This window comes from Gobius niger, assembly GCF_951799975.1.
Source record: "Gobius niger genome assembly, contig: SCAFFOLD_61, whole genome shotgun sequence".
Lineage (NCBI taxonomy): Eukaryota > Metazoa > Chordata > Actinopteri > Gobiiformes > Gobiidae > Gobius > Gobius niger.
Window position 1 is genome coordinate 102,082 of NW_027639293.1, and position 71,214 is coordinate 173,295.

The window sequence follows — 71,214 nt, forward strand, 5'->3', positions numbered from 1 at the left end:
CACACCTGAGAACAAGGGCGGAGTCGACACACGCCTAAGAACAAGGGGCGGAGTCGACTCACACCTGCGGACAAGGGGCGGAGTCGACTCACACCTGAGAACAAGGGGCGGAGTCGACACACACCTGCGGACAAGGGGCGGAGTAGACACACGCCTGAGAACAATGGGCGGAGTCGACTCACACCTGCGGACAAGGGGCGGAGTCGACTCACACCTGCGGACAAGGGGCGGAGTCGACTCACACCTGAGAACAAGGGGCGGAGTCGACTCACACCTGCGGACAAGGGGCGGAGTCGACTCACACCTGAGAACAAGGGGCGGAGTCGACACACACCTGCGGACAAGGGGCGGAGTCGACACACACCTGAGAACAAGGGGCGGAGTCGACTCACACCTGAGGACAAGGGGCGGAGTCGACTCACGCCTGAGAACAATGGGCGGAGTCGACTCACACCTGCGGACAAGGGGCGGAGTCGACTCACGCCTGAGAACAATGGGCGGAGTCGACTCACACCTGAGGACAAGGGGCGGAGTCGACACACGCCTGAGAACAATGGGCGGAGTCGACTCACACCTGCGGACAAGGGGCGGAGTCGACTCACACCTGCGGACAAGGGGCGGAGTCGACTCACACCTGCGGACAAGGGGCGGAGTCGACTCACACCTGAGAACAAGGGGCGGAGTCGACTCACACCTGAGAACAAGGGGCGGAGTCGACTCACACCTGAGAACAAGGGGCGGAGTCGACCTGAGAACAAGGGGCGGAGTCGACACACACCTGAGAACAAGGGGCGGAGTCGACTCTCACCTGAGGACAAGGGGCGGAGTCGACTCACACCTGAGAACAAGGGGCGGAGTCGACTCACACCTGAGAACAAGGGGCGGAGTCAACACACACCTGGGAAACAAGGGGCGGAGTCGACTCACACCTGAGAACAAGGGGCGGAGTCGACTCACACCTGCGAACAAGGGGCGGAGTCAACCTGAGAACAAGGGGCGGAGTCGACTCAAACGTGAGGACAAGGGGCGGAGTCGACTCACACCTGAGAACAAGGGGCGGAGTCAACCTGAGAACAAGGGGCGGAGTCACTCACACCTGAGAACAAGGGGCGGAGTCGACTCACACCTGACAACAAGGGGCGGAGTCAACCTGAGAACAAGGGGCGGAGTCGACTCACACCTGACAACAAGGGGCGGAGTCGACTCACACCTAAGAACAAGGGGCGGAGTCAACCTGAGAACAAGGGGCGGAGTCGACTCAAACGTGAGGACAAGGGGCGGAGTCAACCTGAGAACAAGGGGCGGAGTCGACTCAAACGTGAGGACAAGGGGCGGAGTCAACACACCTGCGGACAAGGGGCGGAGTCGACCTGAGAACAAGGGGCGGAGTCGACTCAAACGTGAGGACAAGGGGCGGAGTCAACACACCTGCGGACAAGGGGCGGAGTCGACCTGAGAACAAGGGGCGGAGTCGACTCAAACCTGAGAACAAGGGGCGGAGTCACTCACACCTGAGAACAAGGGGCGGAGTCGACTCAAACGTGAGGACAAGGGGCGGAGTCGACCTGAGAACAAGGGGCGGAGTCAACACACCTGCGGACAAGGGGCGGAGTCGACCTGAGAACAAGGGGCGGAGTCGACTCACACCTGAGAACAAGGGGCGGAGTCGACACACACCTGAGAACAAGGGGCGGAGTCGACCTGAGAACAAGGGGCGGAGTCGACCTGAGAACAAGGGGCGGAGTCGACTCAAACCTGAGAACAAGGGGCGGAGTCACTCACACCTGAGAACAAGGGGCGGAGTCGACTCAAACGTGAGGACAAGGGGCGGAGTCGACCTGAGAACAAGGGGCGGAGTCAACACACCTGCGGACAAGGGGCGGAGTCGACCTGAGAACAAGGGGCGGAGTCGACTCACACCTGAGAACAAGGGGCGGAGTCGACACACACCTGAGAACAAGGGGCGGAGTCGACCTGAGAACAAGGGGCGGAGTCGACACACACCTGACAACAAGGGGCGGAGTCGACCTGAGAACAAGGGGCGGAGTCGACTCAAACCTGACAACAAGGGGCGGAGTCAACACACCTGAGAACAAGGGGCGGAGTCGACACACACCTGAGAACAAGGGGCGGAGTCGACCTGAGAACAAGGGGCGGAGTCGACTCACACCTAAGAACAAGGGGCGGAGTCGACTCACACGTGAGGACAAGGGGCGGAGTCAACACACCTGCGGACAAGGGGCGGAGTCGACTCACACCTGAGAACAAGGGGCGGAGTCGACTCACACCTGAGAACAAGGGGCGGAGTCGACTCACACCTGAGGACAAGGGGCGGAGTCGACTCACACCTGCGGACAAGGGGCGGAGTCGACACACACCTGGGGACAAGGGGCGGAGTCGACTCACACCTGAGAACAAGGGGCGGAGTCAACTCACACCTGAGGACAAGGGGCGGAGTCGACTCACACTGAGAACAAGGGGCGGAGTCGACTCACACCTGAGAACAAGGGGCGGAGTCGACTCACACCTGCGGACAAGGGGCGGAGTCGACACACACCTGGGGACAAGGGGCGGAGTCACTCACACCTGCGGACAAGGGGCGGAGTCACTCACACCTGCGGACAAGGGGCGGAGTCGACTCACACCTGGGAACAAGGGGCGGAGTCAACACACACACCTGAGAACAAGGGGCGGAGTCGACTCACACCTGCGGACAAGGGGCGGAGTCGACCTGAGAACAAGGGGCGGAGTCGACTCACACCTGAGAACAAGGGGCGGAGTCGACTCACACCTGAGAACAAGGGGCGGAGTCGACCTGAGAACAAGGGGCGGAGTCGACCTGAGAACAAGGGGCGGAGTCGACCTGAGAACAAGGGGCGGAGTCGACCTGAGAACAAGGGGCGGAGTCGACCTGAGAACAAGGGGCGGAGTCGACCTGAGAACAAGGGGCGGAGTCGACCTGAGAACAAGGGGCGGAGTCGACCTGAGAACAAGGGGCGGAGTCGACTCACACCTGAGAACAAGGGGCGGAGTCGACCTGAGAACAAGGGGCGGAGTCGACACACCTGACCCTAACTGCGCCCAAACTCAGAGACAGTTCATATTTCAGATAAAGATGGGTTTGATTATTGTGTTCTGCCTGAAGGGGGCGCTCTGCGTCATTTACAGCTCGTGCTAAATGCTAACGCCGTCTGCGCTGTGTTTACGTGACTGAAGATCAGACAGGTCCTAAAGAACTCGTCACAGCTCAGGTAAGAACATATCTCAGTGTGGAAAAACACTGGCCTGTTCCTTTAAATATAATAAAATGTATTTTCTAAACATGGCCCTGTCTCAGTGTCGCCCCCTGGTGGAGAGAGAGTGCAGAGTGCAGACTTACTGGGGCCCCCTGGTGTCGGGCAGTGGTCGGTGCGGGCCCAGTCTGTTGGAGATGAGGACGTTAAAGGCGTGTCTGTGGTAACCGTTATCCCGGACCTCCTGGTCACGCTCGTCAAAGATCATCCCTGAAACAGAAACATGCAACATGTGACACATGACACGTGACACACGACACATGACACATGACACGTGACACACGACACGCTAAAACAAACATTAAAAACTATAAAATCATGAGATGAATGTGTGGATTTGTTTTGGAAAAGTGTTCACGCCGTTTGAATCGAACTCGTGACGTTTTCAGATAAAGTGTGTCTAAAGTGAGGCTTAAACACTGACCCATCTCCGGAGACAGCTCTGCGTCCTGATTGGCCGGCGCTGCCCGGCGCCCCGCCCCCCTCCGGTCCAGGATGGCCCCGATTGGCTGTGAGCCACGGCTGTGGGAGGAGCCCAGGTGGAAGTAGAGCAACAGCAGCAGCGACCATGTGACGGAGGAGAGAAGACATCCGTAACAGAAGTACCGGAGAGTCAGGGACATGGCGGACCCCCCCACATCGCCCACCGCCTCCTGCAGGGGGCGACACACACACACACACAGAGTCAGAGACATGACGGACCCCCCCACATCGCCCACCGCCTCCTGCAGGGGGCGACACACACACACACACAGAGTCAGGGACATGGCGGACCCCCCCACATCGCCCACCGCCTCCTGCAGGGGGCGACACACACACACACACAGAGTCAGGGACATGGCGGACCCCCCCACATCGCCCACCGCCTCCTGCAGGGGGCGACACACACACACACAGTCAGGGACATGACCCCCCCACATCGCCCACCGCCTCCTGCAGGGGGCGACACACACACACACACACACACACACAGTCAGGGACATGACCCCCCCACATCGCCCACCGCCTCCTGCAGGGGGCGACACACACACACACACAGTCAGGGACATGACCCCCCCACATCGCCCACCGCCTCCTGCAGGGGGCGACACACACACACACACACACACACACAGTCAGGGACATGACCCCCCCACATCGCCCACCGCCTCCTGCAGGGGGCGACACACACACACACAGAGTCAGAGACATGACCCCCCCACATCGCCCACCGCCTCCTGCAGGGGGCGACACACACACAGAGTCAGAGACATGACCCCCCCACATCGCCCACCGCCTCCTGCAGGGGGCGACACACACACACACACACACACACACAGTCAGGGACATGACCCCCCCACATCGCCCACCGCCTCCTGCAGGGGGCGACACACACACACACAGAGTCAGAGACATGACCCCCCCACATCGCCCACCGCCTCCTGCAGGGGGCGACACACACACACACAGAGTCAGAGACATGACCCCCCCACATCGCCCACCGCCTCCTGCAGGGGGCGACACACACACACACAGAGTCAGGGACATGACCCCCCCACATCGCCCACCGCCTCCTGCAGGGGGCGACACACACACACACACAGTCAGGGACATGACGGACCCCCCCACATCGCCCACCGCCTCCTGCAGGGGGCGACACACACACACACAGAGTCAGAGACATGACGGACCCCCCCACATCGCCCACCGCCTCCTGCAGGGGGCGACACACACACACACAGAGTCAGAGACATGACGGATCCCCCCACATCGCCCACCGCCTCCTGCAGGGGGCGACACACACACACACACACACACAGAGTCAGAGACATGACGGACCCCCCCACATCGCCCACCGCCTCCTGCAGGGGGCGACACACACACACACAGAGTCAGAGACATGACGGACCCCCCCACATCGCCCACCGCCTCCTGCAGGGGGCGACACACACACACACACACACACACAGAGTCAGAGACATGGCGGACCCCCCCACATCGCCCACCGCCTCCTGCAGGGGGCGACACACACACACACACACACACACAGAGTCAGAGACATGACGGACCCCCCCACATCGCCCACCGCCTCCTGCAGGGGGCGACACACACACACACAGAGTCAGGGACATGACGGACCCCCCCACATCGCCCACCGCCTCCTGCAGGGGGCGACACACACACACACAGAGTCAGAGACATGGTGGACCCCCCCACATCGCCCACCGCCTCCTGCAGGGGGCGACACACACACACAGAGTCAGAGACATGACGGACCCCCCCACATCGCCCACCGCCTCCTGCAGGGGGCGACACACACACACACAGAGTCAGAGACATGACGGACCCCCCCACATCGCCCACCGCCTCCTGCAGGGGGCGACACACACACACACAGAGTCAGGGACATGACGGACCCCCCCACATCGCCCACCGCCTCCTGCAGGGGGCGACACACACACACAGAGTCAGAGACATGACGGACCCCCCCCACATCGCCCACCGCCTCCTGCAGGGGGCGACACACACACAGAGTCAGAGACATGACGGACCCCCCCACATCGCCCACCGCCTCCTGCAGGGGGCGACACACACACACAGAGTCAGAGACATGACGGACCCCCCCCACATCGCCCACCGCCTCCTGCAGGGGGCGACACACACACACACACAGAGTCAGGGACATGACGGACCCCCCACATCGCCCACCGCCTCCTGCAGGGGGCGACACACACACACACAGAGTCAGAGACATGACGGACCCCCCCCACATCGCCCACCGCCTCCTGCAGGGGGCGACACACACACACACACAGAGTCAGAGACATGACGGACCCCCCCACATCGCCCACCGCCTCCTGCAGGGGGCGACACACACACACAGAGTCAGAGACATGGCGTCATTTTTTTGTCATTATTTGTTGATTTTTTGTTGATTTTTTGTTAAATTTTAGTCTTTTTTTTTTTAATTTTTTTGTTGAATTTTTTTCATTTTTTTTTAATTTTTTTGTTGAATTTTTTTCATTTTTTTTTAATTTTTTTGTTGAATTTTTTTCATTTTTTGTTGAGTTTTTGTCATTTTTTTTGTCATTTTTTGTAATTTTTTGTCATTTTTTGTAATTTTTTGTCATTTTTTGTTTATTTTTTGTCATTTTTTGTTGTTTTTTTGTCATTTTTTTGTCATTTTTTGTCATTTTTTGTTGATTTTTTTGTAATTTTTTTGTCATTTTTTGTCATTTTTTGTTGATTTTTTTGTAATTTTTTAGTAGAATTTTTTGTCATTTTTTTGTTAAATTTTTTTCATTTTTTTGTTGAGTTTTTGTAAAATTTTTGTTGAATTTTTGTTACATTTTTTTGACGGACCCCCCCACATCGCCCACCGCCTCCTGCAGGGGGCGACACACACACACACAGAGTCAGAGACATGACCCCCCCACATCGCCCACCGCCTCCTGCAGGGGGCGACACACACACACACACAGAGTCAGGGACATGACGGACCCCCCCACATCGCCCACCGCTACCTGCAGGGGGCGACACACACACACACACAGAGTCAGGGACATGACGGACCCCCCCACATCGCCCACCGCCTCCTGCAGGGGGCGACACACACACACACAGAGTCAGAGACATGGTGGACCCCCCCACATCGCCCACCGCCTCCTGCAGGGGGCGACACACACACACACAGTCAGGGACATGGCGGACCCCCCCACATCGCCCACCGCCTCCTGCAGGGGGCGACACACACACACACAGAGTCAGGGACATGGCGGACCCCCCCACATCGCCCACCGCCTCCTGCAGGGGGCGACACACACACACACAGAGTCAGGGACATGGCGGACCCCCCCACATCGCCCACCGCCTCCTGCAGGGGGCGACACACACACACACACACACACAGAGTCAGGGACATGACGGACCCCCCCACATCGCCCACCGCCTCCTGCAGGGGGCGACACACACACACACGTTTAGAGTCAGGGACATGACGGACCCCCCCACATCGCCCACCGCCTCCTGCAGGGGGCGACACACACACAGAGTCAGAGACATGGCGGACCCCCCCACATCGCCCACCGCCTCCTGCAGGGGGCGACACACACACACACAGAGTCAGGGACATGACGGACCCCCCCACATCGCCCACCGCCTCCTGCAGGGGGCGACACACACACACACAGAGTCAGAGACATGACCCCCCCACATCGCCCACCGCCTCCTGCAGGGGGCGACACACACACACAGAGTCAGGGACATGGTGGACCCCCCCAGCCTCAGTCCAGGGCCGGACTGGGACAGAAACACAGCCCTGGACTCGGACCAGCCAGGGCCACATCAGCGTAAATGTGCATTTCCACATATACATATTTTAACCTCTTACCCCCCGCCTGAACCAAATGCATTCTGTCCTCTTTTGGCTGTTATATAGACCTGTGAAACACCTCATTTGAAAGACCCACAAAACTGATCTTTCTCCTCGCGTTGTTGCTGTGTCACCTTTTGTATGTTTTTTTTCCCATTTTTGCAGAATTTTTGTCACATTTTTGTCACATTTTTGTCGAAATTTTGTTTAATTTTTGTCACATTTGTGTCACATTTTTGTCACATTTTTGTCACATTTTTGCAGAATTTTTGTCACATTTTTGTCACATTTTTGTCACATTTTTGTCACATTTTTGTCGAAATTTTGTTTAATTTTTGTCACATTTTTGGTGAATTTTTGTCACATTTTTGTCACATTTTTGTCACATTTTTGTCACATTTTTGTTGAATTTTTGTTGAATTTTTGTTGAAATTTTGTTTAATTTTTGTCACATTTTTGTCACATTTTGTTGAGTTTTTGTTGAATTTTTGTCACATTTTTGTCACATTTTTGGTGAATTTTTGTTTAATTTTTGTCACATTTTTGTTGAGTTTTTGTCACATTTTTGGTGAATTTTTGTTGAATTTGTGTCACATTTGTGTCACATTTTTGTCACATTTTTGCAGAATTTTTGTCACATTTTTGTCACATTTTTGTAGAATTTTTGTTTAATTTTTGTCACATTTTTGGTGAATTTTTGTCACATTTTTGTCACATTTTTGTTGAGTTTTTGTCACATTTTTGTCACATTTTTGTCACATTTTTGTCACATTTTTGTCACATTTTTGTAGAATTTTTGTCACATTTTTGTCACATTTTTGTCGAAATTTTGTTTAATTTTTGTCACATTTTTGGTGAATTTTTGTCACATTTTTGGTGCTTTTTCCCCATGAATCTTTCTGATTAGGGTAAAGCCAAACTGGAGAAAATGTGCTCCGTTCAGGTGGGAGTTCTGACCCCCCGCCTTAACACTAACCAGTGCTTTTTCCCCAATTTGGCTTTTCATTATTATTGTTTTGCTCGGCATCATCAGCAAAAAGAGCGGGAAATGCGGTCGTAGAAACAGAAGCAAAATCATTCATATAAATAATAAATAATAATGGTCCCAAAACTGACCCTTGTGGGACACCATACTCCACGGAACTCCCTTTAGATTCATGTTTTTTTTATACTGGGCTTTACCCAAATCTAAAAGCTTCTCGACTGGAGATCAAAGGAAAGCTAAGACCTACAAAAGTGACGGAAACTATTCGTCACGTCGCCACATTTGTCATATTTTTGTTGTTTTCTAAATTATTTTTTGTAGTTTTTTTTTTTGTCTGTGTTTTTCTTGCTATGTTAGCTTTTAGATTTGGGTAAAGCTCGGTTGAGGCGGGACCGGTGGCCCTTCTGTGCTCTTCCAGAACGGACACATGGCCAGTCCCCCCCCCCTGCTAAAGTCTGATGAAGTTTGGGTCAGTGATGGAGCCTGACCCTAATCCGTTACATAACCGTTATCCGCTCTAACACCTCCCCCCTCATGCCCCCCCCCCCCTCATGCCCCCCCGTCATGCCCCCCCTCATGCCCCCCCCTCCCTCATGCCCCCGGGTCCAAACGTCCTCCCCGGTCCCATGACAGCCCCATAAAGAGCCGCGTTAATCCCAAACCAGGCCTGATTCAGCGGCTCTGGCTAATGTTTACATTAGCATTAGCATTAGCTTCATAACGGGACTAGCGTTAGCTTTAGCTTCAGCGTCGTCAAACCCACGACACAAACCCGCTTTAATGGAGCATTTTCAACCCGGAACTGTCACCAAACCCCGGCCGAATTAAACACAACACATTCACGGCTCGATCTGCGTCGTTTGTTTATGTCAGGGTCAGAGACAAACGTGAGGTTAAAGCGGATCATGTTTAAAATGAGTCAAATTTGACCCAAGTGCGACTCGGGCTCTGGGACTTGTTGCATTGGATCAACACGGCTTTGTTTTTTAGGTCAGACCGTGAAACGCGGGGTTAATGACGTCTCCTAAAGGTAAAGGAGGAATAACAAGGTGAAAGAATCTGCTGTTAAAGCGCAGAGGCTAAAGACGTGGCGTTTCAGACTAAGTTATGATAAACACTGATCCTTTTCCAGGCAGCTGTGACACATCACGGACAGACCCAGATGTTTGGACGAAAAACTGAAGAATCCTGGTCCTGTTTAAAAAAAAAACTTTATTCCACATGACTGAGAGGAGCCTGTTTTACTCAAACTGGAGCTCACGTTTAGCTTTCAGGTCAGTGTCAGCTCACGTTTAGCTTTCAGGTCAGTGTCAGCTCACGTTTAGCTTTCAGGTCAGTGTCAGCTCACGTTTAGCTTTCAGGTCAGTGTCAGCTCACATGTAGCTTTCAGGTCAGTGTCAGCTCACATTTAGCTTTCAGGTCAGTGTCAGCTCACATTTAGCTTTCAGGTCGGTGTCACCGGTGCCGAATCGCTCCGTGGACGCGCGGGAACGGAAAGTATTTGAGGAAAAGTCCCGAAACACGCGCACGGTTCCGTTCCAGAAGGATTTACGTAGAAACGCGTCATTTGTGAGCGGAGAGTCGGGAATGCGCATCAGCGGAGGACAGGCGGGTTTGGGGAGCGGGGAGAGGGGAGAGGGCGGGGGAGGGGGGTTCTGAGGGGGGGGTTAGAGGCAGAGGGGGGGGGGGGGACACACTCACGGTCGGTGGTGGAGCCCGGTTACCGGAGGATTCCCGTTAAAAACGCTTCCATCCGCCGCACGAGCCACAAGTCAGAGCGCGGAGTCACGTGACACTGCGCCCGCACACGGCGTCACGTGACTCGTGCGTCATTACCCGAGGAGGGGGGGGGTTCTCAAAGTGCGGGGTCCTGCAGGGGGCGCTGCGGTTTGTCTTTCACTCATGCGTTCTTTCTGTGATGAATGTGAGAGGCTTTAACCTCTTAACCCCCGCCTCAACCGAGAGGATCTTTGTCCTCACGTCAGCACATTTTTTCCCCATATTTTTTTTGTTGGGAATTCAACTCATTTATGTAACGTTTTGGTATTTTTTTGTCATTTTTTTTGTCATTTTTTTGTCACATTTTTGTCATTTTTTTGTCACATTTTTGTCACATTTTTGTCATTTTTTTTGTCATTTTTTTGTCATTTTTTTGTCATTTTTTTGTCATTTTTTTGTCACATTTTTGTCATTTTTTTGGTCATATTTTAGTCATTTTTTTTGTCATTTTTTGTCATTTTTTTGTCATTTTTTTGTCATTTTTTTGTCACATTTTTGTCACATTTTTGTCGTTTTTTTGTCATTTTTTTGTCACATTTTTGTCACATTTTTGTCATTTTTTTGTCACATTTTTGTCATTTTTTTGTCATTTTTTTGTCATATTTTTGTCGTTTTTTTGTCATTTTTTTGTCACATTTTTGTCACATTTTTGTCACAATTTAGTCATTTTTTGTCATTTTTTGTGACATATTTTCGTCCATTTTTTGTCAAACTTTTCTCATTTCCATTACATTTCCATCATTGTTTTCGTCTCAGTTTTGTCACTATTTTCTCACCTTTTTTCCAGAAGCTTTTGGATTGGGGTAAAGCCAAACTGGAGAAAACGTGCTCAGTTCAGGCGGGAGTTAAGGGGTTAAAGGGAAAGCCTCCAAGAACAAAAATGTGCTGGAAAAGCAACAAAAAAGTGACAAAAACACAACAAAATGTGACGAAAACGTGACGAAAAAGCGATGAAAAAAGTGATGAAAAAACAACAATAACATGAAAAAAAAAGAGACGAGAAAGTGACAAAAAAGTAATGAAAAAGCAGCGACAACATGACAAAAAGTTAGCGTGACTTTTCTAGATTTGAGCTTTCAAAAGAGGCGTCACAGTGTTGCTCTCCAGTCAAGAAGCTTTTAGATTTGGGTAAAGCCGAACTGGAGAAAATGCCCTCGGTTAAGGCGGGGGGTCAGAGGTCAACATGTGTGTTTGTGGAAGTGTCACATTTAGGCTGATTGGGGCCGGGCTGACCTGAGTCCAGAGCCGGGCTTCAGTCCCAGTCCGGCCCTGGTCACAGCATGTAGACCAGGGCCGGACTGGGACTGACGCCCGGCTCTGGTTAGCGTCTGACCACCCGCCTTAACCGAGAGCATTTCCTCCAGTTCGGCTTTACCCAAATCTAGAAGCTTCTCCATGTTTTGGTTGTTTTCTCATTACTTTTTTGTGGCTTTTTGTTCCGTTTTCATCCTTGTTTTCATTGTTGTGTTGATGCTTTCCTTTGAAACAGGACTCAGTACCTCGTGCCCCTAGAGGCCGTAAGCGCCACTGCAGGAGTCGTGAGAGTAAATCCTACACTGACAGGGATGGAGATCATTGTTTTCACTGTAAATACTGTTTAAAGGGGGGTATTCTGCAAAATGGACTTTTCCAGCTTTCCATCCTGTTATTCTGTCACTCCCTCATTAAAAACATGGCTGAAGTGTTGCCTTGGCACATTCACGTATTTCTGAGTAATCTGTAAAAACTCTGATGGCGGCCATTTTAGGGATAGGTTTGCCTGAGTCCTCCTAGGAACGCCCCCACCTCCTGGAGACGCCTCCGAGCTTTGGTCACCAGCCGAGTAACCAACCACTGCTCCTCAGCAGAACCCCCTCCCCACTGATGCCACAGACAGCGTGTGGAGGGGGCGTGTCTAAAGGCTCAGAGGTTCTTAAAGAGACAGAGGCCTATTTCAAGACATTCACTACAGCCATTTTGAGAGAGACATTTTGTGGATTTTCTAAGCGGATAAAAGGGGGGGACTATATTGTAAGGCGTAATAATACCAACTAGCTTCTATCTTGACCTGTTTTGGAGCTATAGAGGAGAGAGGGAGAGGCTAAATGCTAACGCCGTCTGCGCTGTGTTTACGTGACTGAAGATCAGACAGGTCCTAAAGAACTCGTCACAGCTCAGGTAAGAACATATCTCAGTGTGGGAAAACACTGGCCTGTTCCTTTAAAGATCACGTTAATAATCACGTTAATGATCATGTTAATAATCACAGGAAGAACCGTCAGAGTCAGAGACATTTATATGGACCTGAGGATCAAATACAAATATAACAAATATAGATTCATTACTAGAGAAAATAAACATCTGAGGGAATCACAGCGGTCATGTGGTCAGGTGACGGCGTGTGATTGGTGGGTGCTTCCTGAGACGGTGAGGGGCGGAGCTAGGCGGAGGTCAGGCGTGTGCTGATTGGCCCGTGGCGCTGCGCTGTGATTGGCTGCGCTCGTGTCTGAACATCAGGATACAGTGGAAGATCTTCAGGGCGGGGCCAAGTTTGATTGACAGGATCCGGACGATGTCGCGCTGCGTCAGGAGCAGGAAGGCCCGCCCATCGATTTCCTGTGGACACAGATCTGCGTTTAGGGAGGGAGGGGCAGAGGGAGGAGCTGAGGGAGGGGCTGAGGGAGGGGCAGAGGGAGGAGCTGAGGGAGGGGCTGAGGGAGGAGCAGGGGGAGGAGCAGAGGGAGGAGCTGAGGGAGGGGCAGAGGGAGGAGCTGAGGGAGGAGCTGAGGGAGGAGCTGAGGGAGGAGCTGAGGGAGGAGCTGAGGGAGGAGCTGAGGGAGGAGCAGAGGGAGGAGCTGAGGGAGGAGCAGAGGGAGGAGCTGAGGGAGGAGCAGAGGAAGGAGCTGAGGGAGGAGCAGAGGGAGGAGCAGAGGGAGGAGCTGAGGGAGGAGCTGAGGGAGGAGCAGAGGGAGGAGCTGAGGGAGGAGCAGAGGGAGGAGCAGAGGGAGGAGCTGAGGGAGGAGCTGAGGGAGGAGCTGAGGGAGGAGCTGAGGGAGGGGCTGAGGGAGGGGCAGAGGGAGGAGCTGAGGGAGGGGCTGAGGGAGGAGCAGAGGGAGGAGCTGAGGGAGGAGCAGAGGGAGGAGCTAAGGGAGGAGCAGAGGGAGGAGCAGAGGGAGGAGCAGAGGGAGGAGCTAAGGGAGGAGCAGAGGGAGGAGCAGAGGGAGGAGCAGAGGGAGGAGCTGAGGGAGGGTCAGAGGGAGGAGCAGAGGGAGGGGCAGAGGGAGGAGCTGAGGGAGGGACTGAGGAGCAGAGGGAGGAGCTGAGGGAGGAGCTGAGGGAGGGGCAGAGGGAGGAGCAGAGGGAGGGGCAGAGGGAGGAGCAGAGGGAGGGGCAGAGGGAGGAGCAGAGGGAGGAGCAGAGGGAGGAGCTGAGGAGCAGAGGGAGGAGCAGAGGGAGGAGCAGAGGGAGGAGCAGAGGGAGGGGCAGAGGGAGGAGCAGAGGGAGGGGCAGAGGGAGGAGCAGAGGGAGGAGCTGAGGGAGGGGCAGAGGGAGGAGCAGAGGGAGGAGGAGAGGGAGGAGCTGAGGGAGGAGCTGAGGGAGGAGCTGAGGGAGGAGCAGAGGGAGGAGCAGAGGGAGGGGCAGAGGGAGGGGCAGTGAGAGGAGCAGTGAGAGGAGCAGAGGGAGGAGCTGAGGGAGGGGCAGAGGGAGGGGCAGAGGGAGGAGCAGAGGGAGGAGCAGAGGGAGGAGCAGAGGGAGGAGCAGTGAGAGGAGCAGAGGGAGGAGCAGAGGGAGGGGCAGTGAGAGGAGCAGAGGGAGGAGCAGAGGGAGGAGCTGAGGGAGGAGCTGAGGGAGGAGCTGAGGGAGGAGCAGTGAGAGGAGCAGAGGGAGGAGCAGAGGGAGGGGCAGTGAGAGGAGCAGAGGGAGGAGGAGAGGGAGGAGCTGAGGGAGGAGCTGAGGGAGGAGCTGAGGGAGGAGCAGAGGGAGGAGCAGAGGGAGGAGCAGTGAGAGGAGCAGAGGGAGGAGCTGAGGGAGGGGCAGAGGGAGGAGCAGAGGGAGGAGCTGAGGGAGGGGCTGAGGGAGGAGCTGAGGGAGGGGCTGAGGGAGGAGCAGAGGGAGGAGCTGAGGGAGGAGCAGAGGGAGGAGCAGAGGGAGGAGCTGAGGGAGGGGCTGAGGGAGGAGCTGAGGGAGGAGCTGAGGGAGGAGCAGAGGGAGGGGCTGAGGGAGGAGCTGAGGGAGGAGCTGAGGGAGGAGCAGAGGGAGGGGCAGAGGGAGGAGCTGAGGGAGGAGCTGAGGGAGGAGCTGAGGGAGGAGCTGAGGGAGGAGCTGAGGGAGGAGCAGAGGGAGGAGCAGAGGGAGGAGCTGAGGGAGGAGCTGAGGGAGGGGCAGAGGGAGGGGCAGAGGGAGGAGCTGAGGGAGGAGCTGAGGGAGGGGCAGAGGGAGGGGCAGAGGGAGGAGCTGAGGGAGGGGCAGAGGGAGGGGCAGAGGGAGGAGCTGAGGGAGGGGCTGAGGGAGGGGCTGAGGGAGGAGCAGAGGGAGGAGCTGAGGGAGGAGCTGAGGGAGGGGCAGAGGGAGGAGCTGAGGGAGGGGCAGAGGGAGGAGCTGAGGGAGGGGCTGAGGGAGGAGCAGTGGGAGGGGCTGAGGGAGGGGCAGAGGGAGGAGCAGAGGGAGGAGCTGAGGGAGGGGCAGAGGGAGGAGCTGAGGGAGGAGCTGAGGGAGGAGAGGGAGGAGCTGAGGGAGGAGAGGGAGGAGCTGAGGGAGGAGCAGAGGGAGGAGCAGAGGGAGGAGCAGAGGGAGGAGCAGAGGGAGGGGCAGTGGGAGGAGCAGTGGGAGGAGCTGAGGGAGGAGCAGAGGGAGGAGCAGAGGGAGGAGCTGAGGGAGGAGCAGAGGGAGGAGCAGAGGGAGGAGCAGAGGGAGGGACTGAGGGAGGAGCAGAGGGAGGAGCAGTGGGAGGAGCTGAGGGAGGAGCTGAGGGAGGGACTGAGGGAGGAGCAGAGGGAGGAGCTGAGGGAGGAGCAGAGGGAGGAGCTGAGGGAGGGACTGAGGGAGGAGCAGAGGGAGGAGCTGAGAGAGGAGCAGAGGGAGGAGCTGAGGGAGGGGCAGAGGGAGGAGCTGAGGGAGGAGCTGAGGGAGGAGAGGGAGGAGCTGAGGGAGGAGCTGAGGGAGGAGCAGAGGGAGGGGCAGGGGGAGGAGCAGAGGGAGGGGCAGAGGGAGGAGCTGAGGGAGGAGCTGAGGGAGGAGCTGAGGAGCTGAGGGAGGAGCAGAGGGAGGAGCTGAGGGAGGAGCAGAGGGAGGAGCTGAGGGAGGAGCTGAGGGAGGAGCTGAGGGAGGAGCTGAGGGAGGGGCAGAGGGAGGAGCTGAGGGAGGAGCAGAGGGAGGAGCAGAGGGAGGAGCAGAGGGAGGTTCTGACCTGGTCCCTGAAGAGCTGTGCCTGGTCCTCACATCCAGGAAGAGACTCCACGAACTCTGAGACCTGGAACAGATTGAAGGACTTTTAGACGTTCATCAAACTCTGAGAGAACCTGGACTCCGGACCCGTGGGTTCTCAGTACAGCAGTAGTATTTGCAGTAGTATTTGCAGTAGTATTTGCAGTAGTATATGCAGTACGAGTACCTGCTGGACGCTCCAGTCCTGGACTCCGGACCCGTGGGTTCTCATCGGGGGGAGGAGTTTCCGGTGTTGGTCCCAGCACAGACTCAGGTCTCGACTCGGCTGAGGACTCAGTGCAGACAGAAACCTGAGGCGGACGAGGGCCGGGGCTGAGGAGAGACCGGGGTCAGACCGGGGTCAGACCAGGGTCAGACCGGGGTCAGACCGGGATCAGACCGAGGTCAGACCGGGATCAGACCGGGGTCAGACCAGGGTCAGACTAAACCAGGACCAGGGTCAGACACAGTACCTGCTCTAGGCTCCTCCTCTTCCTGTTTGACCACAGCAGGACTGACCTCACACACGCGGCTGCAGAGAGAAGCAAAACATGAGATACATCAGGAAACTAAACCTCCAGGAAACAGGAAGTGCAGAAACTAAACCTCCAGAAACAGGAAGTGCAGAAACTAAACCTCCAGGAAACAGGAAGTGCAGAAACTAAACCTCCAGAAACAGGAAGTGCAGAAACTAAACCTCCAGGAAACAGGAAGTGCAGAAACTAAACCTCCAGGAAACAGGAAGTGCAGAAACTAAACCTCCAGAAACAGGAAGTGCAGAAACTAAACCTCCAGGAAACAGGAAGTGCAGAAACTAAACCTCCAGGAAACAGGAAGTGCAGAAACTAAACCTCCAGGAAACAGGAAGTGCAGAAACTAAACCTCCAGGAAACAGGAAGTGCAGAAACTAAACCTCCAAGAAACAGGAAGTGCAGAAACTAAACCTCCAGGAAACAGGAAGTGCAGAAACTAAACCTCCAGGAAACAGGAAGTGCAGAAACTAAACCTCCAGAAAACAGGAAGTGCAGAAACTAAACCTCCGGGAAACAGGAAGTGCAGAAACTAAACCTCCAGGAAACAGGAAGTGCAGAAACTAAACCTCCAGAAACAGGAAGTGCAGAAACTAAACCTCCAGGAAACAGGAAGTGCAGAAACTAAACCTCCAGAAACAGGAAGTGCAGAAACTAAACCTCCAGGAAACAGGAAGTGCAGAAACTAAACCTCCAGAAACAGGAAGTGCAGAAACTAAACCTCCAGAAACAGGAAGTGCAGAAACTAAACCTCCAGGAAACAGGAAGTGCAGAAACTAAACCTCCAGGAAACAGGAAGTGCAGAAACTAAACCTCCAGGAAACAGGAAGTGCAGAAACTAAACCTCCAGGAAACAGGAAGTGCAGAAACTAAACCTCCAGGAAACAGGAAGTGCAGAAACTAAACCTCCAGGAAACAGGAAGTGCAGAAACTAAACCTCCAGAAACAGGAAGTGCAGAAACTAAACCTCCAGGAAACAGGAAGTGCAGAAACTAAACCTCCAGGAAACAGGAAGTGCAGAAACTAAACCTCCAGGAAACAGGAAGTGCAGAAACTAAACCTCCAGGAAACAGGAAGTGCAGAAACTAAACCTCCAGAAACAGGAAGTGCAGAAACTAAACCTCCAGGAAACAGGAAGTGCAGAAACTAAACCTCCAGGAAACAGGAAGTGCAGACCTTTGAGAGAGTTTACGCCTCTTCAGTGGAACCATCTCTGACCTAAAATACAACAAACACACATTAAACACCAGGGGGCGCACACTCCCTCTCCATTACATTAAAGAAGCCCAACCTGACCAGTGTGGGAGCATTTAACCCTGACCTGTGTGTCTCTGACCAGTGTGGGAGCTGTATTCCTGACCTGTGAGGTAAGAGGGCGGCTCCGCTGGGTGGGTCCAGTCGGTCCGGCAGCAGCAGCTCCTTCCTGAGGTTTGCCTCTGAGTAGGGGCACCCGAACAGACTGAGGAGAGAGAGAGAGGAGGGGGAGGAGTCACAGGGGGAGGAGTCACAGGGGGAGGAGTCACAGGGGGCGGGGCCTGGGCAGTACCTGTGGTGGTGGCTGTACTTGGGGCCCCGGATGTGGCCGACTCCTCTGCAGCCGACGGTGGGACAAGCGCTCGAGGACGGAGACGAGTCCCCGCTGAACCCTGAGGAGACAGGATCAAGGTGAGATACTTCAAGACCTCCATGTCCTTCACAAGAGGAGCTTAAAGACTCTGGAGTTCAGACTCACAGACCTCCATGTCCTTCACAAGAGCTTAAAGACTCTGGAGTTCAGACTCACAGACCTCCATGTCCTTCAGAGGAGGAGCTTAAAGACCCTGGAGTTCAGACTCACAGACCTCCATGTCCTTCAGAGGAGGAGCTTAAAGACCCTGGAGTTCAGACTCACAGACCTCCATGTCCTTCACAGGAGCTTAAAGACTCACAGACCTCCATGTCCTTCACAGGAGGAGCTTAAAGACCCTGGAGTTCAGACTCACAGACCTCCATGTCCTTCACTAGAGGAGCTTAAAGACTCACAGACCTCCATGTCCTTCACTAGAGGAGCTTAAAGACTCTGGAGTTCAGACTCACAGACCTCCATGTCCTTCAGAAGAGGAGCTTAAAGACTCTGGAGTTCAGACTCACAGACCTCCATGTCCTTCACTAGAGGAGCTTAAAGACTCTGGAGTTCAGACTCACAGACCTCCATGTCCTTCAGAAGAGGAGCTTAAAGACCCTGGAGTTCAGACTCACAGACCTCCATGTCCTTCACTAGAGGAGCTTAAAGACTCTGGAGTTCAGACTCACAGACCTCCATGTCCTTCACAGGAGGAGCTTAAAGACTCTGGAGTTCAGACTCACAGACCTCCATGTCCTTCACAAGAGGAGCTTAAAGACTCTGGGGTTCAGACTCACAGACCTCCATGTCCTTCAGAAGAGGAGCTTAAAGACTCTGGGGTTCAGACTCACAGACCTCCATGTCCTTCACTAGAGGAGCTTAAAGACTCTGGGGTTCAGACTCACAGACCTCCATGTCCTTCAGAAGAGCTTAAAGACTCTGGAGTTCAGACTCACAGACCTCCATGTCCTTCAGAAGAGGAGCTCAAAGACTCTGGGGTTCAGACTCACAGACCTCCATGTCCTTCACAAGAGGAGCTTAAAGACTCTGGGGTTCAGACTCACAGACCTCCATGTCCTTCAGAAGAGGAGCTTAAAGACTCTGGGGTTCAGACTCACAGACCTCCATGTCCTTCACTAGAGGAGCTTAAAGACTCTGGGGTTCAGACTCACAGACCTCCATGTCCTTCAGAAGAGCTTAAAGACTCTGGAGTTCAGACTCACAGACCTCCATGTCCTTCAGAAGAGGAGCTCAAAGACTCTGGGGTTCAGACTCACAGACCTCCATGTCCTTCACTAGAGGAGCTTAAAGACTCTGGAGTTCAGACTCACAGACCTCCATGTCCTTCACTAGAGGAGCTTAAAGACTCTGGAGTTCAGACTCACAGACCTCCATGTCCTTCACAGGAGGAGCTTAAAGACTCTGGAGTTCAGACTCACAGACCTCCATGTCCTTCAGAAGAGCTTAAAGACTCTGGAGTTCAGACTCACAGACCTCCATGTCCTTCAGAAGAGCTTAAAGACTCTGGAGTTCAGACTCACAGACCTCCATGTCCTTCAGAAGAGGAGCTTAAAGATCCAGAGGGGCTACAGGCAGAGGATGTGGGAGAAATGGTTACTTCCAAACCCACAGTCCAAACTCACGGTGAAACAACTAGTAGCTCAGTGTTCCAACATCCACAAACGGCAACTGCATCACAACTTGAGCTGGACGAGGTACAAAACCAATGCTCCGGCAACGGGGAGCCAGGACACAAAGTCAGAGGGGAGTTAACACCAGCCCTCCCAATGGAGATTGGGTACGAAGCCCCAATAATAAGTGCCATCACGCTGAACGAGGCAGCAACTGACCTGAAAAATAAGATCATGGCAAAAATGTCCAGCAGGAAACCCCGAAGCCAATTACAGAGGCTGAGAGAAGTACTGTCAGAAAGTCTCCTAGAAGATGTGAATGCAGCTCTGAGAGCAATTCCTACATCAACCATCACTGAAACCAATGAGCTGATATACTCCACAGCAGCAGTGATCCTAGAGACGCTTGGCTATCGGAAGAGCAACCATGAGATGAAATACCCACCATGGAAAAGAAGGCTGGAGGAAACATCAAGGCAGCACGGAGGGAAGTGAGTCACAGAGGCCTTGAAGAACATAACTGCAGGTGTAAGAACATAACTGCAGGTGTAAGAACATAACTGCAGGTGTAAGAACATAACTGCAGGTGTAAGATGCTGCAGGGAAAGCTTACATGGAGCTCCATAACCAAGTGGCTGGTATAGTGAACAGGAACATCTGTGCAGAGTCTGGGCTGGAAACCCCAAGGTCAAAGTGGAAACACCTCCAAAGGTGGTGGAGAACGACCGAGCCAAGATCCTGTGGGACGTCCAGATCCAGACGGACAGAAGGTGATGAACCAACCGGACATTGTGGTGGTGACAAAGAGCAGAGGAGCCGCTGTGGTCGACATAGCAACACCAAGACTTCAACATCAGGAAAAAGGAACAGGAGAAACTAGAGAAACACCAGGGGCTCAGAGAAGAGCTGGAGGAAACCTGGAGGGTGAAGCATCAGTGGAGCCACTCGGGGCAGTGACCCCCAAACTGGAGGAGTGGCTCCAGCAGATCCAGGAAACACATCAGACATCTCGGTCCAGAAAAGATACTGAACCCTCAGGTCCCGACGGGAGAGGACCCGAGCAGGAGGAGGAAGAGACGCCCGCGGAGCGGGAGGAGGAGTTTATTATATACATTTACATACATATACATATACATACACAAAAAAAACATCAAAAATCCCCTCCTGACCTCTGGGGGGCTCCAGCGGGTGGCCCGTCCTCTGGCACCACCCGACAGGATGGAGGTCGGGGTCGTCACAGTCAAACCAGGCGTCCATCTGTGGCGGCCAGCCGTCGTAACGCACCTGAAGAAGAAAACCACCATCATCATCATCACCATCATCAACAACATCATCAACATCATCATCATCACCATCACCATCATCATCACCATCACCATCATCACCATCATCACCATCATCACCATCACCATCATCATCAACAACATCAACAACAACAACATCATCATCAACATCATGGCAGCACTTCAGAATTAAGGAAGTAAAAAAACAGAGACCCAGGACCCCCCCCCCCTCTATAACGGCCTCAGGAGATCAGGTGACCCGCCCTCTTTAAGATACTGAAACTACTTGAGTAAAGAAAGTTTAGCAGTTTTTGGCAGTTTGGATAAAAGTGTCTTTTCTGGCCTAAAGTTCTAAGAACAGTCCAGTCGATGATTTAACTTTTGTACGATGGATACTCCCTGGATGAGTGAGAGCCTTCACATTCAGAATCCTTGTTTTACTCTTGTCGGGGGAGGTGTCTGGGGAGGGGGAGACTCACCCGGACTCGCAGCTCCTCCGTCTGGACGACTGTCCCGACTCGGATCAGGACTGGGTTTCTTCGGTCGACGGCCTCCAGTCTGTGGTTCACCTGGAAACCGTGAGGCCCGCCCTGATTGGACACAAACCAGGAAGTGACTTAGAACTACAAACACACACCAAGAAGTCACTGAGAACAACAAACACAAACCAGGAAGTCACTTAGAACTACAAACACAAACCAGGAAGTCACTTAGAACGACAAACACAAACCAGGAAGTCACTTAGAACTACAAACACAAACCAGGAAGTCACTTAGAACTACAAACACTAACCAGGAAGTCACTTAGAACGACAAACACAAACCAGGAAGTCACTGAGAACTACAAACACACACCAGGAAGTCACTGAGAACTACAAACACAAACCAGGAAGCCACTTAGAACTACAGACACACACCAGGAAGTCACTTAGAACTACAAACACACACCAGGAAGTCACTTAGAACTACAAAAACACACCAAGAAGTCACTTAGAACTACAAAAACACACCAAGAAGTCACTTAGAACTACAAACACAAACCAAGAAGTCACTTAGAACTACAAACACACACCAGGAAGTAACTTAGAACTACAAACACAAACCAGGAAGTAACTTAGAACTACAAACACACACCAAGAAGTCACTTAGAACTACAAACACACACCAAGAAGTCACTTAGAACTACAAACACAAACCAGGAAGTCACTTAGAACTACAAACACACACCAAGAAGTCACTTAGAACTACAAACACACACCAGGACGTAACTTAGAACTACAAACACAAACCAGGAAGTCACTTAGAACTACAAACACACACCAAGAAGTCACTTAGAACTACAAACACAACCAGGAAGTCACTTAGAACTACAAACACACACCAAGAAGTCACTTAGAACTACAAACACAAACCAGGAAGTCACTTAGAACTACAAACACACACCAGGAAGTAACTTAGAACGACAAACACAAACCAGGAAGTCACTGAGAACAACAAACACAAACCAGGAAGTCACTGAGAACAACAAACACACACCAAGAAGTCACTTAGAACTACAAACACAAACCAAGAAGTCACTTAGAACTACAAACACAAACCAGGAAGTCACTGAGAACAACAAACACACACCAAGAAATCACTGAGAACAACAAACACAAACCAGGAAGTCACTTAGAACTACAAACACAAACCAGGAAGTCACTTAGAACTACAAACACACACCAGGAAGTCACTTAGAACTACAAACACAAACCAGGAAGTCACTGAGAACAACAAACACACACCAAGAAATCACTGAGAACAACAAACACAAACCAGGAAGTCACTTAGAACGACAAACACAAACCAGGAAGTAACTGAGAACTACAAACACAAACCAGGAAGTCACTTAGAACTACAAACACAAACCAAGAAGTCACTTAGAACTACAAACACACACCAGGAAGTCACTTAGAACTACAAACACACACCAGGAAGTCACTTAGAACTACAAAAACAACAACCAAACACTGCTGTCTGATTGGCTGTTATTAAACGCCGCTCTCTGATTGGCCATTATTAAACAAAGCTGTCTGATTGGCCATTATTAAACGCTGCTCTCTGATTGGCCGTTATTAAACGCCGCTCTCTGATTGGCCATTACCTGGGTGAATGCCTCGGGGGGCGTGGCCTCAGAGCCCGTCTGCTGCAGATACTCCTCCCACACAAAGTGCTCGGGGTCGGGGTGAGCTGTAGACGACAGAGAGCGTCACACACCTGCAGGGGGCGCTGCTTCCTGTTTAAAGTCACATACAGATGTAATGCAGTACCTTTGGGGGCAGTGAGGGGGCGCCCCTGCTCCTGACACCAGCCGATCGGATGGACAAACGGACTGCGGCCGTCGCACCTGCCACAACACAGGGACAAGGAGTTACAACTCGCCATGTTCGACTGATCCACATGTTTGAGGCCGACTGATCCAGATGTTTGAGGCCGACTGATCCAGATGTTTGAGGCCGACTGATCCACATGTTTGAGGCCGACTGATCCAGATGTTTGAGGCCGACTGATCCAGATGTTTGAGGCCGACTGATCCAGATGTTTGAGGCCGACTGATCCACATGTTTGAGGCCGACTGATCCAGATGTTTGAGAGAACAGGACCTGAGCTAACGCTGTTGTTCTGGGACTAAGACACGCATCACTGTTTTACCTAAACACCAGGATTAAGAGCAGTTACCAGCAGTTACCAGCAGTTAGCAGCAGTTAGCAGTAGTTAGCAGCAGTTAGCAGCAGTTAGCAGTAGTTAGTAGTAGTTAGTAGTAGTTAGCAGTAGTTAAGAGTAGTTTGTAGTAGTTAAGAGTAGTTAGCAGTAGTTAGTAGTAGTTACCAGTAGTTAGCAGCAGTTAGTAGTAGTTAGCTGTAGTTAGCAGGAGTTAGCAGTAGTTAGCTGTAGTTAGCAGTAGTTAGCAGGAGTTAGCAGTAGTTAGCAGTAGTTAGCTGTAGTTAGCAGGAGTTAGCAGTAGTTAGCTGTAGCTAGCAGCAGTTAGTAGTAGTTAGTAGTAGTAGTAGTTAGTAGTAGTTAGCAGCAGTTAGTAGTAGTTACCAGTAGTTAGCAGCAGTTAGTAGTAGTTAGCTGTAGTTAGTAGTAGTTAGTAGTAGTTAGCAGTAGTTAAGAGTAGTTTGTAGTAGTTAAGAGTAGTTAGCAGTAGTTAGTAGTAGTTACCAGTAGTTAGCAGCAGTTAGTAGTAGTTAGCTGTAGTTAGCAGGAGTTAGCAGTAGTTAGCTGTAGTTAGCAGTAGTTAGCAGGAGTTAGCAGTAGTTAGCAGTAGTTAGCTGTAGTTAGCAGGAGTTAGCAGTAGTTAGCTGTAGCTAGCAGCAGTTAGCAGGAGTTAGCAGTAGTTAGCAGTAGTTACCAGTAGTTAGCAGCAGTTAGTAGTAGTTAGCTGTAGTTAGCAGGAGTTAGCAGTAGTTAGCTGTAGTTAGCAGTAGTTAGCAGGAGTTAGCAGTAGTTAGCAGTAGTTAGTAGTAGTTACCAGTAGTTAGTAGTAGTTACCAGTAGTTAGCAGCAGTTAGTAGTAGTTAGCTGTAGTTAGCAGGAGTTAGCAGTAGTTAGCTGTAGTTAGCAGTAGTTAGCAGGAGTTAGCAGTAGTTAGCAGTAGTTAGCAGCAGTTAGTAGTAGTTAGTAGTAGTAGTTAGTAGTAGTTAGTAGTTAGTAGTAGTTAGCAGCAGTTAGTAGTAGTTACCAGTAGTTAGCAGCAGTTAGTAGTAGTTAGCTGTAGTTAGCAGGAGTTAGCAGTAGTTAGCTGTAGTTAGCAGTAGTTAGCAGGAGTTAGCAGTAGTTAGCAGTAGTTAGCAGCAGTTAGTAGTAGTTAGTAGTAGTAGTTAGTAGTAGTTAGTAGTTACCAGTAGTCGTAGGAGTCGTCCCAGTCGTCGAAGTGAACTCTGAGTCTCTCCTGAAGAACCTCAGCCAGAGACGCCACACAGACCAACGGCGGGTTCTTCCTGTCCACGGCCTCCAGCTTCATGCCCCGCTTTAACCCACAGGGGGCGCTCTACAGGACAGGAGTAACACTTTAACCCACAGGGGGCGCTCTACAGGACAGAAGTCACACTTTAAACCACAGGGGGCGCTCTACAGGACAGAAGTAACACTTTAACCCACAGGAGGCGCTCTACAGGACAGAAGTAACACTTTAACCCACAGGGGGCGCTCTACAGGACAGAAGTAACACTTTAACCCACAGGGGGCGCTCTACAGGACAGAAGTAACACTTTAACCCACAGGAGGCGCTCTACAGGACAGAAGTAACACTTTAACCCACAGGAGGCGCTCTACAGGACAGAAGTAACACTTTAACCCACAGGGGGCGCTCTACAGGACAGAAGTAACACTTTAACCCACAGGGGGCGCTCTACAGGACAGAAGTCACACTTTAACCCACAGGGGGCGCTCTACAGGACAGAAGTAACACTTTAACCCACAGGGGGCGCTCTACAGGACAGGAGTAACACTTTAACCCACAGGGGGCGCTCTACAGGACAGAAGTAACACTTTAACCCACAGGGGGCGCTCTACAGGAGAGGAGTAACACTTTAACCCACAGGGGGCGCTCTACAGGACAGAAGTCACACTTTAACCCACAGGGGGCGCTCTACAGGACAGAAGTAACACTTTAACCCACAGGGGGCGCTCTACAGGACAGAAGTAACACTTTAAACCACAGGGGGCGCTCTACAGGACAGAAGTAACACTTTAACCCACAGGGGGCGCTCTACAGGACAGAAGTAACACTTTAACCCACAGGAGGCGCTCTACAGGACAGAAGTAACACTTTAACCCACAGGAGGCGCTCTACAGGACAGAAGTCACACTTTAACCCACAGGGGGCGCTCTACAGGACAGAAGTAACACTTTAACCCACAGGGGGCGCTCTACAGGACAGGAGTAACACTTTAACCCACAGGGGGCGCTCTACAGGACAGAAGTAACACTTTAACCCACAGGGGGCGCTCTACAGGAGAGGAGTAACACTTTAACCCACAGGGGGCGCTCTACAGGACAGAAGTCACACTTTAACCCACAGGGGGCGCTCTACAGGACAGAAGTAACACTTTAACCCACAGGGGGCGCTCTACAGGACAGAAGTCACACTTTAACCCACAGGGGGCGCTCTACAGGACAGAAGTAACACTTTAAACCACAGGGGGCGCTCTACAGGAGAGGAGTAACACTTTAACCCACAGGGGGCGCTCTACAGGACAGGAGTAACACTTTAACCCACAGGGGGCGCTCTACAGGACAGAAGTCACACTTTAACCCACAGGGGGCGCTCTACAGGACAGAAGTCACACTTTAACCCACAGGGGGCGCTCTACAGGACAGAAGTAACACTTTAAACCACAGGGGGCGCTCTACAGGACAGAAGTAACACTTTAACCCACAGGAGGCGCTCTACAGGACAGAAGTAACACTTTAACCCACAGGAGGCGCTCTACAGGACAGAAGTCACACTTTAACCCACAGGAGGCGCTCTACAGGACAGAAGTCACACTTTAACCCACAGGAGGCGCTCTACAGGACAGAAGTAACACTTTAACCCACAGGGGGCGCTCTACAGGACAGAAGTCACACTTTAACCCACAGGAGGCGCTCTACAGGAGAGGAGTAACACTTTAACCCACAGGGGGCGCTCTACAGGACAGAAGTAACACTTTAAACCACAGGGGGCGCTCTACAGGACAGAAGTCACACTTTAACCCACAGGAGGCGCTCTACAGGACAGAAGTAACACTTTAAACCACAGGGGGCGCTCTACAGGACAGAAGTAACACTTTAACCCACAGGGGGCGCTCTACAGGAGAGAAGTAACACTTTAACCCACAGGGGGCGCTCTACAGGACAGAAGTAACACTTTAACCCACAGGAGGCGCTCTACAGGACAGAAGTAACACTTTAACCCACAGGAGGCGCTCTACAGGACAGAAGTAACACTTTAACCCACAGGAGGCGCTCTACAGGACAGAAGTAACACTTTAAACCACAGGAGGCGCTCTACAGGACAGAAGTCACACTTTAACCCACAGGAGGCGCTCTACAGGACAGAAGTAACACTTTAACCCACAGGAGGCGCTCTACAGGACAGAAGTAACACTTTAACCCACAGGAGGCGCTCTACAGGACAGAAGTCACACTTTAACCCACAGGAGGCGCTCTACAGGACAGAAGTAACACTTTAACCCACAGGAGGCGCTCTACAGGACACACATGTAACACTTTAACCCACAGGGGGCGCTCTACAGGACAGAAGTAACACTTTAACCCACAGGAGGCGCTCTACAGGACAGAAGTAACACTTTAACCCACAGGGGGCGCTCTACAGGACAGAAGTAACACTTTAACCCACAGGGGGCGCTCTACAGGAGAGGAGTAACACTTTAACCCACAGGAGGCGCTCTACAGGACAGAAGTAACACTTTAACCCACAGGAGGCGCTCTACAGGAGAGGAGTAACACTTTAACCCACAGGGGGCGCTCTACAGGACAGAAGTAACACTTTAACCCACAGGGGGCGCTCTACAGGACAGAAGTCACACTTTAACCCACAGGGGGCGCTCTACAGGACAGAAGTAACACTTTAACCCACAGGGGGCGCTCTACAGGACAGAAGTAACACTTTAACCCACAGGGGGCGCTCTACAGGACAGAAGTAACACTTTAACCCACAGGAGGCGCTCTACAGGACAGAAGTAACACTTTAACCCACAGGGGGCGCTCTACAGGACAGAAGTAACACTTTAACCCACAGGGGGCGCTCTACAGGACAGAAGTAACACTTTAACCCACAGGGGGCGCTCTACAGGACAGAAGTAACACTTTAACCCACAGGGGGCGCTCTACAGGACAGAAGTAACACTTTAACCCACAGGGGGCGCTCTACAGGACAGAAGTAACACTTTAACCCACAGGGGGCGCTCTACAGGACAGAAGTAACACTTTAACCCACAGGAGGCGCTCTACAGGACAGAAGTAACACTTTAACCCACAGGGGGCGCTCTACAGGACAGAAGTAACACTTTAACCCACAGGGGGCGCTCTACAGGACAGAAGTAACACTTTAACCCACAGGGGGCGCTCTACAGGACAGAAGTCACACTTTAACCCACAGGAGGCGCTCTACAGGACAGAAGTCACACTTTAACCCACAGGAGGCGCTCTACAGGACAGAAGTCCCACTTTAACCCACAGGGGGCGCTCTACAGGACAGAAGTAACACTTTAACCCACAGGGGGCGCTCTACAGGACACACATGTAACACTTTAACCCACAGGAGGCGCTCTACAGGACAGAAGTAACACTTTAACCCACAGGAGGCGCTCTACAAGACAGAAGTAACACTTTAACCCACAGGGGGCGCTCTACAGGACAGAAGTAACACTTTAACCCACAGGAGGCGCTCTACAGGACAGAAGTCACACTTTAACCCACAGGGGGCGCTCTACAGGACAGAAGTAACACTTTAACCCACAGGAGGCGCTCTACAGGACAGAAGTAACACTTTAACCCACAGGGGGCGCTCTACAGGACAGAAGTAACACTTTAACCCACAGGGGGCGCTCTACAGGAGAGGAGTAACACTTTAACCCACAGGGGGCGCTCTACAGGAGAGGAGTAACACTTTAACCCACAGGGGGCGCTCTACAGGACAGAAGTAACACTTTAACCCACAGGGGGCGCTCTACAGGACAGAAGTAACACTTTAACCCACAGGGGGCGCTCTACAGGACAGAAGTAACACTTTAACCCACAGGAGGCGCTCTACAGGAGAGGAGTCACACTTTAACCCACAGGGGGCGCTCTACAGGACAGAAGTAACACTTTAACCCACAGGGGGCGCTCTACAGGACAGAAGTAACACTTTAACCCACAGGGGGCGCTCTACAGGACAGAAGTAACACTTTAACCCACAGGGGGCGCTCTACAGGACAGAAGTAACACTTTAAACCACAGGGGGCGCTCTACAGGACAGAAGTAACACTTTAACCCACAGGGGGCGCTCTACAGGACAGAAGTAACACTTTAACCCACAGGAGGCGCTCTACAGGACAGAAGTAACACTTTAACCCACAGGGGGCGCTCTACAGGACAGAAGTAACACTTTAACCCACAGGGGGCGCTCTACAGGACAGAAGTAACACTTTAACCCACAGGAGGCGCTCTACAGGACAGAAGTAACACTTTAAACCACAGGGGGCGCTCTACAGGACAGAAGTAACACTTTAAACCACAGGGGGCGCTCTACAGGACAGAAGTAACACTTTAAACCACAGGGGGCGCTCTACAGGACAGAAGTAACACTTTAACCCACAGGGGGCGCTCTACAGGACAGAAGTAACACTTTAACCCACAGGAGGCGCTCTACAGGAGAGGAGTAACACTTTAACCCACAGGGGGCGCTCTACAGGACAGAAGTAACACTTTAACCCACAGGGGGCGCTCTACAGGAGAGGAGTAACACTTTAACCCACAGGAGGCGCTCTACAGGACAGAAGTAACACTTTAACCCACAGGGGGCGCTCTACAGGAGAGGAGTAACACTTTAACCCACAGGGGGCGCTCTACAGGACAGAAGTAACACTTTAACCCACAGGAGGCGCTCTACAGGACAGAAGTCACACTTTAACCCACAGGGGGCGCTCTACAGGACAGAAGTAACACTTTAAGCCACAGGAGGCGCTCTACAGGACAGAAGTAACACTTTAACCCACAGGGGGCGCTCTACAGGACAGAAGTCACACTTTAACCCACAGGAGGCGCTCTACAGGACAGAAGTAACACTTTAAACCACAGGAGGCGCTCTACAGGACAGAAGTAACACTTTAACCCACAGGGGGCGCTCTACAGGACAGAAGTAACACTTTAACCCACAGGGGGCGCTCTACAGGACAGAAGTAACACTTTAACCCACAGGGGGCGCTCTACAGGACAGAAGTAACACTTTAACCCACAGGAGGCGCTCTACAGGACAGAAGTAACACTTTAACCCACAGGGGGCGCTCTACAGGACAGAAGTCACACTTTAACCCACAGGGGGCGCTCTACAGGACAGAAGTAACACTTTAACCCACAGGAGGCGCTCTACAGGACAGAAGTAACACTTTAACCCACAGGAGGCGCTCTACAGGACAGAAGTAACACTTTAACCCACAGGAGGCGCTCTACAGGACAGAAGTAACACTTTAACCCACAGGAGGCGCTCTACAGGACAGAAGTAACACTTTAACCCACAGGGGGCGCTCTACAGGACAGAAGTCACACTTTAACCCACAGGGGGCGCTCTACAGGAGAGGAGTAACACTTTAACCCACAGGAGGCGCTCTACAGGACAGAAGTAACACTTTAACCCACAGGGGGCGCTCTACAGGACACATGTAACACTTTAACCCACAGGGGGCGCTCTACAGGACAGAAGTCACACTTTAACCCACAGGGGGCGCTCTACAGGAGAGGAGTAACACTTTAACCCACAGGGGGCGCTCTACAGGACAGAAGTCACACTTTAACCCACAGGGGGCGCTCTACAGGACAGAAGTCACACTTTAACCCACAGGGGGCGCTCTACAGGACAGAAGTCACACTTTAACCCACAGGGGGCGCTCTACAGGACAGAAGTCACACTTTAACCCACAGGGGGCGCTCTACAGGACACATGTAACACTTTAACCCACAGGGGGCGCTCTACAGGACAGAAGTAACACTTTAACCCACAGGGGGCGCTCTACAGGACAGAAGTAACACTTTAACCCACAGGGGGCGCTCTACAGGAGAGGAGTAACACTTTAACCCACAGGAGGCGCTCTACAGGACAGGAGTAACACTTTAACCCACAGGGGGCGCTCTACAGGACAGAAGTCACACTTTAAACCACAGGGGGCGCTCTACAGGACACACATGTAACACTTTAAACCACAGGGGGCGCTCTACAGGACAGAAGTAACACTTTAACCCACAGGGGGCGCTCTACAGGACAGAAGTAACACTTTAACCCACAGGGGGCGCTCTACAGGAGAGGAGTAACACTTTAACCCACAGGGGGCGCTCTACAGGACAGAAGTAACACTTTAACCCACAGGGGGCGCTCTACAGGACAGAAGTAACACTTTAACCCACAGGAGGCGCTCTACAGGAGAGGAGTAACACTTTAACCCACAGGGGGCGCTCTACAGGACAGAAGTAACACTTTAACCCACAGGGGGCGCTCTACAGGAGAGGAGTAACACTTTAACCCACAGGAGGCGCTCTACAGGACAGGAGTAACACTTTAACCCACAGGGGGCGCTCTACAGGACAGAAGTAACACTTTAACCCACAGGAGGCGCTCTACAGGACAGGAGTAACACTTTAACCCACAGGAGGCGCTCTACAGGACAGAAGTAACACTTTAACCCACAGGGGGCGCTCTACAGGACAGAAGTAACACTTTAACCCACAGGGGGCGCTCTACAGGACAGGAGTAACACTTTAACCCACAGGAGGCGCTCTACAGGACAGAAGTAACACTTTAACCCACAGGAGGCGCTCTACAGGAGAGGAGTAACACTTTAACCCACAGGAGGCGCTCTACAGGACAGAAGTCACACTTTAACCCACAGGGGGCGCTCTACAGGACAGAAGTAACACTTTAACCCACAGGAGGCGCTCTACAGGACAGGAGTAACACTTTAACCCACAGGAGGCGCTCTACAGGACAGGAGTAACACTTTAACCCACAGGAGGCGCTCTACAGGACAGAAGTAACACTTTAACCCACAGGAGGCGCTCTACAGGACAGGAGTAACACTTTAACCCACAGGAGGCGCTCTACAGGACAGAAGTAACACTTTAACCCACAGGAGGCGCTCTACAGGACAGAAGTAACACTTTAACCCACAGGGGGCGCTCTACAGGACAGAAGTAACACTTTAACCCACAGGAGGCGCTCTACAGGACAGAAGTCACACTTTAACCCACAGGAGGCGCTCTACAGGACAGGAGTAACACTTTAACCCACAGGAGGCGCTCTACAGGAGAGGAGTAACACTTTAACCCACAGGAGGCGCTCTACAGGACAGGAGTAACACTTTAACCCACAGGGGGCGCTCTACAGGACAGAAGTAACACTTTAACCCACAGGAGGCGCTCTACAGGACAGGAGTAACACTTTAACCCACAGGAGGCGCTCTACAGGACAGAAGTAACACTTTAACCCACAGGGGGCGCTCTACAGGACAGAAGTAACACTTTAACCCACAGGAGGCGCTCTACAGGAGAGGAGTAACACTTTAACCCACAGGGGGCGCTCTACAGGACAGAAGTAACACTTTAACCCACAGGAGGCGCTCTACAGGACAGAAGTAACACTTTAACCCACAGGGGGCGCTCTACAGGACAGAAGTAACACTTTAACCCACAGGAGGCGCTCTACAGGACAGAAGTAACACTTTAACCCACAGGGGGCGCTCTACAGGACAGAAGTAACACTTTAACCCACAGGGGGCGCTCTACAGGACAGAAGTCACACTTTAACCCACAGGGGGCGCTCTACAGGACAGAAGTAACACTTTAAACCACAGGGGGCGCTCTACAGGACAGAAGTCACACTTTAACCCACAGGAGGCGCTCTACAGGACAGAAGTAACACTTTAACCCACAGGGGGCGCTCTACAGGACAGAAGTAACACTTTAACCCACAGGGGGCGCTCTACAGGACAGAAGTAACACTTTAACCCACAGGGGGCGCTCTACAGGACAGAAGTAACACTTTAACCCACAGGGGGCGCTCTACAGGACAGAAGTCACACTTTAAACCACAGGGGGCGCTCTACAGGAGAGGAGTAACACTTTAACCCACAGGGGGCGCTCTACAGGACAGAAGTAACACTTTAACCCACAGGGGGCGCTCTACAGGACAGAAGTAACACTTTAACCCACAGGAGGCGCTCTACAGGACAGAAGTAACACTTTAACCCACAGGAGGCGCTCTACAGGACAGAAGTAACACTTTAACCCACAGGGGGCGCTCTACAGGACAGAAGTCACACTTTAACCCACAGGGGGCGCTCTACAGGACAGAAGTAACACTTTAACCCACAGGGAGCGCTCTACAGGACAGAAGTAACACTTTAACCCACAGGGGGCGCTCTACAGGACAGAAGTAACACTTTAAACCACAGGAGGCGCTCTACAGGACAGAAGTAACACTTTAACCCACAGGAGGCGCTCTACAGGAGAGGAGTCACACTTTAAACCACAGGAGGCGCTCTACAGGAGAGGAGTCACACTTTAACCCACAGGGGGCGCTCTACAGGACAGAAGTAACACTTTAACCCACAGGGGGCGCTCTACAGGACAGAAGTAACACTTTAAACCACAGGGGGCGCTCTACAGGACAGAAGTAACACTTTAACCCACAGGAGGCGCTCTACAGGACAGAAGTAACACTTTAACCCACAGGGGGCGCTCTACAGGAGAGAAGTCACACTTTAACCCACAGGGGGCGCTCTACAGGACAGAAGTAACACTTTAACCCACAGGGGGCGCTCTACAGGACAGAAGTAACACTTTAACCCACAGGGGGCGCTCTACAGGAGAGAAGTCACACTTTAACCCACAGGGGGCGCTCTACAGGAGAGAAGTCACACTTTAACCCACAGGGGGCGCTCTACAGGACAGAAGTAACACTTTAACCCACAGGGGGCGCTCTACAGGAGAGAAGTCACACTTTAACCCACAGGGGGCGCTCTACAGGAGAGGAGTAACACTTTAACCCACAGGAGGCGCTCTACAGGACAGAAGTAACACTTTAACCCACAGGGGGCGCTCTACAGGACAGAAGTAACACTTTAACCCACAGGGGGCGCTCTACAGGAGAGAAGTCACACTTTAACCCACAGGGGGCGCTCTACAGGAGAGGAGTAACACTTTAACCCACAGGAGGCGCTCTACAGGACAGAAGTAACACTTTAACCCACAGGAGGCGCTCTACAGGACAGAAGTAACACTTTAACCCACAGGGGGCGCTCTACAGGACAGAAGTAACACTTTAACCCACAGGAGGCGCTCTACAGGACAGAAGTCACACTTTAACCCACAGGGGGCGCTCTACAGGACAGAAGTAACACTTTAACCCACAGGGGGCGCTCTACAGGACAGAAGTAACACTTTAAACCACAGGGGGCGCTCTACAGGACAGAAGTAACACTTTAACCCACAGGGGGCGCTCTACAGGACAGAAGTAACACTTTAACCCACAGGGGGCGCTCTACAGGACAGAAGTAACACTTTAACCCACAGGGGGCGCTCTACAGGAGAGGAGTAACACTTTAACCCACAGGAGGCGCTCTACAGGACAGAAGTAACACTTTAACCCACAGGAGGCGCTCTACAGGACAGAAGTAACACTTTAACCCACAGGGGGCGCTCTACAGGACAGAAGTAACACTTTAACCCACAGGGGGCGCTCTACAGGACAGAAGTAACACTTTAACCCACAGGGGGCGCTCTACAGGACAGAAGTCACACTTTAACCCACAGGGGGCGCTCTACAGGACAGAAGTAACACTTTAACCCACAGGGGGCGCTCTACAGGACAGAAGTCACACTTTAACCCACAGGGGGCGCTCTACAGGACACATGTAACACTTTAACCCACAGGAGGCGCTCTACAGGACACACATGTAACACTTTAACCCACAGGAGGCGCTCTACAGGACACACATGTAACACTTTAACCCACAGGGGGCGCTCTACAAGACAGAAGTAACACTTTAACCCACAGGGGGCGCTCTACAGGACACACATGTAACACTTTAACCCACAGGAGGCGCTCTACAAGACAGAAGTAACACTTTAACCCACAGGAGGCGCTCTACAGGACACACATGTAACACTTTAACCCACAGGAGGCGCTCTACAGGACACACATGTAACACTTTAACCCACAGGGGGCGCTCTACAGGAGAGGAGTAACACTTTAACCCACAGGGGGCGCTCTACAAGACAGAAGTAACACTTTAACCCACAGGAGGCGCTCTACAGGACACACATGTAACACTTTAACCCACAGGAGGCGCTCTACAAGACAGAAGTAACACTTTAACCCACAGGGGGCGCTCTACAGGACAGAAGTAACACTTTAACCCACAGGGGGCGCTCTACAGGACAGAAGTCACACTTTAACCCACAGGGGGCGCTCTACAGGACAGAAGTCACACTTTAACCCACAGGGGGCGCTCTACAGGACAGAAGTAACACTTTAACCCACAGGGGGCGCTCTACAGGACAGAAGTCACACTTTAACCCACAGGGGGCGCTCTACAGGACAGAAGTAACACTTTAACCCACAGGGGGCGCTCTACAGGACAGAAGTCACACTTTAACCCACAGGGGGCGCTCTACAGGACAGAAGTCACACTTTAACCCACAGGGGGCGCTCTACAGGACAGAAGTAACACTTTAACCCACAGGGGGCGCTCTACAGGACAGAAGTAACACTTTAAACCACAGGGGGCGCTCTACAGGACAGAAGTAACACTTTAACCCACAGGAGGCGCTCTACAAGACAGAAGTAACACTTTAAACCACAGGAGGCGCTCTACAGGACAGAAGTAACACTTTAACCCACAGGGGGCGCTCTACAGGACAGAAGTAACACTTTAACCCACAGGGGGCGCTCTACAGGACAGAAGTAACACTTTAACCCACAGGAGGCGCTCTACAGGACACACATGTAACACTTTAACCCACAGGGAGCGCTCTACAGGACAGAAGTAACACTTTAACCCACAGGGGGCGCTCTACAGGAGAGGAGTAACACTTTAACCCACAGGAGGCGCTCTACAGGACAGAAGTAACACTTTAACCCACAGGAGGCGCTCTACAGGACACACATGTAACACTTTAACCCACAGGGAGCGCTCTACAGGACAGAAGTAACACTTTAACCCACAGGGGGCGCTCTACAGGAGAGGAGTAACACTTTAACCCACAGGAGGCGCTCTACAGGACAGAAGTAACACTTTAACCCACAGGAGGCGCTCTACAGGACAGAAGTAACACTTTAACCCACAGGAGGCGCTCTACAGGACAGAAGTAACACTTTAACCCACAGGGGGCGCTCTACAGGACAGAAGTAACACTTTAACCCACAGGGGGCGCTCTACAGGACAGAAGTAACACTTTAACCCACAGGGGGCGCTCTACAGGACAGAAGTAACACTTTAACCCACAGGGGGCGCTCTACAGGACAGAAGTCACACTTTAACCCACAGGGGGCGCTCTACAGGACAGAAGTCACACTTTAACCCACAGGGGGCGCTCTACAGGACAGAAGTCACACTTTAACCCACAGGAGGCGCTCTACAGGACAGAAGTAACACTTTAACCCACAGGGGGCGCTCTACAGGACAGAAGTCACACTTTAACCCACAGGGGGCGCTCTACAGGACAGAAGTCACACTTTAACCCACAGGGGGCGCTCTACAGGACAGAAGTCACACTTTAACCCACAGGGGGCGCTCTACAGGACAGAAGTAACACTTTAACCCACAGGGGGCGCTCTACAGGACAGAAGTAACACTTTAACCCACAGGGGGCGCTCTACAGGACAGAAGTAACACTTTAACCCACAGGGGGCGCTCTACAGGACAGAAGTAACACTTTAACCCACAGGAGGCGCTCTACAGGAGAGGAGTAACACTTTAACCCACAGGGGGCGCTCTACAGGAGAGAAGTAACACTTTAACCCACAGGAGGCGCTCTACAGGACAGAAGTAACACTTTAACCCACAGGAGGCGCTCTACAGGAGAGGAGTAACACTTTAAACCACAGGGGGCGCTCTACAGGACACATGTAACACTTTAACCCACAGGAGGCGCTCTACAGGAGAGGAGTAACACTTTAACCCACAGGAGGCGCTCTACAGGACAGAAGTAACACTTTAACCCACAGGAGGCGCTCTACAGGAGAGAAGTAACACTTTAACCCACAGGAGGCGCTCTACAGGACAGAAGTAACACTTTAACCCACAGGAGGCGCTCTACAGGAGAGAAGTAACACTTTAACCCACAGGAGGCGCTCTACAGGAGAGGAGTAACACTTTAACCCACAGGGGGCGCTCTACAGGACAGAAGTAACACTTTAACCCACAGGGGGCGCTCTACAGGACAGAAGTCACACTTTAACCCACAGGAGGCGCTCTACAGGAGAGGAGTAACACTTTAACCCACAGGAGGCGCTCTACAGGACAGAAGTCACACTTTAACCCACAGGGGGCGCTCTACAGGACAGAAGTAACACTTTAACCCACAGGAGGCGCTCTACAGGAGAGGAGTAACACTTTAACCCACAGGAGGCGCTCTACAGGACAGAAGTCACACTTTAACCCACAGGAGGCGCTCTACAGGAGAGGAGTAACACTTTAACCCACAGGAGGCGCTCTACAGGACAGAAGTAACACTTTAACCCACAGGGGGCGCTCTACAGGACAGAAGTCACACTTTAACCCACAGGGGGCGCTCTACAGGAGAGGAGTAACACTTTAACCCACAGGAGGCGCTCTACAGGAGAGAAGTAACACTTTAACCCACAGGGGGCGCTCTACAGGACAGAAGTAACACTTTAACCCACAGGGGGCGCTCTACAGGACAGAAGTAACACTTTAACCCACAGGGGGCGCTCTACAGGACAGAAGTCACACTTTAACCCACAGGGGGCGCTCTACAGGACAGAAGTAACACTTTAAACCACAGGGGGCGCTCTACAGGACAGAAGTAACACTTTAACCCACAGGGGGCGCTCTACAGGACAGAAGTAACACTTTAACCCACAGGAGGCGCTCTACAGGAGAGGAGTAACACTTTAACCCACAGGGGGCGCTCTACAGGACAGAAGTAACACTTTAACCCACAGGAGGCGCTCTACAGGACAGAAGTAACACTTTAACCCACAGGGGGCGCTCTACAGGACAGAAGTAACACTTTAACCCACAGGGGGCGCTCTACAGGAGAGGAGTAACACTTTAACCCACAGGGGGCGCTCTACAGGACAGAAGTAACACTTTAACCCACAGGGGGCGCTCTACAGGACAGAAGTCACACTTTAACCCACAGGGGGCGCTCTACAGGACAGAAGTAACACTTTAACCCACAGGGGGCGCTCTACAGGACAGAAGTAACACTTTAACCCACAGGGGGCGCTCTACAGGACAGAAGTAACACTTTAACCCACAGGGGGCGCTCTACAGGACAGAAGTAACACTTTAACCCACAGGGGGCGCTCTACAGGACAGAAGTAACACTTTAACCCACAGGAGGCGCTCTACAGGACAGAAGTAACACTTTAACCCACAGGGGGCGCTCTACAGGACAGAAGTAACACTTTAACCCACAGGGGGCGCTCTACAGGACAGAAGTAACACTTTAACCCACAGGGGGCGCTCTACAGGACAGAAGTAACACTTTAACCCACAGGGGGCGCTCTACAGGAGAGGAGTAACACTTTAACCCACAGGAGGCGCTCTACAGGACAGAAGTAACACTTTAACCCACAGGAGGCGCTCTACAGGACAGAAGTAACACTTTAAACCACAGGGGGCGCTCTACAGGACAGAAGTAACACTTTAAACCACAGGGGGCGCTCTACAGGACAGAAGTAACACTTTAACCCACAGGAGGCGCTCTACAGGACAGAAGTAACACTTTAAACCACAGGGGGCGCTCTACAGGACAGAAGTAACACTTTAACCCACAGGAGGCGCTCTACAGGACAGAAGTAACACTTTAACCCACAGGGGGCGCTCTACAGGACAGAAGTAACACTTTAACCCACAGGGGGCGCTCTACAGGACAGAAGTAACACTTTAACCCACAGGGGGCGCTCTACAGGACAGAAGTCACACTTTAACCCACAGGAGGCGCTCTACAGGACAGAAGTAACACTTTAACCCACAGGGGGCGCTCTACAGGACAGAAGTAACACTTTAAACCACAGGAGGCGCTCTACAGGACAGAAGTAACACTTTAAACCACAGGGGGCGCTCTACAGGACAGAAGTAACACTTTAAACCACAGGAGGCGCTCTACAGGACAGAAGTAACACTTTAACCCACAGGAGGCGCTCTACAGGACAGAAGTAACACTTTAACCCACAGGGGGCGCTCTACAGGACAGAAGTCACACTTTAACCCACAGGGGGCGCTCTACAGGAGAGGAGTCACACTTTAACCCACAGGGGGCGCTCTACAGGACAGAAGTCACACTTTAACCCACAGGAGGCGCTCTACAGGACACATACCAGGAAGTCACTTAGAACGACAAACACAAACCAGGAAGTCACTTAGAACTACAAACACATACCAGGAAGTCACTTAGAACTACAAACACAAACCAGGAAGTCACATAGAACTACAAACACACACCAGGAAGTCACTGAGAACGACAAACACAAACCAGGAAGTAACTTAGAACTACAAACACACACCAGGAAGTCACTGAGAACGACAAACACAAACCAGGAAGTAACTTAAAACTACAAACACACACCAGGAAGTCACTTAGAACTACAAACAAAAACCAGGAAGTCACTTAGAACTACAAACACAAACCAGGAAGTATCTTAGAACTACAAACACACACCAGGAAGTCACTTAGAACTACAAACACACACCAGGAAGTCACTTAGAACTACAAACACACACCAGGAAGTCACTTAAAACTACAAAAAAAAAACAGGAAGTCACTTAGAACTACAAACACACACCAGGAAGTCACTTAGAACTACAAACACAAACCAAGAAGTCACTGAGAACTACAAACACATACCAGGAAGTCACTTAGAACTACAAACACACACCAGGAAGTCACTTAGAACGACAAACACAAACCAGGAAGTCACTTAGAACTACAAACACAAACCAGGAAGTCACTTAGAACTACAAACACAAACCAGGAAGTCACTTAGAACTACAAACACACACCAGGAAGTCACTTAGAACGACAAACACAAACCAGGAAGTCACTTAGAACTACAAACACAAACCAGGAAGTCACTTAGAACTACAAACACACACCAGGAAGTCACTTAGAACTACAAACACAAACCAGGAAGTCACTGAGAACTACAAACACATACCAGGAAGTCACTTAGAACTACAAACACACACCAGGAAGTCACTTAGAACGACAAACACAAACCAGGAAGTCACTTAGAACTACAAACACACACCAGGAAGTCACTTAGAACTACAAACACAAACCAGGAAGTCACTTAGAACTACAAACACACACCAGGAAGTCACTTAAAACTACAAACAAAAACCAGGAAGTCACTTAGAACTACAAACACACACCAGGAAGTCACTTAGAACTACAAACACACACCAGGAAGTAACTGAGAACTACAAACACAAACCAGGAAGTCACTTAGAACTACAAACACACACCAGGAAGTATCTTAGAACTACAAACACAAACCAGGAAGTCACTGAGAACGACAAACACAAACCAGGAAGTCACTTAGAACGACAGACACAAACCAGGAAGTATCTTAGAACTACAAACACAAACCAGGAAGTATCTTAGAACTACAAACACAAACCAGGAAGTCACTTAGAACTACAAACACAAACCAGGAAGTCACTTAGAACTACACACAAACACACTACAGGACACATGTAACACTTTAAACCACAGGGGGCGCTCTCTTTCTAAAACGTTGCAGTAGAAACGACTCACGGTGCTCGTCCTGAAGAGCGACGCAGGAGCCGCCTCCGCCCCGCCCCTCTGCAGGTACTCCGTCCAATCAAAGGCCTCCTCCCGCTCACCTGAAGGAGAGGCAGCCAATAAGAGAGAGGCACGGCATCGGGGGGTGGAGTCAGTACCTCTCGGGGGGGTGGAGTCAGTACCTGTCGGGGGGTGGAGTCTGATCCCGCTCTGGCAGCAGAATCCGGTCGGTCTGATTTCGGGAGAGTCGGCGTTTACCCAGAAGTCATAGCTCTCGGAGAAACCGTCGATGTGCAGCCGCAGCCGACAGCCAATCACCTGCGAGAGACGTTCAAACGCACCAATCACTGAGCGGTTCAGGCACGCCCGGGGCTCGGGGGGCGTTACCTCAGAGACGGAGAGCACGCAGAACATGGACGGGTGCAGAGGATCCACTCCCTCCAGCTTCATCCCGGCCCTGAACCCACAGCTCCTCCTGCTGGAGCCACACTGGTACTGCAGCACAGAGATGTTATCATTCAAACATGTTCAACACATCTGCAGCTGCTTCCTGGAGCTACAGAAGCAGATGTTTGTGGAGGAGGTGACTCTGGGGGCGGGTTCAGACCTGAGAGAAGATTTCCTGAGGAGCAGCTGCAGCGTTTTCTTGGTCCAGATAAAGCTGCCACGACCAGGACCTGTTCCTGAGGCTCACTGCAGCAGACACACGGCAGAAACACGGCAAACACACGCCACACGAGTTATGACATGAGTTATGACACGTCGCAGCAGCAGGAGTCATGGTTAGAGCGGGTTAGTCCGTCTCTCTTTAGATCCAGCTTTGATGCTGTTGGTCCAGGGACAGGGTTACGGGTTATGGGTTAAAGGGACTTTGTTTCAGCTCAAATAAAGGATGTTTTTCCTCCCCCATTTATTCATTTCATTCTAAAAACATTTTCACCCAATAATTGCCACATTTTCACCAACCAAAAAATGTTTTGTTCGCATTTTCCCAATTTTTTTCTGTAATCTTTGCTCATTTTTTTAATTCCTGACATTGGAGATGAAGCTGATGCTGAAAATGTGCAGATTCTAACATTATGGTTTTGTTTTCTGGTTCTAGACGACAAAATGTTAGTATTGTGAACAATGCAACGATATCCAGCCCGTAGCAGTAATAACACTGCAGTGATGTCGTAGCACGGCACGGTGGCACAGCGGTTAGTGCTCTCTCTTCACAGCTAGAAGGTCCAGGGTTCGATTCCCACCTGACGGGCCTTTCTGTGTGGAGTTTGCATGTTCTCCCCGTATCTGCGTAGGTTTCCTCCGGGTACTCCGGTTTCCCCTACCACTAAAAACATGCACAATAGGCCAGGATGAATGATGTGTGTGAGTGAATGTATGGTGATGTCAGAGGGTCCGTTGGCGCAGACGTGTGTAGTCGCGAAAGCGCCTCTGACAGTCTCCCCCAGGGGAAACTGAAGCTACAAACGTAGCTTTCCATCACCGAGTGTGGAGTGAATGTACAACTGTCTCATGTAAAGCGCTTTGTGACTATATGTCTGTGAAAGGCGCTATATAAATAAAGATCTTCTTCTAATAACACTGCAGTGATGTAGTAATAATACTGCAGTGATGTAGTAATAATCCTGGACTAGTGAAGTGTCACCTGTGGCGCTGCTCGTCACTTTGTTCTTCATCTTCTTTGGCTTCAGTTTCCTCCTGACGACGTGTGATTGAAATAGAAAAAGAGACAAAAGATGAAAACGCAACAACAAAAGGCGACTAAAACGTGACAAAGGCCACAGAATGTGAACTCCAGTCCAGAAGCTTTTATATTGGGGTAAAGCCGAACGGGAGAAAATGCACTCAGTTAAAGCCGGGGTTAAGAGGTTTTAAGTCCAGAATATTCGGAAAATCACGGAAAAGAGCGAGTTTCTCCGCCGGGACGAAGATGTTAGCAGTGTTTACGTGTCAGGCGCCTGGGCTTTAAGCTTTAGTGTCTGTTTATGTGTGTGGGTGAAACGCCTGGGCTTTAGTGTCTGTTTATGTGTGTGGGTGAAACGCCTGGGCTTTAGTGTCTGTTTATGTGTGTGGCTGAAACGCCTGAGCTTTAGTGTGTGTTTATGTGTGTGGATGAAACGCCTGAGCTTTAAGCTTTAGTGTCTGTTTATGTGTGTGGATGAAACGCCTGAGCTTTAGTGTCTGTTTATGTGTGTGGGTGAAACGCCTGGACTTTACTGTCTGTTTATGTGTGTGGATGAAACGACTGAGCTTTAGTGTCTGTTTATGTGTGTGGGTGAAACGCCTGAGCTTTAGTGTCTGTTTATGTGTGTGGATGAAACGACTGAGCTTTACTGTCTGTTTATGTGTGTGGATGAAACGACTGAGCTTTACTGTCTGTTTATGTGTGTGGGTGAAACGCCTGAGCTTTAGTGTCTGTTTATGTGTGTGGGTGAAACGCCTGAGCTTTAGTGTCTGTTTATGTGTGTGGGTGAAACGCCTGGGCTTTAAGCTTTAGTGTCTGTTTATGTGTGTGGGTGAAACGCCTGGGCTTTAAGCTTTAGTGTCTGTTTATGTGTGTGGGTGAAACGCCTGGGCTTTAGTGTGTGTTTATGTGTGTGGGTGAAACGCCTGGGCTTTAGTGTGTGTTTATGTGTGTGGATGAAACGCCTGGGCTTTAGTGTCTGTTTATGTGTGTGGGTGAAACGCCTGGGCTTTAGTGTGTGTTTATGTGTGTGGGTGAAACGCCTGGGCTTAAGTGTGTGTTTATGTGTGTGGGTGAAACGCCTGGGCTTTAGTGTCTGTTTATGTGTGTGGGTGAAACGCCTGAGCTTTAGTGTCTGTTTATGTGTGTGGGTGAAACGCCTGGGCTTTACTGTCTGTTTATGTGTGTGGATGAAACGCCTGGGCTTTAGTGTCTGTTTATGTGTGTGGGTGAAACGCCTGAGCTTTAGTGTGTGTTTATGTGTGTGGGTGAAACGCCTGGGCTTTAGTGTCTGTTTATGTGTGTGGGTGAAACGCCTGAGCTTTAGTGTCTGTTTATGTGTGTGGGTGAAACGCCTGGGCTTTAAGCTTTAGTGTCTGTTTATGTGTGTGGATGAAACGCCTGGGCTTCAGTGTCTGTTTATGTGTGTGGGTGAAACGCCTGAGCTTTAGTGTCTGTTTATGTGTGTGGGTGAAACGCCTGGACCTTAGTGTCTGTTTATGTGTGTGGGTGAAACGCCTGGGCTTTAAGCTTTAGTGTGTGTTTATGTGTGTGGGTGAAACGCCTGAGCTTTAGTGTCTGTTTATGTGTGTGGGTGAAACGCCTGGGCTTTAGTGTCTGTTTATGTGTGTGGGTGAAACGCCTGGGCTTTAGTGTGTGTTTATGTGTGTGGGTGAAACGCCTGGGCTTTAGTGTGTGTTTATGTGTGTGGGTGAAACGCCTGGGCTTTAAGCTTTAGTGTCTGTTTATGTGTGTGGGTGAAACGCCTGGGCTTTAGTGTGTGTTTATGTGTGTGGGTGAAACGCCTGGGCTTTAGTGTGTGTTTATGTGTGTGCGTGAAACGCCTGGGCTTTGGTGTCTGTTTATGTGTGTGGGTGAAACGCCTGGGCTTTAAGCTTTAGTGTCTGTTTATGTGTGTGGGTGAAACGCCTGGGCTTTAGTGTGTGTTTATGTGTGTGGGTGAAACGCCTGGGCTTTAGTGTCTGTTTATGTGTGTGGGTGAAACGCCTGGGCTTTAAGCTTTAGTGTCTGTTTATGTGTGTGGGTGAAACGCCTGGGCTTTAGTGTCTGTTTGTGTGTGTGGGTGAAACGCCTGGACCTCATAGTGTTGATCCGCGGGTGGAAGTGTCTCTGAGCTCCAGCCTCACACCGACTCTCTCCCTCTCCTTTCCCCGGCCCGAGGAGCCTCACCCCCGGCGCTCTCCTCTCCCTCTCCCCCCGCCCCCCTCTCCTCCTGTCCCAGACCCTCCCCCCTCCTCGCGCTGTCGGCCTCTGGACAGAAAACAAATAAAACTCACCCACACGCGCATCTGTGGCCGCTCAGCGCGAGCCTCCCGGAAGTGTTGACAGCTTCTTCTTCTTTCAGCTGCATTTCGGACTTCAGCCAAACCGAAGCGCACACCGCCCCCTGCTGTCTGCGGGCTGTCATTACACTGCTCCTACAGGGTGAGGGCTCAGTAAGAGGAGCGTTAAAATCATTTGACCTTTTTTAAAGTTTGTGAACAGACTTTACTTTACTTTTCCCTTTACTCGAGTACCGTCAGTCACTGATTCATGTTTCATGTGGAAATCGTAACTCAAAGAAAATGACACAAAAGCAAATCAATCATTTTGAAACTAAGTAAATACAAAATCTGTTTACTCAGAATCCACAAAAAGTGAATATCAAGCATTGTCTTAAATGACTTGAATTGAGGAAATGTTTCTTGTTTTGAGCGGTTTTCACTCATTTAGACACTTTTCCTGATCGGACCGAGTTTACTTTGCTTGTTTGAGGACATTTCACACCAGTTCTAGGGTAAACCTCACTTGAAATAAGAAAGTAAATTTGCCAATGAGATGAGACCAATTTTCTTTCCCCATTGGCAAAGAAAATGACCTGAAATAAGGACGAAACGTATCGAAACGAGTCAGAAACATCTCAGAACAAGTGAAATAATCCAGGACAAATGCCCAACAACTTCTTAACCAGTCAGAACAACTAAATGTGGATTATTGTGCTCAAACTGAGATGTAGATCTAGGTAATTACTTTTTGCAGTGAATCCACAAAGACAGGCCTGTGTTTGTGAACGCGGGATAACGTGTGTGTCCCGATTGGTCAACGGTGTCAACAATGTCACAACACCGCAGCGCTAGCTTACTGCTACTACCAACAACACCGCAGCGCTAGCTTACTGCTACTACCAACAACACCGCAGCGCTAGCTTACTGCTACTACCAAGCTTCAACTGGGCTATAGTTCTGTCACATGGAGATAAAAGTCGGCGACAGGAAGAAGCGGGACGTATTTCAGTGGATTTAATAAGAAAAGGAGACGGACGTCGACCTCAGGATGGAGGAGACGGAGGAGGAGACGGAGGAGAGAGCGGGAGGCTAACCGCCGTTAGCGGAGAGGCTAGCCGGTGTTAGCAGCGAGGTGAAGCTAAACAGTTCGTCTCCAAACTCAGTAAGAGCCGCTAAACTCTGTTCGTGGTGTAAATGTAGCTGAAAAGGTGTTTGTGGTGAACTTTTGGTGATATAAAGTCGTGTGTTTCGTGTGTGGGGCTGAGGCCGTGACATGAGTCGTTTGTGCCGCTGGTTTAACAGAGAAGTGAAAAAAGGAGGCGCGGCCGTGTTTTCCTGGGGGGGTGGGGGTGGTGGAGTTTGTTGGGCTGATGCTGCTCCTCGGGGGTGCCCTGAGCCCCCCTGTTTGTGCTCCTTCTGTGCCTAAGCTATGTCCACGCTGCTCAATTTAAGCTCCAAATTTGCCTGACAAATACTCCTGTTCCTCAAAGCACTTACAGCACCTTCGCTGGTTTATGGGGGTTTTGTTTGCGTTTGTTTTCTATTAACGTTTTTCTTTGTTTGAGTTGATTTTTTAACATTTACTTTGTTAGTTTTGTGAATATTTTCTATTGTTTTAAATTCCCCATTTACGTTAGCTATGTTTTAAGTGTTTGTTTTTGGTTAGCCGAGCCTATAGCCGAGCCCCGTGGCTACACATGACGCCTGGAGTCTAGTCGAGTCTTTCTACCCCCCGCACTACACGACTCGTGTAGTGTGGGTGGACCTTAAGTATTTATTTACTCCAGTGGGAAACAGATCATTTAAATATTACTCAGGTATAAAGTACTGCATGAAAATATCCTTTAAAAAGTACAGTTACTTCATGTACTTAAGTACCTTAACTTTAGGATAATGAGTAAAGTGAGCTCTGACACTGTGAAGAGCCGGGCCCGGCCTGCAGCTCGTCCCGGCCCTCAGAGGGCCGCGGGCCGCAGGTTGAGGACAGAGAGCTTCCTGTTTGCTGCTCCGGTCTCTCCTCGCTCACTCTCGTCCCTCAGAGGGCCGCGGGCCGGGGGTTGAGGACACAGAGCTTCCTGTTTGCCTGTCCGTGGCTCCGGTCTCTCCTCGCTCACTCTCGGCTGCAGCTCGTCCCTCAGAGGGCCGCGGGCCGGGGGTTGGACACACAGAGCTTCCTGTTTGCTGCTCCGAGGCTCCGGTCTCTCCTCGCTCACTCTCGTCCCTCAGAGGGCCGCGGGCCGGGGGTTGGACACAGAGCTTCCTGTTTGCCTGTCCGTGGCTCCGGTCTCTCCTCGCTCACTCTCGTCCCTCAGAGGGCCGCGGGCCGGGGGTTGGACACAGAGAGCTTCCTGTTTGCTCCGGTCTCTCCTCGCTCACTCTCGGCTGCTGCTCGCTCAGGTCAGTCTCTGCTTCGTTTCTTTCAGACTCAGGATTTACTCGTGTTTTCTTGAACTTTATATTTGATCTTGTTTGAGGACCGGGTTTGGATCAGTTTTGTATTCCTTAGCTTTCAAATGAGGCGCTGCTCCCACAGGCTGTAAGCTTTAGATTTGGGTAAAGCTGGATGTGTTCGGCTTCAGGTTAGGTGAGATCTTTCAGAGACAGAAAGTTTCCCGAACATTAAAAACCCTCAGAGGATCTGGAGCCGACCTGCTCCTGATGTTTGAACCACAGCTGGATCTGGGCGTTTCCATGGAGACCAGAGTTTATGTTGTCTGAGTTTCTCCTGACCTCTCCATCCTCTCCATCCTCTTCATCCTCTCTCTCCTCTCTCTCCTCTCTCTTCTTCTTGCTGACGGTTCTTTCTCGTCGTCTCTGGAGACGTCGAGTCCATTAAGAGGAAATGGAGGCTTTCAACCATCACACCTGAGCACCTTCCTGTTTATGATGGACTCTCACACACGCTACAGAAACACGCTACAGGAACACGCCACAGGAACACGCTACAGGAACACGCCACAGGAACACGCTACAGGAACACGCTACAGGAACACGCTACAGAAACAAAAACTGCCCCGAAGTCCAGAGTCTCCAGCACAAATTAAATGTTTTTAACCAGTTCGCCTTTACCCAAATCCAAAGCTTCTGGACTAACCCCTGTGCCACTGTCTAACCCCTGTGCCACAGACTAACCCCTGTGCCACTGTCTAACCCCTGTGCCACAGACTAACCCCTGTGCCACTGTCTAACCCCTGTGCCACAGACTAACCCCTGTGCCACAGTCTAACCCCTGTGCCACTGTGACAGGATGCTTCCCGCTGCTTCCCGGCGCGTTGCCATGGAGACGTACTGGAGGGAGGTGCAGAGCATCGAGGAGGAGCAGGAGGAAGAGGAGGAGAGGAAGAGTCTGGACGGTATCCACTCTAGTCCCTGTTGTACATGTTTGGTCTCCTGTTGTACATGTTTTGTCTCCTGTTGTACATGTTTTGTCTCCTGTTGTACATGTTTTGACCCCTGTTGTACATGTTTGGTCAGGGCTGGAGCTGGAGGAGGCGTGGCTGAGCTCCTGTTGTACGTGTTTTGTCTCCTGTTGTACATGTTTTGTCAGGGCTGGAGCTGGAGGAGGCGTGGCTGAGCTCCTGTTGTACATGTTTTGTCAGTTCTGGAGCTGGAGGAGGCGTGGCTGAGCTCCTGTTGCACATGTTTTGTCTCCTGTTGTACATGTTTGGTCTCCTGTTGTACATGTTTTGTCAGGGCTGGAGCTGGAGGAGGCGTGGCTGAGCTCCTGTTGCACATGTTTTGTCTCCTGTTGTACATGTTTGGTCTCCTGTTGTACATGTTTTGTCAGGGCTGGAGCTGGAGGAGGCGTGGCTGAGCTCCTGTTGTACATGTTTTGCCAGGGCTGGAGCTGGAGGAGGCGTGGCTGAGCTCCTGTTGTACATGTTTTGTCAGGGCTGGAGCTGGAGGAGGCGTGGCTTGTCCAGTCCGGCCTCTCGGCGCTGACGCTGCAGGACTCCTCCGGTCCAGTGGAGGCGCTGTTGTCGACTCTGACGCGACGACAGACCCGAACCGTGAGGCGGCGGCTCCGGAGCTACAACGCATCGCTACGGCAACGGGACCGGCCAATCACAGACGTGCGCTGCGTCTTCACTCAGGTCAGAGGGACCTCCTCCTGATCTGACACCTCCTCCTGATCTGACACCTCCTCCTGATCTGACACCTCCTCCTGATCTGACACCTCCTCCTGATCCGACACCTCCTCCTGATCTGACACCTCCTCCTGATCTGACACCTCCTCCTGATCTGACACCTCCTCCTGATCTGACACCTCCTCAGTCAGAGGGACTCTGAGTAAATGTTTATTTATTTCAGACGGACTCGGACTCGGACTCGGACTCGGCTCCAGTTCGTCCCGAGTCTCCAAAACGGTTCCACACGACGACGAGAACCATCCGCCGCCACAACAACAGAGGTACTGCTCCGATACTAGTACTACTATACTAATACTACTATACTAATACTACTATACATGTACTAATACTACTATACTAATACTACCATACTAATACTACTATATCTATACTATACATATACTATACATATACTAATACTACTATATCTATACTATACATATACTATACATATACTAATACTACTATACATATACTACTATACTAATACTACTATATCTATACTATACATATACTATACATATACTAATACTACTATACATATACTATATATATACTAATACTACTATACAGATCCACATGTCACATATACAGGATATGCGCCTTTCTGCCTGCTTTAGTCACTAAAAGCTAATGCCAATGCTAATGCTAATGCTAATACTAATTCTAATGCTAATACTAATACTAATGATAATACTAATGCTAATGCTAATACTAATACTAATGCTAATACTAATGCTAATACTAATGCTAATACTAATGCTAATAGTCATGCTAATACTACTAATAATGCTAATACTAATGCTAATACTCATGCTAATACTCATGCTAATACTACTAATAATGCTAATACTAATGCTAATACTCATGCTAATACTCATGCTAATACTCATGCTAATACTACTAATAATGCTAATACTAATGCTAATACTAATGCTAATAGTCATGCTAATACTACTAATAATGCTAATACTAATGCTAATACTCATGCTAATACTACTAATAATGCTAATACTAATGCTAATACTCATGCTAATACTCATGCTAATACTACTAATAATGCTAATACCAATGCTAATACTAATGCTAATGCCAATACTAGTGCTAATACTAATACTAATGCTTATACTACTAATAATGCTAATACTAATGTTAATACTACTAATAATACTAATACTAATGCTAATACTAATGCTAATACTACTATTAATGCTAATACTAATGCTAATACTACTATTAATGCTAATACTAATGCTAATACTAATGCTAATGCTACTACTGCTAATGCTACTACTAGTACTAATGCTAACACTCATGCTAATGCTAATACTACTACTAATACTAATGCTAACACTCATGCTAATGCTAATACTACAACTAATGCTAATACGTATTGCATTTTAATGTGTATAATTGTACTTTTACGCCCTTCAGGAGGACACACAACAACTGTCCAGGGACGACAGATGAAAAATAGCGCTTAGGCTAATTCTGGCATATTTGCATGTATAATGTATATTAATATACACTGTCCCAATAATAAATAAATACATAAATAAATAAATACTAATGCTAATACTACTACTACTACTACTACTGCTAATGCTAATACTAATGCTAATACTGATACTAATTCTAATGCTAGTGCTAATGCTAATACTATTGCTAATGTTAATGCTAATACTAATAATGCTAATAATGCTAGCGCTAATACTAATAATAATTCTAATGCTAATACTAATGCTAATTCTCATGCTAATACTAATTCTAATGCTAATGCTAATACTAATACTAACCCTTATGCTAATACTAATGCTAATGCTAATACGAGCTTTGCTCTGCTGATACCTTCTGCACTTCTCCTCCTTTGTTTCCTGTTTCCTTCAGTTCATCCTCGTCAGTCTCTGTCAAAGTTTATTACTGAAGTCCCGCCCTCCCCTGTAAGCCCCGCCTCCCCTGTCTGCCCTGCCTCACCTGCTCAGACCCTGCCCTCCCCTGTAAGCCCCGCCTCCCCTGCTCAGACTCCGCCCTCCCCTGTAAGCCCCGCCTCCCCCACTCACACCCCGCCCTCCCCTGTAAGCCCCGCCTCCCCCGCTCACACCCCGCCCTCCCCTGTAAGCCCCGTCTGCCCCGTGCAGATCCCGCCCCCTGAGCCCAGCGGGGCGGCTGATTGGCTGCTCTGGGACACGCCTTACTCGGAGAGCGTGACTGAACACAGAGGGGGAGGGGCCTATCATGGCTGTGCCCGTTTCCCTGACGACGCCCAAGACACTCACGAGGAGTCGGTGAGTTTCAAACTGCCCGGGCCAGACGACTGACCTGGAAAAGCACGATCTGGGTCTGGGATCGGAAATAATGTGCAGATGTTCCACATATTAAAGTTCAAGTCTGCTCCTCTCCGGTCCCGTCTCCCGTCTCCCGTCCCGTCTGCCCCCCCCCCCCCCCCCCCCCCCCGGTCCCGTCTGCCCCCCCCCCCCCCCGGTCCCATCTGCCCCCCCGGTCCATCAGCCCTGGCTCAGTCCGGACCCGGCCCTGTCCTCGGTTGAAGACCTCTCTGAGCCCGACCTGAGGAACATCAGCTTCATCGCCCACATCGAGCTCCACACCTTCCTCCTGAGTCTGGGCCAGACCCGGACCAAGACCCAGGTCCAGGACCGGATCCAGGACCGGGTCCAGAACCGGGTCCAGGACCGGGTCCAGGACCGGATCCAGGACCGGGTCCAGGTCTACAGGAGGAAGACCCGAGGTGAGGACCAGGACCAGACTTATGTCTTATGTGGTCACACCGCCTTTGCTCTGCCCGATCCCGTCAGACCCTGGAAGCTCAGCTGAAGGGCCTGGGCGGGGCTTGGATGGGAGACCGTTTAGTAACACCAGGAAGCCTGGCGAATGTAGTGAGTGAGTGGTGGTGGTGGTCGGAGGGGCCGATGGCCCAGACTGGTTGCCTCGCTTCTGTCAGTCTACCCCAGGGCAGCTGTGGCTACAATAGTAGCTTACCACCACCGGGTATGGAGTGAACGAATAATGCAAAGTAAAGCGTCTTTGAGTGTCCAGAAAAGCGCGATATAAAACCAATGCATTATTATTATTATTATTATTATTATTATTATTATTATTATTATTATTATTATTATTATTATTATTATTATTATTATTATTATTATTATTATTATTATTATTATCCCAGTCCTTCAGGGTAATGTGTGTCCACAGGGGGCGCTGTGTTCGGAGTCGCTCTGCAAACGCTGCTGGAAAACGACCGGAAGAAGAACCCAGGACTCAAGACTCCTCTGGTCTTCAACAAGGTATTACTGCAGTACAAGTACTTCAACCAGGTACTACTGCAGTACAAGTACTTCAACAAGGTACTACTGCAGTACAAATATCTCTGAGCACTTGTGGGGAAATGCTCTGGCAGACTTAACAAAGTTGAGTTCTCACCAACAGAACTTCACACTGAACATGTCACATACAAAATGGCCCCCAGTGACTGAACATGTCACATACAAAATGGCCCCCAGTGACTGAACATGTCACATACAAAATGGCCCCCAGTGACTGAACATGTCACATACAAAATGGCCCCCATGACCACAGCAGTCAGCTTTTATACCTCCCCTAACGGGAAAGGACCTCCCGCCGGGAGGGACCATTCCTTGAGGGGTAACTTCCAAACAAAAGTCCTGCTGGTAAACTTTACATTTTACATAAAACAGATGATGTGTTCAAATCAAAAACAAAGACAAAATACAAATCAAAATCATAAACAAAAGGAAACAAAGCAAAGTTAAACCGGTTTCCCCCGGTCACTTGGTCCAGCCTAAGATTTTAAAATGGCCGACACAGACCACGCCCCTTCCTTTCTCCCCACCAGGTGATACAGGTAAATGATATAATTATTAACATATACATGAATCTGAGGTTATTGTGGCTGGTGTCACAAACGAAACAAACAAAGCAAAATAACAAACACACACTGGGACAAACACACTTTGTCTCAGCTCTGATGAGTCTGTGGTTTGTTACAGCTGCTGCTGATCCTGGATCAGTCCGGACTTCAGACCGAGGGGATCCTCCGAGTGTCCGGACCCGTCTCCAGACTCAAGGTCCGACAAAGACCAGGTTTAGACCAGATCTAGACCGGGTTTAGACCGGGTTTAGACCAAGTTTAGACCAAGTTTAGAGCAGGTTTAGACCGGGTTTAGAGCAGGTTTAGAGCAGGTTTGGAGCAGGTTTGGAGCAGGTTTAGACCAGGAAAATCCTTCTCATATTTCTGTCACTTGTTTCTGGTGGTAGAACAGTTTGAAGTTTCCTGGTCCAGACCTGGTCCAGACCTGGTCCAGACCTGGTCCAGACCTGGTCCAGACCTGGTCCAGACCTGGTCCAGACCTGGTCCAGACTCGGTCCAGACCCAGGTCTCTCCAGTCTCTCCGCAGGGACCTGGACGGCGGCTCAGACCTGGACTGGTCCGGACTCAAACCCGTGGACGCGGCCGGACTCCTCAAGCTGTTCATCAGAGAACTTCCCTCGCCCCTGCTGCACCTGCCGCCCCAGACCCTGGCAGGGATCATAGGTACAGGCCCCGCCCTGAGTCCCTGACAGGCCCCGCCCTCAGACCCTGACAGGCCCCGCCCTGAGTCCCTGACAGGCCCCGCCCTCAGACTCTGACAGGCCCCGCCCTCAGACCCTGACAGGCCCCGCCCTCAGACCCTGGCAGGGATCATAGGTACAGGCCCCGCCCTCAGACCCTGACAGGCCCCGCCCTCAGACCCTGACAGGCCCCGCCCTCAGACCCTGGCAGGGATCATAGGTACAGGCCCCGCCCTCAGACCCTGACAGGCCCCGCCCTCAGACCCTGACAGGCCCCGCCCTCAGACTCTGACAGGCCCCGCCCTCAGACCCTGACAGGCCCCGCCCTCAGACCCTGACAGTGATCGTAGGTACAAGTATATTACTACTAAACAGGTATTTTCACAATAAAGGCACTGAATTTCAACCAAACACAGATTTTCAATGCATATCACCATATCATAAGAGATTTTCACAATAAAAGCACCATATCATAATTGAGAGATTTCCACAATAAAAGCACAGTATCATACTTTCTGGCCCGCCCCTCACTTCCTGTCCTCGGTTCCTGGCCTGCCCCTCACTTCCTCTCCTCGGTTCCTGGCCCGCCCCTCACTTCCTCTCCTCGGTTCCTGGCCCGCCCCTCACTTCCTCTCCTCAGTTCTTGGCCCGCCCCTCACTTCCTGTCCTTGGTTCCTGGCCCGCCCCTCACTTCCTGTCCTCGGTTCCTGGCCTGCCCCTCACTTCCTGTCCTTGGTTCCTGGCCCGCCCCTCACTTCCTCTCCTCAGTTCTTGGCCCGCCCCTCACTTCCTGTCCTCAGTTCCTCTCCTCAGTTCCTGGCCCGCCCCTCACTTCCTGTCCTCAGTTCCTCTCCTCAGTTCCTGGCTCGCGCCTCACTTCCTGTCCTCGGTTCCTCTCCTCGGTTCCTGGCCCGCCCCTCACTTCCTCTCCTCAGTTCCTGGCCCGCCCCTCACTTCCTGTCCCCGCCCTCAGACCCTGACACACACGGCGCCCCCTGGTGCTGACCTGGTGTCGTTGCAGATCTTCAGTGTGAGCTCCTCCAGCTTCAGGCTCTGCAGCTGCTCTGCCTCGCCCTGCCCGAGCCTCACCGCCACACGCTACAGGTACGGCGCCGCACTCTGATTGGCCCTGGCATGTCTCCTCACTCTCTGATTGGCCCTGGCATGGTCCTCTGTCTCTGATTGGCCCTGGCATGTCTCCTCACTCTCTGATTGGCCCTGGCATGGTCCTCTGTCTCTGATTGGCCCTGACATGTCTCCTCTGTCTCTGATTGGCCCTGGCATGGTCCTCTGTCTCTGATTGGCCCTGGCATGTCTCCTCACTCTCTGATTGGCCCTGGCATGGTCCTCTGTCTCTGATTGGCCCTGGCATGTTTCCTCTGTCTCTGATTGGCCCTGACATGTCTCCTCACTCTCTGATTGGCCCTGACATGTCTCCTCGCTCTCTGATTGGCTCTGACATGTCTCCTCTGTCTCTGATTGGCCCTGACATGTCTCCTCGCTCTCTGATTGGCCCTGACATGTCTCCTCGCTCTCTGATTGGCCAGGAGCTGTTGGCGTTCCTGCGCCGCGTCGTGGCGAACGAGCATCTGAACCGCATGTCGCTGTGGAACGTTTCCATGGTGATGGCTCCGAACCTCCTCCACGGCGGCCGCAGACAGGAAGTGAGGCGCGAGGCGGTGCAGGAAATGGAGGAAGCGGTGGGCGGGGCTAAGCTGATCCGGCTCCTGATTCGTCACCGGGAGTTGATGTTCACCGTGAGTCCACAGTATTATAACTATGGGGATTTTCACAATAAAAGCACCTTATTATAACTAAAGAGGGATTTTCACAATAAAAGCACTGTATTATAACTAAAGAGGGATTTTCACAATAAAAGCACCGTATTATAACTAAAGAGGGATTTTCACAATAAAAGCACTGTATTATAACTAAAGAGGGATTTTCACAATAAAAGCACTGTATTATAACTAAGGGGGGATTTTCAAAATAAAAGCACTGTATTATAACTAAAGGGGGATTTTCACAATAAAAGGACTGTATTATAACTAAAGAGGGATTTTCACAATAAAAGCACTGTATTATAACTAAAGAGGGATTTTCACAATAAAATCACTGTATTATAACTGAAGAGGGATTTTCACAATAAAAGCACTGTATTATAACTAAAGAGGGATTTTCACAATAAAAGCACTGTGTTATAACTAAAGAGGGATTTTCACAATAAAAGCACTGTATTATTACTAAAGAGGGATTTTCACAATAAAAGCGCTGTATTATTACTAAAGAGGGATTTTCACAATAAAAGCACTGTATTATAACTAAAGGGGGATTTTCACAATAAAAGCACTGTATTATAACTAAAGAGGGATTTTCACAATAAAAGCACTGTATTATTAGTAAAGAGAGATTTTCACAATAAAAGCACTGTATTATAACTAAAGGGGGATTTTCACAATAAAAGCACTGTATTATAACTAAAGAGGGATTTTCACAATAAAAGCACTGTATTATAACTAAAGAGGGATTTTCACAATAAAAGCACTATATTATTACTAAAGAGGGATTTTCACAATAAAAGCACTATTATTACTAAAGAGGGATTTTCACAATAAAAGCACTATTATTACTAAAGAGGGATTTTCACAATAAAAGCGCCGTATTATAACTAAAGAGGGATTTTCACAATAAAAGCGCCGTATTATAACTAAAGAGGGATTTTCACAATAAAAGCACTATTATTACTAAAGAGGGATTTTCACAATAAAAGCGCCGTATTATAACTAAAGAGGGATTTTCACAATAAAAGCGCCGTATTATAACTAAAGAGGGATTTTCACAATAAAAGCGCTGTATTATTACTAAAGAGGGATTTTCACAATAAAAGCACTGTATTATAACTAAAGAGGGATTTTCACAATAAAAGCACTGTATTATAACTAAAGAGGGATTTTCACAATAAAAGCGCCGTATTATTACTAAAGAGGGATTTTCACAATAAAAGCACTGTATTATAACTAAAGGGGGATTTTCACAATAAAAGCACTGTATTATAACTAAAGAGGGATTTTCACAATAAAAGCGCTGTATTATAACTAAAGAGGGATTTTCACAATAAAAGCACTGTATTATAACTAAAGAGGGATTTTCACAATAAAAGCACTATATTATTACTAAAGAGGGATTTTCACAATAAAAGCGCTGTATTATAACTAAGGGGGATTTTCACAATAAAAGCGCTGTATTATAACTAAAGGGGGATTTTCACAATAAAAGCACTGTATTATAACTAAAGAGGGATTTTCACAATAAAAGCACTGTATTATAACTAAAGAGGGATTTTCACAATAAAAGCACTGTATTATAACTAAAGAGGGATTTTCACAATAAAAGCACTGTATTATAACTAAAGAGGGATTTTCACAATAAAACACTGTATTATAACTAAAGAGGGATTTTCACAATAAAAGCACTGTATTATAACTAAAGAGGGATTTTCACAATAAAAGCACTGTATTATAACTAAAGAGGGATTTTCACAATAAAAGCGCCGTATTATTACTAAAGAGGGATTTTCACAATAAAAGCGCCGTATTATTACTAAAGAGGGATTTTCACAATAAAAGCACTGTATTATAACTAAAGGGGATTTTCACAATAAAAGCACTGTATTATAACTAAAGAAGGATTTTCACAATAAAAGCACTGTATTATAACTGAAGAGGGATTTTCACAATAAAAGCGCTGTATTATGACTGAAGAGGGATTTTCACAATAAAAGCGCTGTATTATAACTAAAGAGGGATTTTCACAATAAAAGCACTGTTTTCACAATAAAAGCACTGTATTATAACTAAAGAGGGATTTTCACAATAAAAGCGCTGTATTATAACTAAAGAGGGATTTTCACAATAAAAGCACTGTATTATAACTAAAGAGGGATTTTCACAATAAAAGCACTATATTATTACTAAAGAGGGATTTTCACAATAAAAGCGCTGTATTATAACTAAGGGGGGATTTTCACAATAAAAGCGCTGTATTATAACTAAAGGGGGATTTTCACAATAAAAGCACTGTATTATAACTAAAGAGGGATTTTCACAATAAAAGCACTGTATTATAACTAAAGAGGGATTTTCACAATAAAAGCACTGTATTATAACTAAAGAGGGATTTTCACAATAAAAGCACTGTATTATAACTAAAGAGGGATTTTCACAATAAAACACTGTATTATAACTAAAGAGGGATTTTCACAATAAAAGCACCGTATCATAACTAAAGAGGGATTTTCACAATAAAAGCACTGTATTATAACTAAACACAGTATAACAGTCATATAAAAACAGCAGCGTTAAACCCCGCCCCCTGTGTGATGTCACAGGTGCCTTGCTTCCTGTTGGCTCAGGTGCGACAAATGAACCAGGCGTCCAATCGGAGACGAGGCCCGTCCCGCGTCAGGAAGCGTCCGCAGCAGGAAGCCCCGCCCCTCTGCGATGATGTCATCAGGGTGCGCGCGCCGCTGCAGCTCAAGGTTTCCACGGCGATGAGGCTGGACGCCACGACGACGGCGCGCGACGTCACGGAGCGTTTTCCCCGAGACGCTCACAGGTCATTTACCCCATTGTACATGTTTTACCCCGTTATACATGTTTTACCCCATTGTACATGTTTTACCCCATTGTACATGTTTTACCCCATTGTACATGTTTTACCCCATTGTACATGTTTTACCCCATTGTACATGTTTTACCCCATTGTACATGTTTTACCCCATTATACATGTTTTACCCCATTGTACATGTTTTACCCCATTATACATGTTTTACCCCATTATACATGTTTTACCCCATTGTACATGTTTTACCCCATTGTACACGTTTTACCCCATTATACATGTTTTACCCCATTGTACATGTTTTACCCCATTGTACATGTTTTACCCCATTGTACATGTTTTACCCCATTATACATGTTTTACCCCATTATACATGTTTTACCCCATTGTACATGTTTTACCCCATTGTACATGTTTTACCCCATTGTACATGTTTTACCCCATTGTACATGTTTTACCCCATTATACATGTTTTACCCCATTATACATGTTTTACCCCATTATACATGTTTTACCCCATTATACATGTTTTACCCCATTATACATGTTTTACCCCATTGTACATGTTTTACCCCATTGTACATGTTTTACCCCATTGTACATGTTTTACCCCATTGTACATGTTTTACCCCATTGTACATGTTTTACCCCATTATACACGTTTTACCCCATTGTACATGTTTTACCCCATTGTACATGTTTTACCCCATTATACACGTTTTACCCCATTGTACATGTTTTATTTGCCTCCAGTGTCGTTTTTCCTGAACTCAACACGGTCTTTGTTTCAGTGGAGAAACTCTGCGTCTGTACGAGGCCGGAGGGAACATCGGTGAGACCCGGACCAGACCCGGACCAGACCCGGACCAGACCAGACCAGACCAGACCAGACCCGGACCAGACCCAGACCAGATCAGACCAGACCAGACCGTAAAAAGAGTTTGGGACAGTTTTTGTTTCATGTGAATCGGCCTCGGTAACTAAGACAGTTACCATGGTTACGCCTCAGCTCTGAAGGTCAGAGTTCACGCTCAGCCCGGTCCAGACGAAGACTGAGGCTGTGTCCGAATATCCACACTATTCCCTAACCCTCATTCACTACATAGGCCCGCATTATATAGAGACTATAGTCACTAGGACTATAGTGAGTATATAGTGACTATAGTGAGTATATAGTGACTGTATAGTGAGTATATAGTGAGTATATAGTGAGTATATAGTGAGTATATAGTGAGTATATAGTGAGTATATAGTGAGTATATAGTGAGTATATAGTGAGTATATAGTGACTATAGAGTGAGTATAGACTGTGGACATTCGGATACAGACTAACACAAAGTCTGTGTGTTTCAGGCGAGCGGCGGCTGCAGCACGCCTGCCTCCTATTGGACGTTTACAGAGTGAACCCGGGCTGTGATTGGCTGATCAAACCCTGAGGAGACCACGTGATTGGCTGATCAAACCCTGATCAAACCCTGAGGAGACACGTGATTGGCTGATCAAACCCTGATCAAACCCTGAGGAGACACGTGATTGGCCGATCAAACCCTGAGGAGACCACGTGATTGGCTGATCTAACCCTGAGGAGACACGTGATTGGCCGATCAAACCCTGAGGAGACCACGTGATTGGCTGATCAAACCCTGAGGAGACCACGTGATTGGCTGATCAAACCCTGAGGAGACCACGTGATTGGCTGATCAAACCCTGAGGAGACACGTGATTGGCTGATCAAACCCTGAGGAGACCACGTGATTGGCTGATCAAACCCTGAGGAGACACGTGATTGGCTGATCAAACCCTGAGGAGACCACGTGATTGGCTGATCAAACCCTGAGGAGACCACGTGATTGGCTGATCAAACCCTGAGGAGACACGTGATTGGCTGATCAAACCCTGAGGAGACACGTGATTGGCTGATCAAACCTGACATCATTTATGTACAATAAGTAAAGCAAACATCTTAGGGGGCGGAGTTATAACAATAAGGAAATAATAAATAATGGTCTGTTATGTGGACTCTTACATTAGCTTTAGCATTTGTTAGCATGGGTAAACATTAACTTTTAAAACAAATTAAGACTTTAATAATATAATAATAATATAATAATATTTACATGGGTTTTACCGCCTCGGAAAAAGACATTTTCAAACCTTTTCACATAAAGACACTTGTTCTTGTGGCTGATGTCACTTCCTGTTGTTTCTTTATTTCAAAATAAAAGCCTTGTTCGTACGGTTGTGCCGTCCTGACGTTCTAGGGGTTTGAAAATGTGTTAAACTCAGTAGGTTTTGTAGAATAAAGTGACACATGAAAATATTTAATTATTTTAAAATAAATAAACACACAAGAACATGTCAATCACCCAAATATAGCCTTTCCTGAGCGGGATCCGTGTCTGGTCTTCAGTCCAGGATCATCAGACCTTCTCCCTGATGGTCCTCAGAGCGGCTCAGATGTTCCTGATGGTCCTCAGAGCGGCTCAGATGTTCCTGATGGTCCTCAGAGCGGCTCAGATGTTCCTGACGGTCCTCAGAGCGGCTCAGATGTTCCTGATGGTCCTCAGAGCGGCTCACATGTTCCTGATGGTCCTCAGAGCGGCTCAGATGTTCCTGATGGTCCTCAGAGCGGCTCAGATGTTCCTGATGGTCCTCAGATGTTCCTGACGGTCCTCAGAGCGGCTCAGATGTTCCTGATGGTCCTCAGAGCGGCTCACATGTTCCTGATGGTCCTCAGAGCGGCTCAGATGTTCCTGATGGTCCTCAGAGCGGCTCAGATGTTCCTGATGGTCCTCAGAGCGGCTCAGATGTTCCTGATGGTCCTCAGAGCAGCTCAGATGTTCCTGATGGTCCTCAGAGCGGCTCAGATGTTCCTGATGGTCCTCAGAGCGGCTCAGATGTTCCTGATGGTCCTCAGAGCGGCTCACATGTTCCTGATGGTCCTCAGAGCAGCTCAGATGTTCCTGATGGTCCTCAGAGCGGCTCAGATGTTCCTGATGGTCCTCAGAGCGGCTCAGATGTTCCTGATGGTCCTCAGAGCGGCTCAGATGTTCCTGATGGTCCTCAGAGCGGCTCAGATGTTCCTGATGGTCCTCAGAGCGGCTCAGATGTTCCTGATGGTCCTCAGAGCGGCTCACATGTTCCTGATGGTCCTCAGAGCGGCTCAGATGTTCCTGATGGTCCTCAGAGCGGCTCAGATGTTCCTGATGGTCCTCAGAGCAGCTCAGATGTTCCTGATGGTCCTCAGAGCGGCTCAGATGTTCCTGATGGTCCTCAGAGCAGCTCAGATGTTCCTGATGGTCCTCAGATGTTCCTGATGGTCCTCAGAGCGGCTCAGATGTTCCTGACGGTCCTCAGAGCAGCTCAGATGTTCCTGATGGTCCTCAGAGCGGCTCAGATGTTCCTGATGGTCCTCAGAGCAGCTCAGATGTTCCTGATGGTCCTCAGAGCAGCTCACATGTTCCTGATGGTCCTCAGAGCGGCTCAGATGTTCCTGATGGTCCTCAGAGCGGCTCAGATGTTCCTGACGGTCCTCAGAGCGGCTCAGATGTTCCTGATGGTCCTCAGAGCGGCTCAGATGTTCCTGATGGTCCTCAGAGCGGCTCAGATGTTCCTGATGGTCCTCAGAGCGGCTCAGATGTTCCTGATGGTCCTCAGAGCGGCTCAGATGTTCCTGATAATGGAGCTGTGACAAAGTAGGAGGTTCCTTTGTTCTTTAGTTTATTTTGTTTTTTACTTATGTTTAGTTATATTTATGTTTCACATTTGTCCTTTTTTTTGCAATAACCGACTAAACAGTGAAGCTAAACTTTCCCGAGTTTATGTGTTTATTGGTTTGGTTGACATTCTCATGTTAGCATCACACACTCTATTTAGTTTAAAAGAGGGATTTTCACAATAAAAGCACCGTATTATAACTAAAGAGGGATTTTCACAATAAAAGCACTGTATTATAACTAAAGAGGGATTTTCACAATAAAAGCACTGTATTATAACTAAAGAGGGATTTTCACAATAAAAGCACTGTATTATAACTAAAGAGGGATTTTCACAATAAAAGCACTGTATTATAACTAAAGAGGGATTTTCACAATAAAAGCACTGTATTATAACTAAAGAGGGATTTTCACAATAAAAGCACTGTATTATAACTAAAGAGGGATTTTCACAATAAAAGCACTGTATTATAACTAAAGAGGGATTTTCACAATAAAAGCACTGTATTATCACTAAAGAGGGATTTTCACAATAAAAGCACTGTATTATAACTATGGGGATTTTCACAATAAAAGCACTGTATTATAATTTAAAATCTTTTTTGTGTAAAATGTTCAGTTTGTTAAATGGGTAACACTCACCACCTGGTTACACAGAGGAGGTGTGGCCTCGTTGGGCGGCCATTTTAAAATCTCGAGGCCTCCCATGTGTCCATGTGAGGGGGGGGCTGGTTTGAGTTTTGAGTTTGTTTAACATGTGTTTAACATGTGCTATAAAAGGGTCGTGAGAAACCATGTAGCTGTGAGCATGGGGAGTTTTCCTGAGTTCAGTTCTGTTAAAGTTCTGTTGTGTGATTTTGTTAAGTTTTTTGGCAGTTTTTTTGTAAATGTGTAAAGTTAGATTTTTCCCTCGGTGCAGTACATTGGGCGACAGCGGAGGTTTTGGTTCTCCTCCTCCTTCACCACACTGGTCAGTATTCACACAATCTCAGTCACATCACACCACAGTGTATTTGTAATGTTGTCGGTACAAATGACTCGTGTGTCTGCAGTTCTGTAGAACCTGAAGCATGTGTTGCACCATGTTCAGATCAATGTGTTTGCCAAAGCAGTGAGACTGTCCTCCAGGATCTATGTTCCTTTAAATGTTCCTTTTCCTCTTGTGGAAAGGGCCGTGGCGTGATGACCGTGATCCAAAAAAAAACTTCAAGTTAAAACTGTAAAAATAGGCCTTCACTTTGCCATCACTCCGTGCCCTTTACTGCCCTCTGGTGGTCATTTGTGGAACTGCCTGGTTGACTGAGCCGCGCACAGTCATGTTGTCGACCACGTGACTTCTGTAATGTGTGAGCAGCTCAGGGGGAGGAGCCTCCAGCACGTGCGCTCTGAGGCTCATGTATGTCGTCATGGTTAACCTCCTCTTATGTGACTGTTTGATAAAGTCATGTTTACATGTTTATTAAAACACGCGTGACGTCGCCTGTATGAGGCCTTTCTGAGAGCGAGCCGGTCCTCGCGCCCCTGGTTGGGAATCACTGGGATAAAGAAGGAGACGAGAAACCACCGACAGAAGAGACTTTATTATCAATGACTCAGGAGCAAATAAATAATATTAACAAGAGAGTGAGGGGGCGGGGCCAGCGGGGGCGGGGCCAGCGGGGGCGGGGCCAGCGGGGGCGGGGCTCTTTGTGCTTAAACTCCGCAGCGACTGAAGCAGAACATGCAGCTCAGGTGAGGAAGATGAGGAAGATTATATGAGTTTCTGCCTCGGAGATGATGATGAAGAAGAGCAGCGTCTGAGGGGCGGAGCCCGTGTTTCTGTGGGCGGGGTTTGTAGTCCCTGTGGGCGTGGTTTGTAGTCCCTGTGGGCGGGGTTTGTAGTTTCCGATGACCTCATGTTTGTAGTTTCTGATGACCTCATGTTTGTAGTTTCTGATGACCTCATGTTGCAGCTCCCATGATGCACCGGGGCCTCAGTCCTGAAACAAAGAGCAGTGAGTAAGGAACACTGTGAGGTGCCACAGCCGCCCCGGGGCAGGCTGACTCATGTGTCCTGCATCCACAAAGATCAGAGTGTGATCCTTGGAAAGTGAAACATGCCACAGTGAACCAGAGGGGGCGCTGTTGGCTTTAAACCCCGAAACCTCCGCTTCACCTGAGCTCATTTACTCCAGTGCAGCTTTACCCAAATCTAAAGCGTCTGGCCTGGAGAGCAAGAGAGTGACGCCTCATTTGAAAGCTAAGACCAACAAAACTGATGGTAACTTTGTTGCATTGTTTTTGTCTCGTTTTCATATTTTATTAGCGTTTTTTTGTCATTTTGGTTCTTTTATGTTCATGTTTAGCTACTTTTTACGTTTGATCTATTTTTAAATTACTTTTAGTTTTTTTAATTACTTTTGGACTTTTTAGTTACTTTTAATTAGTCTGTTACTTTTTAGTTACTTTTAATTACTTTGTTACTTTTAGTTACTTTTAGTTACTTTTAATTACTTTTAATTACTTTTAGTTACTTTTAATTACTTTTAGTTACTTTTAATTACTTTTAGTTACTTTTAGTTACTTTTTAGTTACTTTTAATTACTTTTAATTACTTTTAGTTACTTTTAATTACTTTTAGTTACTTTTAGTTACTTTTAGTTACTTTTTAATTAGTCTGAGTTACTTTTAGTTACTTTTAGTTACTTTTAGTTACTTTTTAATTAGTCTTAGTTACTTTTTAGTTACTTTTAATTACTTTTAGTTACTTTTAGCTACTTTTAGGTACTTTTTAATTACTTTTAATTACTTTTAATTACTTTTAGTTACTTTTAGTTACTTTTAGTTACTTTTAGTTACTTTTAGTTACTTTTTAATTAGTCTGTTACTTTTTAGTTACTTTGAATTACTTTGTTACTTTTAGTTACTTTTAATTACTTTTAATTACTTTTAGTTACTTTTAATTACTTTTAATTACTTTTAGTTACTTTTAGTTACTTTTTAGTTACTTTTAATTACTTTTAATTACTTTTAGTTACTTTTAATTACTTTTAGTTACTTTTAGTTACTTTTAGTTACTTTTAGTTACTTTTTAATTAGTCTTAGTTACTTTTTAGTTACTTTTAATTACTTTATTACTTCCTTATTCATCCATCCATTTTACACCTCCCGCGGGAGGCGACCAGGAGGTATCCGGAACAGATGCCCGAGCCACCTCAGCTGCTCCTTTAGACGTAGTAAGTTACTTTTACCTTTTTTATTATTTTTAGCTACTTTTTTACTTTTAGTTCCTTATTAGTTCCTTCTTTAGTCTTTAATTACTTTTTAGTGACATTGTTTGTAGATTTGGGTAAAGCCAAACTGGAGAAAACGTGCTGGTTTAAGGTTTCACCGTCAGCGTCATGGCCACCAGTGAAACATCGCCATGGAAACGCCGGGACGACACGGGCCGCACTGAGCACGTGCAGAAAGCCATGCAGCGTCAGCGGCCAATCAGCCGCCGGCGTTACCTGTGACATCATCAGGGAGGAGTCACATGATCAGAGGCCACTTCGGTTTCTTTGTGAACCACGACTCGAGTCAGAGCCAAGTCCGGGTGAAGACGGCGAGTCTCGGACAGGACGGACGCCACGGCCTTCAAGACATCACATGATCCACGAGAGTCACATGATCAACGCGGGTCACATGATCAACGACATCACATGATCAACGAGAGTCACATGACTACATAACGCCACGGCCTTCAACGACATCACATGATCAGTGCGGGTCACATGATCAACGAGAGTCACATGATCAGCGAGAGTCACATGATCAACGAGAGTCACATGATCAACGAGAGTCACATGATCAACGACAGTCACATGACTACATAACGCCACGGCCTTCAAGACATCACATGATCAGCGAGAGTCACGTGATCAGCAAGAGTCACATGATCAGCACGGGACACATGATCAACGAGAGTCACATGATCAACGAGAGTCACATGATCAGCGACATCACATGATCAGCACGGGTCACATGACTACATAACGCCACGGCCTTCAAGACATCACATGATCAGCACGGGTCACATGATCAATGACATCACATGACTACATAACGCCACGGCCTTCAAGACATCACATGATCAGTGCGGGTCACATGATCAGCACGGGTCACATGATCAACGAGAGTCACATGATCAACGAGAGTCACATGATCAACGCAGGTCACATGACTACATAACGCCACGGCCTTCAAGACATCACATGATCAGCACGGGTCACATGATCAACGACATCACATGATCAACGCGGGTCACATGATCAACGCGGGTCACATGATCAGTGCGGGTCACATGATCAACAAGAGTCACATGATCAGCGAGAGTCACGTGATCAACGAGAGTCACATGATCAGCGAGAGTCACATGATCAACGAGAGTCACATGATCAACGACAGTCACATGACTACATAACGCCACGGCCTTCAAGACATCACCTGACCCTGCGGTCCCCCACTCTGTCCCCTCCTGGTCCTGGTCCTGGTTTAGTCCTGGTTTAGTCCTGGTTTAGACCTGTTTTAGTCCTGGTTTAGTCCTGGTTTAGTCCTGGTTTAGACCTGGTTTAGTCCTGGTTTAGACCTGGTTTAGTCCTGGTTTAGTCCTGGTTTAGTCCTGGTTTAGTCCTGGTTTAGTCCTGGTTTAGTCCCGGTTTAGTCCCGGTTTAGTCCTGGTTTAGTTCTGGTTTAGTCCTGGTTTAGTCCTGGTTTAGTCCTGGTTTAGTCCTGGTTTAGTCCTGGTTTAGTCCTGGTCTGTACCTGGTCCTGGTCGATCTCAGATCCTCCTGAAATGACGATCCTCTTCTCAATCCTGGTCTGGGACACGCCCCCTTTAACAGTCTGAGAGAGAGAGAGAGTCAGAGTCAGAAGCCCCTCCCCCTCAGTCTGACGCCCAGAAGCCCCTCCCCCTCAGTGTGATGCTCCTCCCCCTCAGTCTGACGCCCAGAAGCCCCTCCCCCTCAGTCTGACGCCCAGAAGCCCCTCCTCCTCAGTCTGACGCCCAGATGCCCCTCCCCCTCAGCCTGACGCCCAGAAGCCCCTCCTCCCCCTCAGTCTGACGCCCAGAAGCCCCTCCTCCTCCGTACCTTGGTGATGTGAGTGGTTGCCGTGGAGACCGCTGTTTCCGAGGTGAAGGTCTGAGAGCTCAGCACCAGGCCGGGTCCAGGTCCAGGTCCAGGTCCAGGTCCGGACTCCTGGTTCCTCTGAAACAAAACTCTCTTTAGAGGCGTCTAAACATCTGGACAGAGGATAGATCTCGACGCCCTCTAGTGGCTCAGGCAGGAAGCACAGGTCTCTTTAATAAGCGACGCCCTCTAGTGGCACAGACAGGAAACACAGGTCTCTTTAATAAGCGACGCCCTCTAGTGGCTCAGGCAGGAAGCACAGGTCTCTTTCTTTAATAAGCGACGCCCTCTAGTGGCACAGGCAGGAAGCACAGGTCTCTTTCTTTAATAAGCAACTCCCTCTAGTGGCTCAGGCAGGAAGCACAGGTCTCTTTAATAAGCGACGCCCTCTAGTGGCACAGACAGGAAGCACAGGTCTCTTTAATAAGCGACGCCCTCTAGTGGCACAGACAGGAAGCACAGGTCTCTTTCTTTAATAAGCAACGCCCTCTAGTGGCACAGGCAGGAAGCACAGGTCTCTTTCTTTAATAAGCAACGCCCTCTAGTGGCTCAGGCAGGAAGCACAGGTCTCTATCTTTAATAAGCAACGCCCTCTAGTGGCACAGACAGGAAGCACAGGTCTCTTTCTTTAATAAGCAACGCCCTCTAGTGGCACAGACAGGAAGCACAGGTCTCTTTCTTTAATAAGCGACTCCCTCTAGTGGCTCAGGCAGGAAGCACAGGTCTCTTTCTTTAATAAGCGACGCCCTCTAGTGGCTCAGGCAGGAAGCACAGGTCTCTTTCTTTAATAAGCGACGCCCTCTAGTGGCACAGGCAGGAAGCACAGGTCTCTTTCTTTAATAAGCGACGCCCTCTAGTGGCACCGACAGGAAGCACAGGTCTCTTTAATAAGCGACGCCCTCTAGTGGCACAGACAGGAAGCACAGGTCTCTTTCTTTAATAAGCGACGCCCTCTAGTGGCACAGACAGGAAACACAGGTCTCTTTAATAAGCGACGCCCTCTAGTGGCACAGACAGGAAGCACAGGTCTCTTTCTTTAATAAGCGACGCCCTCTAGTGGCACAGACAGGAAGCACAGGTCTCTTTAATAAGCGACGCCCTCTAGTGGCACAGACAGGAAGCACAGGTCTCTTTCTTTAATAAGCGACGCCCTCTAGTGGCACAGGCAGGAAGCACAGGTCTCTTTAATAAGCGACGCCCTCTAGTGGCACAGGCAGGAAGCACAGGTCTCTTTAATAAGCGACGCCCTCTAGTGGCACAGACAGGAAGCACAGGTCTCTTTAATAAGCGACGCCCTCTAGTGGCACAGGCAGGAAGCACAGGTCTCTTTCTTTAATAAGCGACGCCCTCTAGTGGCTCAGGCAGGAAGCACAGGTCTCTTTCTTTAATAAGCGACGCCCTCTAGTGGCTCAGACAGGAAGCACAGGTCTCTTTCTTTAATAAGCGACGCCCTCTAGTGGCACAGACAGGAAGCACAGGTCTCTTTCTTTAATAAGCAACGCCCTCTAGTGGCTCAGGCAGGAAGCACAGGTCTCTTTCTTTAATAAGCGACGCCCTCTAGTGGCACAGGCAGGAAACACAGGTCTCTTTCTTTAATAAGCGACGCCCTCTAGTGGCACAGACAGGAAACACAGGTCTCTTTCTTTAATAAGCGACGCCCTCTAGTGGCTCAGGCAGGAAACACAGGTCTCTTTCTTTAATAAGCGACGCCCTCTAGTGGCACAGGCAGGAAACACAGGTCTCTTTCTTTAATAAGCGACGCCCTCTAGTGGCTCAGGCAGGAAACACAGGTCTCTTTCTTTAATAAGCAACGCCCTCTAGTGGCTCAGACAGGAAGCACAGGTCTCTTTCTTTAATAAGCGACTCCCTCTAGTGGCTCAGACAGGAAGCACAGGTCTCTTTAATAAGCGACTCCCTCTAGTGGCACAGACAGGAAGCACAGGTCTCTTTCTTTAATAAGCGACGCCCTCTAGTGGCACAGGCAGGAAGCACAGGTCTCTTTCTTTAATAAGCGACGCCCTCTAGTGGCTCAGACAGGAAGCACAGGTCTCTTTCTTTAATAAGCGAGGCCCTCTAGTGGCTCAGACAGGAAGCACAGGTCTCTTTCTTTAATAAGCAACGCCCTCTAGTGGCTCAGACAGGAAGCACAGGTCTCTTTCTTTAATAAGCAACGCCCTCTAGTGGCTCAGGCAGGAAACACAGGTCTCTTTCTTTAATAAGCAACGCCCTCTAGTGGCTCAGGCAGGAAACACAGGTCTCTTTCTTTAATAAGCGACTCCCTCTAGTGGCTCAGACAGGAAGCACAGGTCTCTTTCTTTAATAAGCGACGCCCTCTAGTGGCACAGGCAGGAACGTCTCTGACCCGGGTCTGACTGTGATCCAGGTTTTATTTATGATGATTTTATGATTTTGTTTGAGACTCACCTCCAGAGGTTCGTACGTCAGAGTCTGCCTCACCACCGGCACCTGGACACGGAGACAAACGTGATTCAGGAGGAGGAGGAGGAGGAGGAGGAGGAGGAGGAGGAGGAGGAGGAGGAGGAGGTTCTGTTGAGGAGGAGGTTCTGTTCAGGGGGAGGTTCTGTTGTGGAGGAGGTTCTGTTGAGGAGGAGGTTCTGCTGCTCCGGTGCTTTACCTCCTGGTCCTCACTGTCGGACTCCTCGTCGTCGTCATAGTAACGCTCGGACCGCCGCAGCGTGGGCCGGACGTTAGATTGATTAGCTGCGTTAGCATCATTAGCATTGTTAGCGGCATTAGCGTCGGTCGCGGCGTCGTCGACGGCGACCTGAGCCACCACGCTGATGACGTCATCGCTGAGGTCGTCGCTGAGGTCGCTGTCGCTCGGATCCTCGTCGCTCACTTCCTGCGTTAGCGCTAGCCTGTTAGCATGCAGTGGAAGGGGCGGGGTCTGTACCTGAGTGTCACATGACTCCGGCGCCAGGAAGATCCGCTCCACCTTCTCCGACGTCTGCGGAGGAAACAAACGTTAAGAAACAAAGCGACGAGTGGCCGCAGCGTTAGCATCAGCGTTAGCATCAGCGTTAGCAGCAGCGCTAGCATCAGCGTTAGCATCAGCGTTAGCATCAGCGTTAGCATCAGCGTTCGCATCAGCGTTAGCATCAGCGCTAGCATCAGTGTTAGCATCAGCGTTAGCATCAGCGTTCGCATCAGTGTTAGCATCAGCGCTAGCATCAGTGTTAGCAGCAGCGTTAGCATCAGCGCTAGCATCAGCGTTAGCATCAGCGTTAGCATCAGCGTTCACATCAGCGTTAGCATGAGCGTTAGCATCAGTGCTAGCATCAGCGTTAGCATCAGCGCTAGCATCAGCGTTAGCATCAGTGTTCACATCAGCGTTAGCATCAGCGTTAGCATCAGCGTTAGCATCAGCGTTAGCAGTAGCGTTAGCATCAGCGTTAGCCCCCTCCACTGATTGGCCGGTGTCAGTGAATGCCCCGCCCCCTCCACTGATTGGTCGGTGTCAGTGAATGCTCCGCCCCCTCCACTGATTGGTCGGTGTCAGTGAATGCTCCGCCCCCTCCACTGATTGGTCGGTGTCAGTGAATGCTCCGCCCCCTCCACTGATTGGTCGGTGTCAGTGAATGCCCCGCCCCCTCCACTGATTGGCCGGTGTCAGTGAATGCTCCGCCCCCTCCACTGATTGGCCGGTGTCAGTGAATGCCCCGCCCCCTCCACTGATTGGTCGGTGCATGATGATGATGATGATGATGTTTCACCTTGAGGAGGTTCAGTTCCCTCAGAACCTGCTGGTCTTGGTCCGAACGTAACAAAGCACTGAGCTCTGACGACAGGTCTCCCTGAGGACCAGAGGAGAGTTAGAGGGAGGGAGAGAGGGGGGGAGAGGAGAGGGGGAGGAGAGGGGGAGGAGAGGAGAGAGGAGGAGAGAGAGGAGGAGAGAGGGGGAGAGAGGGAGGAGAGAGGGGGAGAGAGGGGGAGAGAGGGGAGAGGGGGGGAGAGAGGGGAGAGGGGGAGAGGGGGGGGGAGAGGGGGAGAGGGGGGGAGAGAGAGGGGGAGAGGGGAGAGGGGGAGAGGGGGGAGAGGGGGAGGGAGAGAGGGAGGAGAGAGTGGGGAGAGAGAGGGGGAGGTCACCTGGTCCAGCTGTAGAGGTTCGATCATAGGGGAGTGGTTGCTGTCGCTGGATCGGGTCCCGTTCTGTGACAGAGAGAGGATGATGAAGGTCCACCTGCAGATGGACTTTACATTTACATGACTCCTCCTCACCATCACACACACACACCAACCTGTGGGCTCCAAGGCTGGTCCTCCTCCTGGTCCTCCTCCTGGTCCTCCTCCTGGTTCTCCTCCCTGTTCTCGTCGGGGTGCAGGGGGGTGATCATAGGTGAGTCCTCACGGAGCCTGACGGGGGACGAGGCCAGGCGTCTGTCCCACTCAGAGAGGCCTCTGCTGGGGGAGCCCTCCTCCAGGA

At 49.9% G+C, this 71,214-nt stretch overlaps 4 protein-coding genes across 5 annotated transcripts in view; 1 reads left to right on the plus strand and 3 right to left on the minus strand.

The window, feature by feature from the left end:
- The window catches only part of galnt11 (UDP-N-acetyl-alpha-D-galactosamine:polypeptide N-acetylgalactosaminyltransferase 11 (GalNAc-T11)), a 23,072-nt gene extending 19,127 nt beyond the window's left edge, over positions 1–3,945 (minus strand). The window contains exons 1-2 of the mRNA XM_079583079.1: positions 3,718–3,945; positions 3,380–3,503 (exon numbers count right to left, since the gene is read on the minus strand). Of these exons, the coding sequence (XP_079439205.1) occupies positions 3,380–3,503; positions 3,718–3,916 (323 nt within the window). The 5' untranslated portion in view covers positions 3,917–3,945. The remainder of the gene's footprint in view (positions 1–3,379; positions 3,504–3,717) is intronic.
- Positions 3,946–12,778: 8,833 nt separating this feature from the next.
- On the minus strand, positions 12,779–44,655 carry LOC306982612 (lethal(3)malignant brain tumor-like protein 4). 2 transcript variants are annotated; one of them, XM_079583081.1, is made up of 18 exons: positions 44,579–44,655; positions 42,243–42,295; positions 41,202–41,287; positions 40,982–41,089; positions 40,777–40,912; positions 40,607–40,695; positions 24,742–24,890; positions 23,167–23,243; positions 23,001–23,086; positions 21,338–21,448; positions 20,745–20,859; positions 17,888–17,987; positions 17,702–17,800; positions 17,518–17,559; positions 16,285–16,343; positions 15,999–16,144; positions 15,795–15,857; positions 12,779–13,003 (listed from the first exon to the last, which is right to left on the minus strand). In XM_079583081.1, the coding sequence occupies exons 1-18, from the start codon at positions 44,650–44,652 to the stop codon at positions 12,839–12,841; spliced, it is 1,758 nt and encodes a 585-aa protein (XP_079439207.1). In that variant the 5' UTR covers positions 44,653–44,655; the 3' UTR covers positions 12,779–12,838. The 2 variants fall into 2 exon arrangements, with proteins under 2 accessions (XP_079439207.1, XP_079439208.1); XM_079583082.1 differs by having other exon boundaries at positions 44,583–44,638.
- Positions 44,656–47,813: 3,158 nt separating this feature from the next.
- Positions 47,814–59,343, plus strand: LOC306982609 (rho GTPase-activating protein 28-like; the record flags this gene model as incomplete). Its single annotated transcript, XM_079583078.1, has 14 exons — positions 47,814–47,919; positions 48,458–48,660; positions 48,878–48,977; positions 50,584–50,693; positions 50,835–50,981; positions 51,205–51,442; positions 51,910–52,001; positions 52,725–52,802; positions 53,122–53,269; positions 54,308–54,390; positions 54,834–55,043; positions 57,674–57,900; positions 58,699–58,739; positions 59,261–59,343. 14 exons carry the CDS (start codon positions 47,814–47,816, stop codon positions 59,341–59,343), a joined length of 1,866 nt encoding a protein of 621 aa, XP_079439204.1.
- Positions 59,344–63,567: 4,224 nt separating this feature from the next.
- LOC306982611 (band 4.1-like protein 3) overlaps positions 63,568–71,214 on the minus strand; it is an 18,131-nt gene continuing 10,484 nt past the window's right edge. Inside the window, exons 10-18 of the mRNA XM_079583080.1 lie at positions 71,030–71,214; positions 70,878–70,940; positions 70,505–70,585; positions 69,685–69,738; positions 69,195–69,236; positions 66,732–66,848; positions 66,406–66,486; positions 65,112–65,236; positions 63,568–63,602 (exon numbers count right to left, since the gene is read on the minus strand). The exon at positions 71,030–71,214 is cut by the window's right edge and continues 115 nt beyond it. Coding sequence (XP_079439206.1) covers positions 65,123–65,236; positions 66,406–66,486; positions 66,732–66,848; positions 69,195–69,236; positions 69,685–69,738; positions 70,505–70,585; positions 70,878–70,940; positions 71,030–71,214 — 737 coding nt within the window. The 3' untranslated portion in view covers positions 63,568–63,602; positions 65,112–65,122. The remainder of the gene's footprint in view (positions 63,603–65,111; positions 65,237–66,405; positions 66,487–66,731; positions 66,849–69,194; positions 69,237–69,684; positions 69,739–70,504; positions 70,586–70,877; positions 70,941–71,029) is intronic.

Bases quoted from the DNA above. Each gene is read 5' to 3' on its own strand.
- LOC306982612 (XM_079583081.1), bottom strand. From the start codon at position 44,652: ATGCAGCTGAAAGAAGAAGAAGCTGTCAACACTTCCGGGAGGCTCGCG. The intron at 42,296-44,578 runs GTGAGTTTTATT...ACACGTCGTCAG, and splicing joins GGCCACAGATGCGCGTGTGG to GAGGAAACTGAAGCCAAAGA. The intron at 23,087-23,166 runs GTACTGCATTAC...TGTCGTCTACAG, and splicing joins CCCCCTCACTGCCCCCAAAG to CTCACCCCGACCCCGAGCAC.